This window comes from Phalacrocorax aristotelis, chromosome 13 (assembly GCF_949628215.1).
Source record: "Phalacrocorax aristotelis chromosome 13, bGulAri2.1, whole genome shotgun sequence".
Lineage (NCBI taxonomy): Eukaryota > Metazoa > Chordata > Aves > Suliformes > Phalacrocoracidae > Phalacrocorax > Phalacrocorax aristotelis.
The window spans coordinates 2687064-2751598 of NC_134288.1; the positions used below are offsets into that span (position 1 = coordinate 2687064).

Here is a 64535-nt window from a genome sequence, read left to right on the forward strand (position 1 = left end):
TCCGGCGGGTGCGAAGCCCCCTGCCCGGGCAGGAGCACAGCGCAGAGCAGTGCGCGTAAAGCTTGTGCAAGGCGAGCCCCAGCAGCCCGTGTCAGAAAGGAGGGTGTTAGCTGGCAGGCTTGTGGACACTGTCCTGAGGAGGTGTGTGGCAGGAGAGGTGTAGAAGAGCCCCTGGGCAGCTCCACCAGGCAGCACACACAGACCTTACGCCCTTGTGCTCGCAATAAAGAGCTCACTCCCAAGTGCTTGCTTGTGCCTACCTACGTTCAAGCCAGCCCAGGCTGTGTCTGGGCATTTTCCCTGCGGCAATCTCCCTCGTCTTTTTCCCTCCTGCGGCCTCCGTCACGCTAAGACCCGATTTTAGAGGGAATCTTAACCACGGAGGCGAGAAGTAGCCAGCATTTTTGTCTTGTTTAGCAAGCTTTGCTGCCAGGCTAGCGGAGGGGACGGGTCCGGTTCTAGGAGGCCTGGCTTTCACCTTCTGTGAGGGACAATGTTGGCCTTCGCCTTGAGATCCTTTTTCCGGGGCCCTTTCTCCTCAGGCCGAGCTCCCCCAGAAGCTCTGCACAGATAGGTGCTGTCACTGCGCCTGGGATGGGCGGTGGCCTCTCCACCCGGGGCCCGCTCTGCCACGTGTTGTTTGGGTCTGGTCTGTCCTGAGCGGGGAGGCAGGTATGTTGTGGAGGCCCAGAATGGTGCAAGGGAGCAGGTTCCCATGAGCAGCCCGTGCCAGGGCTCAGCCAGAGGGGAGCGGCGGGAGCAACCCCCTCTCGAACGGGAGCTCACTACCCTGCTGTGCCGCACACGGGCTTGGCCTTGGACGGTCTCCCATGGAGCATCCCCTGGGGAAGGGAGGCCTTCGGTCCCACAAGGAGACAAGGCCGAGGGTTGACAGTTGACATTCAAACGCTAACTGCTCGGCGGTGGAAATTTGTGACCGAGGAACGATCCGGCACGGAGGGCAAGGAGGCCCCACTGCGAGAAGGGGTTGACCTGGCTGGAAGCAGGGGTGCCAGAGACAGCAGGACTCCCTGCAAGGGAGTGCAGTTTCCCTGGGTGATTAGAAACAGCCTCGGCACTGCCTTGTAGCCATCCTGGAACGGAAGCTCTCAGGGGCCACCTCTGACTGGCCAGCAGAGCTGCTCTGGGAGATGGGCCCACGGCCCAGCTGAGGTGCCCCAGGCAAACCGCTCAAACTGCTCACGGGATGGGCGCTGGTGCAAGGGGAGGGAAGGAACCTGCTTGTGACGCATCATTGCCGACTCCAGGTAGAGCCGCTCTGCCCAATGCATTGTTCGGGTTTTTTGGTTTAGCTTGGTTGTTTTTCGTATTCAAGCACAAACGTGGGTTTAGTTTGCCTCGAGGGGTGCCGTAAAAATTCCCCAATAGCAGGAAACAGAGCCCGGCCTACCCAGAGAACCTCTCGAGTCTTTGGTTTACCACTCTGCCCATCTGCAGAGAGAAAGTAACCCCAGCTGCAGGGAGCCTACAGCGGGCACCTGGAGGGGCCCTCACAGCCCTGCGACACCGGCAACAAGGGACATGTTGTGCAGGCGTTCTTTAGCTCTAACTTCTGGAAGGCCTTCCCACAGGAACTGCTATGTATCGGAGGCTGTGAGCAGTGGCTCGAGGTAAGGCGTGAGCTCCCTCAGTCTCTCTCTCCACCCCAGCCTCTTTCCCGGGACAATGCCAGCCCTTCAGGATCACCAGCACTCGTCCCCACACCTCCACAGCCAGCCCCTCTCTCCCCCAGGCTAAAGGCGTCCTTCTCTCCTGGCTGGCCAAACCAGAGGTCCCTCGTGTTCCCTGGCAAGACGGTCAGCACGCAGACGCAGAGAGGGAAATGCTCGCTGCAGGCAGCTAGGTATGCTCCCGAGCACCTTGGCTGCCCCTGGAGCAGCCAGCCCCTCGGGCCCTCTTCTCACTCATGTCAGCACCAGAAAACACCAGCAGCCAAACCACCTTCCCTCTGCTACTCCAGCCCTGCCCGGTCACTCTGGATTCTGTTCTGAATTGCCTTCTTTCTGTTCGTGCCCTCTCCTCGACTGGAATGGCAAAACCCCGTGACACGGGGGTGAGAATATCTTTGTAAGCAAACTGGCTGGCAGGACGGAGACACGCAGCGCCGCGTGCCTCTGTCGCCTCTGCACCCCGGCCCCTGCCGAGGCTTTCGGCAGAGACCGCCTTCCTCCTGCCCTCGCTGAGCTCCTGGGCTCAGAAGTGCCGTGAACTTCAGTGGGTCTCTTTGCAGGGACGTCACCACGCTCGTAACATCGCAGGCTGTCCCAGCTGATGTGTGGCCATGGGATCCTCTCCGTGAGCTTTACCGATACCCCAACACACCGCAGTGTGCTGGTTTTGGCTGACAAGGCGTTAATTCTCCTCCCCGTGGGGCGCCGGCTACCTTTCCAGCTTCCCGCGCTCTGCCACGTCGGCGGGAGGCTGGCAGGGGCAGAGGGGCAGGGCCACGGCGGGGGCGGCTGCCCGCCGCTGCCCAATGGCATGTTCATTCCGTAGCATGTGACACCATGGCCAGTATATTAAGGGGGGGGCAGTTTTCGGCTCGGAAGAGGCGGGCCGTGGGGCGGGCGGGCGCCTGCGTCGCGTGGCGTGGCGTGGCGTATTTCCGCCCTTCATTCCCCTCCCCCGCCCCGCCCGGGTTTTGCGCCTCTCGTTGTTCTCATTTCCATTGCATTGTTGTTGTTTGGGTTTTTTTTCGAAATCTTAATCATTGAACTGTTCTTATCTGAACCCACGAGCGTTACCCTTCTGATTCTGATTTGGGGTTTTCTCCGAAATCTTAATCATCGAACTGTTCTTATCTGAACCCACGAGCGTTACCCTTCTGATTCTCTCCCCGATCTGCCCGTGGGGGAGTGAGCGAGCGGCTGTGCGGGGCTGAGCTGCCGGCTAAACCACGACACACAGGTAAGGAGCGGTCTCTGTTTTTAAAGTGATGGAACCCCAGAGGTGTGACACAACTTCCAAGGGGGTCTTAGTTTAGCTAGTTCCTGTCACTTTTGTGACTCCCTGACTTGCACTGCACAGGGCGTTCTGCTCTGCCTTGCCTGGCTTCTTACAGGCAGAGCCCGGCGGATGCACGGTCTGGCGTCTGCTGCGGCTCTCGGGCGTCCCTGTGCTTTCCAGCTGCAGAGGAACTGCACACAGGGCCTCGCACGTCCCCTACCGGGACCACATACAGCTCCGGCAGCGCTTCCTGAGGGTGCAAATGTCTGTGAACACGGCGCAAGGGGCGTCGCTGTTGTGGCTGAGGAGCCAACGCCGCAGGGAGAGGGGAGTCGGGGCACAGCCGATGCCGCTCCTGCGCTTGCAAAGCAGGAGAAGAGCGGCAGCTGGCGCATGTGCAAGAGGCTGCTTTGGAAGCAGAGGAGCATGGTTCCTGGGCCGTGCACTTTGCTGTTTCCCGCGAGACCCACGGTAATCATCGGCACGTACCATTTATTACTCTCCCTGTTTCTTGCCTTTGTTTAACAAGAGAGCCTGGCAGGACCTCTCCCGTTTCAAAGCTGCCACGACAACCTGAGGAGGACAGGCGACGCACCACCGATCCCAAACGCGGGCACGCAGTCGTTAGGCTCGATGGTCGGGCTGCCGTTCAGCAGGACCTAGACGGGCTGGAGGAAGGGGCCATCGGCGACCTCACCGCATCCATCCCCAAAGCGGTAGGAAGTGAGAGCCAAAGCGAGCAGCAGAGACGAGGGCGGGGGAGACTGACTGGGAAGGGGGCAGAGAGGTGCCTGGGCTGAAGGGGAGCCTGAGGAAAGGGCAAGGGAGGGGTTTCCCTCGGCCTCTGTTTGCCTTCTGCGTTGTTTCTCAAGACGCGAATCGGGAATTGGATGTTGACTGCTGTGGGCCAACAATCCAATTCAGTGCAGTCGCCCGACTCGAGGCTGCTTTGCCCGTGACAGGGAAGAGGTCTAAAAAGGAAAAGAGGGAAAGCTGAGCTAAGAAGGAGCCTCTCTGCTGTGGCCGTTCCTTGCATCTCTTCCCGCTTGTCGAGGATGCCTGCTTTGCTTCACAGAATCGCAGAGGAGTTGAGGTGGGAAGGGGCCTGTGGAGATGACCTCTCAAAGCGCGCTCAGCAAGAGCGGGTGGCCCACAGGCCTGTCCCATGGTCCGGTGGGCGGCAGCCGGGCGGCGGCACGGCAATGCAGCGATGTGACAACGCTGCAACATGACAACGGTGTGATGCGACAATGCCCCGTGGCTCTATATAGCCGCTCGCTGGGAGCCTCTGGAGCGAGCGGAGTCAGCGCAGGGTCGCAGCTCCACGAGAGCTCTTGGAAGGAGCCGCGGAGCGCCGTCTCACTGCTGGCATCCGAAAGGCAGACGCACTGCCGAGTGCACTGGGAGAGAGGAGAGAGGTGAGCAGCGGGGCCGATGGAGAGGGCTCAGCCGGGGAGCCCCGGGTGTGGCAGGGTTGCTCTGGGGCCTTGGCACGTGCCCTTTCTTGCAAGTGCCATGCAGGAGGCTTCTTGAGCTGGCACCTGAGTGTCTCTGTCTTCCTAGCTCGGGCACAGGAGACGGCACCTGGGAGAAGGAGCTACTGGGCTGGGCTGATGGATCCGAGGCTGCTGGACCTCCCCCTCGGGGTCAAAATCCCTGTGTTGCCCGGCTCCAAGCCTGTCTTCTGCAGGGCAAAGCTGGGGGAAAAGGTAAACGAAGCGGAAAGGGGTGGAAAAGCTCTCTTCTTTTACGGGGTCCCCGTCATTCAGAGAAGGGGCGGCCTTGTGGCCACCTGCTCTACCGCGGGAGCTGCAGCCCTTCAGTCGCACAGGGCTGGGGAGGCGGGGGGAGCGCGTGGCTCCGTGGTGCCAAGAGGAAGGAGGACTTGCCCTATAGCAGTGCTCCAGGCTGGCCAGAGCTGGATGGAGAGGAGTCTTCCAGCTACCTTTAGCTTTGCACAAGCACAGCTTGGCACCTCTGGGGAGCAGCGCAATCCTGTTTTGCAACAAGGGTGAATTGCCTGAGGAAAAGGCATGGCTGTAGGCAACATTGCAGCTCAGCTCCTTACAGGTGCAGCACGGGGTGCACCCCTCTCACCCCCGCAGTAAACAGCTCCTTGTCTGCCTCCAGCACCGGTAGAGATAGCCACCGGACGGGGGGGTGTAGGCAGAGGCCGCCTTCTCCGCTGGAGAGTCTCTGATGTAGCGAGAGCTCTCCTCTGGGTGGGAAGCAAGCCAGGGACTAGCCTGTACCTCGGAGCTTTGGAAGTGCCAGCCTGTGTGTGTGAGGAGCTCGGAAGCGTGTTCGTCTCCGCTGCTCTCTCCTGACCTGGAGTTCATCCTCTGGAACACCTCCCTTACAGCTTCAGCGGCCCTCATGCTATTTTGACCTGGGAGATCCCTACGGTCGCCGACTGCCCACAGAGTACAACAGCCTGCACGACCCCCATCTCCGGGCCTACCACAAACGCCAAGACAACCTGCAGAGGCTGAAGAGAGGGGGTTTCGTCACCAGCGATGGCAAGGTAGGTTTGGACGTCGTCGCGCCGATAAAAACGGTTCTCTCCGAGCGGGCTTCCCCGAGCGCAGAGGGAGCGCGTGCAGAGGAGCAGCCCCCCTCCCGCTGGGTTTGGGCTGTTTCGGGGAAGGCAGCCTGCTGCCAGTAGCTGGCTTGACAGCGCTCGGGCGATTTCTGCCCTCGTCTCTCCGTAGGTGGTTTGCACTCTGAAGGAGTTCAACGAGTACAGGCAGTATCTGACCGGACTCAAGCTGGAGGCAGAGTACGTGTTCAGGCGAGAGGAGGTAGGCAAAGCGCAGTGTTGGCGGACGCCTGTCAGCGGCACGGTGCCGAGGGCTGGGGCTTGGCTCGCGGCATCTCGGGGGGGGCGCTCAGTGCAGAAGAGACGAGGGCTGTGCTCGTGGGCCAGGCGTGGTGCCGGGGAAAGGACTAGCCGGCTCAGAGCTGAGCCAGCGCAGGGTGCTGGGGTGGGCACGGGCAGGAAGGTCATGTGCGAGCCCGTGTTGTCCTGAGGGAACCCTTCTCTTGTGCCCTCGCCGCGTGGCTGAAGCAGAGCGCTGGCCTGGGCCCGCGTGAAGCCTCAGCACGCAGGGGCGGGAGCGCTTGTCTGGGCAACGGCGAGCCACAACGCGGTGTCACCTTGCAGGAAAGGCTTCGGCAACGCCTGGCCACGTTAAGGGATGCCCACAAACCGCTGGGGACAATGGACGCTTCGTGCCTGCTGGAGCAGCTGCGGCAGCCTCAAAGACCATCTTGCCCACCTCCACCCGCGAGCAGAAAGATCTCCCTGAAATCGGGGCGCTGCAGGAGGCTGAAAGCAGCTTTGGACGAAGGCCAAACCTGCTCCCAACCTGAGCTGGGACAGGAAGGTGCCGAGCTGCCCAGGAGGGTCAGTAGCGGTGCTGACTCCGGCAAGCAGCCAGACCGCGCTGCAGACAGCGTGTCCAGAGCTGCGTCTCAACAACAAGCCGCAACAGAAGCCCAGAAGCTTGAAGAGGTGGCTGAGGCTGTGGTGTGGGAAGTGTTGCAGAGGGTGAAGGCTCCTCGGGCTCAGGCTGCCTGCGTTTTAAGGAGGGCTGCCCAGGGGATCAGGGGAAGCTTGTGTGGCAGCGCCGGAGGAGCAGAGCCTTCGGAGACTTCTCCTTCACTTTGCCAGCAGGAAACTGGACGGGTGGCCAAAGAGCTCGTAGCGACCGTGCTGGAGAGCTTGGCAAAGGCTTTGAAATCCAGCACGGCCACAGCGTGTGAGCCAGGGCCGGCAGGCAGGCGGAAGGAGCGACCTGTTGCCGGAGAAGCCACCCGAGCCGAGGAAGAGAAATCGGGGCAAGCTGAAACAGCAGCTTCCGATGGAGCGTCTGCAGAGGCTTCCCTGGACAAACTCATCAGAGAAGTTGTTGACGGCGTTTGCTGCACCTTGGAATCCTTTGCAACTTCTCAGGTTGAACGAGTCCCTAGCTGCAAATATTCCAACAGCCTGGAGCTTCCCGGGAGAAATCTCTCCAAGAGACAGGCGCAGCCATCCCAGGCGCCTTTCTCAAGGCAGGCTGTGGAACAAGCACAGGGACTCCCCAGAGCATCTCAACAGCAGAGCCTGGAAGCAAGCAAGGGACCAAAGTCGCTTGCCTTGCAGCCACTGCCAAACAGAGCCGCTGCTGATGCCTCGCGACTCAGTGGCACGACTGCCGGGGAGAGCATCCAAAATGCCTCCTCCGGAGTTCAGCAGCACCACGCCGAACGGGCTGGGTATGCCACAACTGTTGTCCCCGAGGTTCCTGCAACGGCGCCGAAGTTCGAGCGAGAACTGACGCCGAAGCCGACAGCCTTAGCCAACACTTTGGCTATAAGGACCATGGCAAGCCGCATCATCGACTCTGTTTTAGAGCGGAGCTGTCAACCTGGGCCTGCCCTGAGTCCCAGACTGAATTTTGGAAGGTGCGTCGCAAAGCTGCCTGCACCGTCAGATGGAAAGGAGAGCTATCCCGCTGAGGACGTCCTCCCCTCCGTGTGCCCACACTTCTCCGGACAGCCCGTCGTCCGGCGGGTGCGAAGCCCCCTGCCCGGGCAGGAGCACAGCGCAGAGCAGTGCGCGTAAAGCTTGTGCAAGGCGAGCCCCAGCAGCCCGTGTCAGAAAGGAGGGTGTTAGCTGGCAGGCTTGTGGACACTGTCCTGAGGAGGTGTGTGGCAGGAGAGGTGTAGAAGAGCCCCTGGGCAGCTCCACCAGGCAGCACACACAGACCTTACGCCCTTGTGCTCGCAATAAAGAGTTCACTCCCAAGTGCTTGCTTGTGCCTACCTACGTTCAAGCCAGCCCAGGCTGTGTCTGGGCATTTTCCCTGCGGCAATCTCCCTCGTCTTTTTCCCTCCTGCGGCCTCCGTCACGCTAAGACCCGATTTTAGAGGGAATCTTAACCACGGAGGCGAGAAGTAGCCAGCATTTTTGTCTTGTTTAGCAAGCTTTGCTGCCAGGCTAGCGGAGGGGACGGGTCCGGTTCTAGGAGGCCTGGCTTTCACCTTCTGTGAGGGACAATGTTGGCCTTCGCCTTGAGATCCTTTTTCCGGGGCCCTTTCTCCTCAGGCCGAGCTCCCCCAGAAGCTCTGCACAGATAGGTGCTGTCACTGCGCCTGGGATGGGCGGTGGCCTCTCCACCCGGGGCCCGCTCTGCCACGTGTTGTTTGGGTCTGGTCTGTCCTGAGCGGGGAGGCAGGTATGTTGTGGAGGCCCAGAATGGTGCACGGGAGCAGGTTCGCGTGAGCAGCCCGTGCCAGGGCTCAGCCAGAGGGGAGCGGCGGGAGCAACCCCCTCTCGAACGGGAGCTCACTACCCTGCTGTGCCGCACACGGGCTTGGCCTTGGACGGTCTCCCATGGAGCATCCCCTGGGGAAGGGAGGCCTTCGGTCCCACAAGGAGACAAGGCCGAGGGTTGACAGTTGACATTCAAGCGCTAACTGCTCGGCGGTGGAAATTTGTGACCGAGGAACGATCCGGCACGGAGGGCAAGGAGGCCCCACTGCGAGAAGGGGTTGACCTGGCTGGAAGCAGGGGTGCCAGAGACAGCAGGACTCCCTGCAAGGGAGTGCAGTTTCCCTGGGTGATTAGAAACAGCCTCGGCACTGCCTTGTAGCCATCCTGGAACGGAAGCTCTCAGGGGCCACCTCTGACTGGCCAGCAGAGCTGCTCTGGGAGATGGGCCCACGGCCCAGCTGAGGTGCCCCAGGCAAACCGCTCAAACTGCTCACGGGATGGGCGCTGGTGCAAGGGGAGGGAAGGAACCTGCTTGTGACGCATCATTGCCGACTCCAGGTAGAGCCGCTCTGCCCAATGCATTGTTCGGGTTTTTTGGTTTAGCTTGGTTGTTTTTCGTATTCAAGCACAAACGTGGGTTTAGTTTGCCTCGAGGGGTGCCGTAAAAATTCCCCAATAGCAGGAAACAGAGCCCGGCCTACCCAGAGAACCTCTCGAGTCTTTGGTTTACCACTCTGCCCATCTGCAGAGAGAAAGTAACCCCAGCTGCAGGGAGCCTACAGCGGGCACCTGGAGGGGCCCTCACAGCCCTGCGACACCGGCAACAAGGGACATGTTGTGCAGGCGTTCTTTAGCTCTAACTTCTGGAAGGCCTTCCCACAGGAACTGCTATGTATCGGAGGCTGTGAGCAGTGGCTCGAGGTAAGGCGTGAGCTCCCTCAGTCTCTCTCTCCACCCCAGCCTCTTTCCCGGGACAATGCCAGCCCTTCAGGATCACCAGCACTCGTCCCCACACCTCCACAGCCAGCCCCTCTCTCCCCCAGGCTAAAGGCGTCCTTCTCTCCTGGCTGGCCAAACCAGAGGTCCCTCGTGTTCCCTGGCAAGACGGTCAGCACGCAGACGCAGAGAGGGAAATGCTCGCTGCAGGCAGCTAGGTATGCTCCCGAGCACCTTGGCTGCCCCTGGAGCAGCCAGCCCCTCGGGCCCTCTTCTCACTCATGTCAGCACCAGAAAACACCAGCAGCCAAACCACCTTCCCTCTGCTACTCCAGCCCTGCCCGGTCACTCTGGATTCTGTTCTGAATTGCCTTCTTTCTGTTCGTGCCCTCTCCTCGACTGGAATGGCAAAACCCCGTGACACGGGGGTGAGAATATCTTTGTAAGCAAACTGGCTGGCAGGACGGAGACACGCAGCGCCGCGTGCCTCTGTCGCCTCTGCACCCCGGCCCCTGCCGAGGCTTTCGGCAGAGACCGCCTTCCTCCTGCCCTCGCTGAGCTCCTGGGCTCAGAAGTGCCGTGAACTTCAGTGGGTCTCTTTGCAGGGACGTCACCACGCTCGTAACATCGCAGGCTGTCCCAGCTGATGTGTGGCCATGGGATCCTCTCCGTGAGCTTTACCGATACCCCAACACACCGCAGTGTGCTGGTTTTGGCTGACAAGGCGTTAATTCTCCTCCCCGTGGGGCGCCGGCTACCTTTCCAGCTTCCCGCGCTCTGCCACGTCGGCGGGAGGCTGGCAGGGGCAGAGGGGCAGGGCCACGGCGGGGGCGGCTGCCCGCCGCTGCCCAACGGCATGTTCATTCCGTAGCATGTGACACCATGGCCAGTATATTAAGGGGGGGGCAGTTTTCGGCTCAGAAGAGGCGGGCCGTGGGGCGAGCGGGCGCCTGCGTCGCGTGGCGTATTTCCGCCCTTCATTCCCCTCCCCCGCCCCGCCCGGGTTTTGCGCCTCTCGTTGTTCTCATTTCCATTGCATTGTTGTTGTTTGGGTTTTTTTTCGAAATCTTAATCATTGAACTGTTCTTATCTGAACCCACGAGCGTTACCCTTCTGATTCTCTCCCCGATCTGCCCGTGGGGGAGTGAGCGAGCGGCTGTGCGGGGCTGAGCTGCCGGCTAAACCACGACACACAGGTAAGGAGCGGTCTCTGTTTTTAAAGTGATGGAACCCCAGAGGTGTGACACAACTTCCAAGGGGGTCTTAGTTTAGCTAGTTCCTGTCACTTTTGTGACTCCCTGACTTGCACTGCACAGGGCGTTCTGCTCTGCCTTGCCTGGCTTCTTACAGGCAGAGCCCGGCGGATGCACGGTCTGGCGTCTGCTGCGGCTCTCGGGCGTCCCTGTGCTTTCCAGCTGCAGAGGAACTGCACACAGGGCCTCGCACGTCCCCTACCGGGACCACATACAGCTCCGGCAGCGCTTCCTGGGGGTGCAAATGTCTGTGAACACGGCGCAAGGGGCGTCGCTGTTGTGGCTGAGGAGCCAACGCCGCAGGGAGAGGGGAGTCGGGGCACAGCCGATGCCGCTCCTGCGCTTGCAAAGCAGGAGAAGAGCGGCAGCTGGCGCATGTGCAAGAGGCTGCTTTGGAAGCAGAGGAGCATGGTTCCTGGGCCGTGCACTTTGCTGTTTCCCGCGAGACCCACGGTAATCATCGGCACGTACCATTTATTACTCTCCCTGTTTCTTGCCTTTGTTTAACAAGAGAGCCTGGCAGGACCTCTCCCGTTTCAAAGCTGCCACGACGACCTGAGGAGGACAGGCAACGCACCACCGATCCCAAACGTGGGCACGCAGTCGTTAGGTTCGATGGTTGGGCTGCCGTTCAGCAGGACCTAGACGGGCTGGAGGAAGGGGCCATCGGCGACCTCACCGCATCCATCCCCAAAGCGGTAGGAAGTGAGAGCCGAAGCGAGCAGCAGAGACGTGGGCGGGGGAGACTGACTGGGAAGGGGGCAGAGAGGTGCCTGGGCTGAAGGGGAGCCTGAGGAAAGGGCAAGGGAGGGGTTTCCCTCGGCCTCTGTTTGCCTTCTGCGTTGTTTCTCAAGACGCGAATCGGGAATTGGATGTTGACTGCTGTGGGCCAACAATCCAATTCAGTGCAGTCGCCCGACTCGAGGCTGCTTTGCCCGTGACAGGGAAGAGGTCTAAAAAGGAAAAGGGGGAAAGCTGAGCTAAGAAGGAGCCTCTCTGCTGTGGCCGTTCCTTGCATCTCTTCCCGCTTGTCGAGGATGCCTGCTTTGCTTCACAGAATCGCAGAGGAGTTGAGGTGGGAAGGGCCCTGTGGAGATGACCTCTCAAAGCGCGCTCAGCAAGAGCGGGTGGCCCACAGGCCTGTCCCATGGTCCGGTGGGCGGCAGCCGGGCGGCGGCACGGCAATGCAGCGATGTGACAACGCTGCAACATGACAGCGCTGTGATGCGACAATGCCCCGTGGCTCTATATAGCCGCTCGCTGGGAGCCTCTGGAGCGAGCGGAGTCAGCGCAGGGTCGCAGCTCCACGAGAGCTCTTGGAAGGAGCCGCGGAGCGCCGTCTCACTGCTGGCATCCGAAAGGCAGACGCACTGCCGAGTGCACTGGGAGAGAGGAGAGAGGTGAGCAGCGGGGCCGATGGAGAGGGCTCAGCCGGGGAGCCCCGGGTGTGGCAGGGTTGCTCTGGGGCCTTGGCACGTGCCCTTTCTTGCAAGTGCCATGCAGGAGGCTTCTTGAGCTGGCACCTGAGTGTCTCTGTCTTCCTAGCTCGGGCACAGGAGACGGCACCTGGGAGAAGGAGCTACTGGGCTGGGCTGATGGATCCGAGGCTGCTGGACCTCCCCCTCGGGGTCAAAATCCCTGTGTTGCCCGGCTCCAAGCCTGTCTTCTGCAGGGCAAAGCTGGGGGAAAAGGTAAACGAAGCGGAAAGGGGTGGAAAAGCTCTCTTCTTTTACGGGGTCCCCGTCATTCAGAGAAGGGGCGGCCTTGTGGCCACCTGCTCTACCGCGGGAGCTGCAGCCCTTCAGTCGCACAGGGCTGGGGAGGCGGGGGGAGCGCGTGGCTCCGTGGTGCCAAGAGGAAGGAGGACTTGCCCTATAGCAGTGCTCCAGGCTGGCCAGAGCTGGATGGAGAGGAGTCTTCCAGCTACCTTTAGCTTTGCACAAGCACAGCTTGGCACCTCTGGGGAGCAGCGCAATCCTGTTTTGCAACAAGGGTGAATTGCCTGAGGAAAAGGCATGGCTGTAGGCAACATTGCAGCTCAGCTCCTTACAGGTGCAGCACGGGGTGCACCCCTCTCACCCCCGCAGTAAACAGCTCCTTGTCTGCCTCCAGCACCGGTAGAGATAGCCACCGGACGGGGGGGTGTAGGCAGAGGCCGCCTTCTCCGCTGGAGAGTCTCTGATGTAGCGAGAGCTCTCCTCTGGGTGGGAAGCAAGCCAGGGACTAGCCTGTACCTCGGAGCTTTGGAAGTGCCAGCCTGTGTGTGTGAGGAGCTCGGAAGCGCGTTCGTCTCCGCTGCTCTCTCCTGACCTGGAGTTCATCCTCTGGAACATCTCCCTTACAGCTTCAGCGGCCCTCATGCTATTTTGACCTGGGAGATCCCTACGGTCGCCGACTGCCCACAGAGTACAACAGCCTGCACGACCCCCATCTCCGGGCCTACCACAAACGCCAAGACAACCTGCAGAGGCTGAAGAGAGGGGGTTTCGTCACCAGCGATGGCAAGGTAGGTTTGGACGTCGTCGGGCCGATAAAAACGGTTCCCTCCGAGCGGGCTTCCCCGAGCGCAGAGGGAGCGCGTGCAGAGGAGCAGCCCCCCTCCCGCTGGGTTTGGGCTGTTTCGGGGAAGGCAGCCTGCTGCCAGTAGCTGGCTTGACAGCGCTCGGGCGATTTCTGCCCTCGTCTCTCCGTAGGTGGTTTGCACTCTGAAGGAGTTCAATGAGTACAGGCAGTATCTGACCGGACTCAAGCTGGAGGCAGAGTACGTGTTCAGGCGAGAGGAGGTAGGCAAAGCGCAGTGTTGGCGGACGCCTGTCAGCGGCACGGTGCCGAGGGCTGGGGCTTGGCTCGCGGCATCTCGGGGGGGGCGCTCAGTGCAGAAGAGACGAGGGCTGTGCTCGTGGGCCAGGCGTGGTGCCGGGGAAAGGACTAGCCGGCTCGGAGCTGAGCCAGCGCAGGGTGCTGGGGTGGGCACGGGCAGGAAGGTCATGTGCGAGCCCGCGTTGTCCTGAGGGAACCCTTCTCTTGTGCCCTCGCCGCGTGGCTGAAGCAGAGCGCTGGCCTGGGCCCGCGTGAAGCCTCAGCACGCAGGGGCGGGAGCGCTTGTCTGGGCAACGGCGAGCCACAACGCGGTGTCACCTTGCAGGAAAGGCTTCGGCAACGCCTGGCCACGTTAAGGGATGCCCACAAACCGCTGGGGACAATGGACGCTTCGTGCCTGCTGGAGCAGCTGCGGCAGCCTCAAAGACCATCTTGCCCACCTCCACCCGCGAGCAGAAAGATCTCCCTGAAATCGGGGCGCTGCAGGAGGCTGAAAGCAGCTTTGGACGAAGGCCAAACCTGCTCCCAACCTGAGCTGGGACAGGAAGGTGCCGAGCTGCCCAGGAGGGTCAGTAGCGGTGCTGACTCCGGCAAGCAGCCAGACCGCGCTGCAGACAGCGTGTCCAGAGCTGCGTCTCAACAACAAGCCGCAACAGAAGCCCAGAAGCTTGAAGAGGTGGCTGAGGCTGTGGTGTGGGAAGTGTTGCAGAGGGTGAAGGCTCCTCGGGCTCAGGCTGCCTGCGTTTTAAGGAGGGCTGCCCAGGGGATCAGAGGAAGCTTGTGTGGCAGCGCCGGAGGAGCAGAACCTTCGGAGACTTCTCCTTCACTTTGCCAGCAGGAAACTGGACGGGTGGCCAAAGAGCTCGTAGCGACCGTGCTGGAGAGCTTGGCAAAGGCTTTGAAATCCAGCACGGCCACAGCGTGTGAGCCAGGGCCGGCAGGCAGGCGGAAGGAGCGACCTGTTGCCGGAGGAGCCACCCGAGCCGAGGAAGAGAAATCGGGGCAAGCTGAAACAGCAGCTTCCGATGGAGCGTCTGCAGAGGCTTCCCTGGACAAACTCATCAGAGAAGTTGTTGACGGCGTTTGCTGCACCTTGGAATCCTTTGCAACTTCTCAGGTTGAACGAGACCCTAGCTGCAAATATTCCAACAGCCTGGAGCTTCCCGGGAGAAATCTCTCCAAGAGACAGGCGCAGCCATCCCAGGCACCTTTCTCAAGGCAGGCTGTGGAACAAGCACAGGGACTCCCCAGAGCATCTCAACAGCAGAGCCTGGAAGCAAGCAAGGGACCAAAGTCGCTTGCCTTGCAGCCACTGCCAAACAGAGCCGCTGCTGATGCCTCGCAACTCAGTGGCACGACTGCCGGGGAGAGCATCCAAAATGCCTCCTCCGGAGTTCAGCAGCACCACGCCGAACGGGCTGGGTATGCCACAACTGTTGTCCCCGAGGTTCCTGCAACGGCGCAGAAGTTCGAGCGAGAACTGACGCCGAAGCCGACAGCCTTAGCCAACACTTTGGCTATAAGGACCATGGCAAGCCGCATCATCGACTCTGTTTTAGAGCGGAGCTGTCAACCTGGGCCTGCCCTGAGTCCCAGACTGAATTTTGGAAGGTGCGTCGCAAAGCTGCCTGCACCGTCAGATGGAAAGGAGAGCTATCCCGCTGAGGACGTCCTCCCCTCCATGTGCCCACACTTCTCCGGACAGCCCGTCGTCCGGCGGGTGCGAAGCCCCCTGCCCGGGCAGGAGCACAGCGCAGAGCAGTGCGCGTAAAGCTTGTGCAAGGCGAGCCCCAGCAGCCCGTGTCAGAAAGGAGGGTGTTAGCTGGCAGGCTTGTGGACACTGTCCTGAGGAGGTGTGTGGCAGGAGAGGTGTAGAAGAGCCCCTGGGCAGCTCCACCAGGCAGCACACACAGACCTTACGCCCTTGTGCTCGCAATAAAGAGCTCACTCCCAAGTGCTTGCTTGTGCCTACCTACGTTCAAGCCAGCCCAGGCTGTGTCTGGGCATTTTCCCTGCGGCAATCTCCCTCGTCTTTTTCCCTCCTGCGGCCTCCGTCACGCTAAGACCCGATTTTAGAGGGAATCTTAACCACGGAGGCGAGAAGTAGCCAGCATTTTTGTCTTGTTTAGCAAGCTTTGCTGCCAGGCTAGCGGAGGGGACGGGTCCGGTTCTAGGAGGCCTGGCTTTCACCTTCTGTGAGGGACAATGTTGGCCTTCGCCTTGAGATCCTTTTTCCGGGGCCCTTTCTCCTCAGGCCGAGCTCCCCCAGAAGCTCTGCACAGATAGGTGCTGTCACTGCGCCTGGGATGGGCGGTGGCCTCTCCACCCGGGGCCCGCTCTGCCACGTGTTGTTTGGGTCTGGTCTGTCCTGAGCGGGGAGGCAGGTATGTTGTGGAGGCCCAGAATGGTGCACGGGAGCAGGTTCCCGTGAGCAGCCCGTGCCAGGGCTCAGCCAGAGGGGAGCGGCGGGAGCAACCCCCTCTCGAACAGGAGCTCACTACCCTGCTGTGCCGCACACGGGCTTGGCCTTGGACGGTCTCCCGTGGAGCATCCCCTGGGGAAGGGAGGCCTTCGGTCCCACAAGGAGACAAGGCCGAGGGTTGACAGTTGACATTCAAGCGCTAACTGCTCGGCGGTGGAAATTTGTGACCGAGGAACGATCCGGCACGGAGGGCAAGGAGGCCCCACTGCGAGAAGGGGTTGACCTGGCTGGAAGCAGGGGTGCCAGAGACAGCAGGACTCCCTGCAAGGGAGTGCAGTTTCCCTGGGTGATTAGAAACAGCCTCGGCACTGCCTTGTAGCCATCCTGGAACGGAAGCTCTCAGGGGCCACCTCTGACTGGCCAGCAGAGCTGCTCTGGGAGATGGGCCCACGGCCCAGCTGAGGTGCCCCAGGCAAACCGCTCAAACTGCTCACGGGATGGGCGCTGGTGCAAGGGGAGGGAAGGAACCTGCTTGTGACGCATCATTGCCGACTCCAGGTAGAGCCGCTCTGCCCAATGCATTGTTCGGGTTTTTTGGTTTAGCTTGGTTGTTTTTCGTATTCAAGCACAAACGTGGGTTTAGTTTGCCTCGAGGGGTGCCGTAAAAATTCCCCAATAGCAGGAAACAGAGCCCGGCCTACCCAGAGAACCTCTCGAGTCTTTGGTTTACCACTCTGCCCATCTGCAGAGAGAAAGTAACCCCAGCTGCAGGGAGCCTACAGCGGGCACCTGGAGGGGCCCTCACAGCCCTGCGACACCGGCAACAAGGGACATGTTGTGCAGGAGTTCTTTAGCTCTAACTTCTGGAAGGCCTTCCCACAGGAACTGCTATGTATCGGAGGCTGTGAGCAGTGGCTCGAGGTAAGGCGTGAGCTCCCTCAGTCTCTCTCTCCACCCCGGCCTCTTTCCCGGGACAATGCCAGCCCTTCAGGATCACCAGCACTCGTCCCCACACCTCCACAGCCAGCCCCTCTCTCCCCCAGGCTAAAGGCGTCCTTCTCTCCTGGCTGGCCAAACCAGAGGTCCCTCCTGTTCCCTGGCAAGACGGTCAGCACGCAGACGCAGAGAGGGAAATGCTCGCTGCAGGCAGCTAGGTATGCTCCCGAGCACCTTGGCTGCCCCTGGAGCAGCCAGCCCCTCGGGCCCTCTTCTCACTCATGTCAGCACCAGAAAACACCAGCAGCCAAACCACCTTCCCTCTGCTACTCCAGCCCTGCCCGGTCACTCTGGATTCTGTTCTGAATTGCCTTCTTTCTGTTCGTGCCCTCTCCTCGACTGGAATGGCAAAACCCCGTGACACGGGGGTGAGAATATCTTTGTAAGCAAACTGGCTGGCAGGATGGAGACACGCAGCGCCGCGTGCCTCTGTCGCCTCTGCACCCCGGCCCCTGCCGAGGCTTTCGGCAGAGACCGCCTTCCTCCTGCCCTCGCTGAGCTCCTGGGCTCAGAAGTGCCGTGAACTTCAGTGGGTCTCTTTGCAGGGACGTCACCACGCTCGTAACATCGCAGGCTGTCCCAGCTGATGTGTGGCCATGGGATCCTCTCCGTGAGCTTTACCGATACCCCAACACACCGCAGTGTGCTGGTTTTGGCTGACAAGGCGTTAATTCTCCTCCCCGTGGGGCGCCGGCTACCTTTCCAGCTTCCCGCGCTCTGCCACGTCGGCGGGAGGCTGGCAGGGGCAGAGGGGCAGGGCCACGGCGGGGGCGGCTGCCCGCCGCTGCCCAACGGCATGTTCATTCCGTAGCATGTGACACCATGGCCAGTATATTAAGGGGGGGGCAGTTTTCGGCTCGGAAGAGGCGCGCCGTGGGGCGGGCGGGCGCCTGCGTCGCGTGGCGTATTTCCGCCCTTCATTCCCCTCCCCCGCCCCGCCCGGGTTTTGCGCCTCTCGTTGTTCTCATTTCCATTGCATTGTTGTTGTTTGGGGTTTTTTTCGAAATCTTAATCATCGAACTGTTCTTATCTGAACCCACGAGCGTTACCCTTCTGATTCTGATTTGGGGTTTTCTCCGAAATCTTAATCATCGAACTGTTCTTATCTGAACCCACGAGCGTTACCCTTCTGATTCTCTCCCCGATCTGCCCGTGGGGGAGTGAGCGAGCGGCTGTGCGGGGCTGAGCTGCCGGCTAAACCACGACACACAGGTAAGGAGCGGTCTCTGTTTTTAAAGTGATGGAACCCCAGAGGTGTGACACAACTTCCAAGGGGGTCTTAGTTTAGCTAGTTCCTGTCACTTTTGTGACTCCCTGACTTGCACTGCACAGGGCGTTCTGCTCTGCCTTGCCTGGCTTCTTACAGGCAGAGCCCGGCGGATGCACGGTCTGGCGTCTGCTGCGGCTCTCGGGCGTCCCTGTGCTTTCCAGCTGCAGAGGAACTGCACACAGGGCCTCGCACGTCCCCTACCGGGACCACATACAGCTCCGGCAGCGCTTCCTGAGGGTGCAAATGTCTGTGAACACGGCGCAAGGGGCGTCGCTGTTGTGGCTGAGGAGCCAACGCCGCAGGGAGAGGGGAGTCGGGGCACAGCCGATGCCGCTCCTGCGCTTGCAAAGCAGGAGAAGAGCGGCAGCTGGCGCATGTGCAAGAGGCTGCTTTGGAAGCAGAGGAGCATGGTTCCTGGGCCGTGCACTTTACTGTTTCCCACGAGACCCACGGTAATCATCGGCACGTACAATTTATTACTCTCCCTGTTTCTTGCCTTTGTTTAACAAGAGAGCCTGGCAGGACCTCTCCCGTTTCAAAGCTGCCACGACGACCTGAGGAGGACAGGCGACGCACCACCGATCCCAAACGCGGGCACGCAGTCGTTAGGTTCGATGGTTGGGCTGCCGTTCAGCAGGACCTAGACGGGCTGGAGGAAGGGGCCATCGGCGACCTCACCGCATCCATCCCCAAAGCGGTAGGAAGTGAGAGCCGAAGCGAGCAGCAGAGACGTGGGCGGGGGAGGCTGACTGGGAAGGGGGCAGAGAGGTGCCTGGGCTGAAGGGGAGCCTGAGGAAAGGGCAGGGGAGGGGTTTCCCTCGGCCTCTGTTTGCCTTCTGCGTTGTTTCTCAAGACGCGAATCGGGAATTGGATGTTGACTGCTGTGGGCCAACAATCCAATTCAGTGCAGTCGCCCGACTCGAGGCTGCTTTGCCCGTGACAGGGAAGAGGTCTAAAAAGGAAAAGGGGGAAAGCTGAGCTAAGAAGGAGCCTCTCTGCTGTGGCCGTTCCTTGCATCTCTTCCCGCTTGTCGAGGATGCCTGCTTTGCTTCACAGAATCGCAGAGGAGTTGAGGTGGGAAGGGCCCTGTGGAGATGACCTCTCAAAGCGCGCTCAGCAAGAGCGGGTGGCCCACAGGCCTGTCCCATGGTCCGGTGGGCGGCAGCCGGGCGGCGGCACGGCAATGCAGCGATGTGACAACGCTGCAACATGACAGCGCTGTGATGCGACAATGCCCCGTGGCTCTATATAGCCGCTCGCTGGGAGCCTCTGGAGCGAGCGGAGTCAGCGCAGGGTCGCAGCTCCACGAGAGCTCTTGGAAGGAGCCGCGGAGCGCCGTCTCACTGCTGGCATCCGAAAGGCAGACGCACTGCCGAGTGCACTGGGAGAGAGGAGAGAGGTGAGCAGCGGGGCCGACGGAGAGGGCTCAGCCGGGGAGCCCCGGGTGTGGCAGGGTTGCTCTGGGGCCTTGGCACGTGCCCTTTCTTGCAAGTGCCATGCAGGAGGCTTCTTGAGCTGGCACCTGAGTGTCTCTGTCTTCCTAGCTCGGGCACAGGAGACGGCACCTGGGAGAAGGAGCTACTGGGCTGGGCTGATGGATCCGAGGCTGCTGGACCTCCCCCTCGGGGTCAGAATCCCTGTGTTGCCCGGCTCCAAGCCTGTCTTCTGCAGGGCAAAGCTGGGGGAAAAGGTAAACGAAGCGGAAAGGGGTGGAAAAGCTCTCTTCTTTTACGGGGTCCCCGTCATTCAGAGAAGGGGCGGCCTTGTGGCCACCTGCTCTACCGCGGGAGCTGCAGCCCTTCAGTCGCACAGGGCTGGGGAGGCGGGGGGAGCGCGTGGCTCCGTGGTGCCAAGAGGAAGGAGGACTTGCCCTATAGCAGTGCTCCAGGCTGGCCAGAGCTGGATGGAGAGGAGTCTTCCAGCTACCTTTAGCTTTGCACAAGCACAGCTTGGCACCTCTGGGGAGCAGCGCAATCCTGTTTTGCAACAAGGGTGAATTGCCTGAGGAAAAGGCATGGCTGTAGGCAACATTGCAGCTCAGCTCCTTACAGGTGCAGCACGGGGTGCACCCCTCTCACCCCCGCAGTAAACAGCTCCTTGTCTGCCTCCAGCACCGGTAGAGATAGCCACCGGACGGGGGGGTGTAGGCAGAGGCCGCCTTCTCCGCTGGAGAGTCTCTGATGTAGCGAGAGCTCTCCTCTGGGTGGGAAGCAAGCCAGGGACTAGCCTGTACCTCGGAGCTTTGGAAGTGCCAGCCTGTGTGTGTGAGGAGCTCGGAAGCGCGTTCGTCTCCGCTGCTCTCTCCTGACCTGGAGTTCATCCTCTGGAACATCTCCCTTACAGCTTCAGCGGCCCTCATGCTATTTTGACCTGGGAGATCCCTACGGTCGCCGACTGCCCACAGAGTACAACAGCCTGCACGACCCCCATCTCCGGGCCTACCACAAACGCCAAGACAACCTGCAGAGGCTGAAGAGAGGGGGTTTCGTCACCAGCGATGGCAAGGTAGGTTTGGACGTCGTCGGGCCGATAAAAACGGTTCCCTCCGAGCGGGCTTCCCCGAGCGCAGAGGGAGCGCGTGCAGAGGAGCAGCCCCCCTCCCGCTGGGTTTGGGCTGTTTCGGGGAAGGCAGCCTGCTGCCAGTAGCTGGCTTGACAGCGCTCGGGCGATTTCTGCCCTCGTCTCTCCGTAGGTGGTTTGCACTCTGAAGGAGTTCAATGAGTACAGGCAGTATCTGACCGGACTCAAGCTGGAGGCAGAGTACGTGTTCAGGCGAGAGGAGGTAGGCAAAGCGCAGTGTTGGCGGACGCCTGTCAGCGGCACGGTGCCGAGGGCTGGGGCTTGGCTCGCGGCATCTCGGGGGGGGCGCTCAGTGCAGAAGAGACGAGGGCTGTGCTCGTGGGCCAGGCGTGGTGCCGGGGAAAGGACTAGCCGGCTCGGAGCTGAGCCAGCGCAGGGTGCTGGGGTGGGCACGGGCAGGAAGGTCATGTGCGAGCCCGCGTTGTCCTGAGGGAACCCTTCTCTTGTGCCCTCGCCGCGTGGCTGAAGCAGAGCGCTGGCCTGGGCCCGCGTGAAGCCTCAGCACGCAGGGGCGGGAGCGCTTGTCTGGGCAACGGCGAGCCACAACGCGGTGTCACCTTGCAGGAAAGGCTTCGGCAACGCCTGGCCACGTTAAGGGATGCCCACAAACCGCTGGGGACAATGGACGCTTCGTGCCTGCTGGAGCAGCTGCGGCAGCCTCAAAGACCATCTTGCCCACCTCCACCCGCGAGCAGAAAGATCTCCCTGAAATCGGGGCGCTGCAGGAGGCTGAAAGCAGCTTTGGACGAAGGCCAAACCTGCTCCCAACCTGAGCTGGGACAGGAAGGTGCCGAGCTGCCCAGGAGGGTCAGTAGCGGTGCTGACTCCGGCAAGCAGCCAGACCGCGCTGCAGACAGCGTGTCCAGAGCTGCGTCTCAACAACAAGCCGCAACAGAAGCCCAGAAGCTTGAAGAGGTGGCTGAGGCTGTGGTGTGGGAAGTGTTGCAGAGGGTGAAGGCTCCTCGGGCTCAGGCTGCCTGCGTTTTAAGGAGGGCTGCCCAGGGGATCAGAGGAAGCTTGTGTGGCAGCGCCGGAGGAGCAGAACCTTCGGAGACTTCTCCTTCACTTTGCCAGCAGGAAACTGGACGGGTGGCCAAAGAGCTCGTAGCGACCGTGCTGGAGAGCTTGGCAAAGGCTTTGAAATCCAGCACGGCCACAGCGTGTGAGCCAGGGCCGGCAGGCAGGCGGAAGGAGCGACCTGTTGCCGGAGGAGCCACCCGAGCCGAGGAAGAGAAATCGGGGCAAGCTGAAACAGCAGCTTCCGATGGAGCGTCTGCAGAGGCTTCCCTGGACAAACTCATCAGAGAAGTTGTTGACGGCGTTTGCTGCACCTTGGAATCCTTTGCAACTTCTCAGGTTGAACGAGACCCTAGCTGCAAATATTCCAACAGCCTGGAGCTTCCCGGGAGAAATCTCTCCAAGAGACAGGCGCAGCCATCCCAGGCACCTTTCTCAAGGCAGGCTGTGGAACAAGCACAGGGACTCCCCAGAGCATCTCAACAGCAGAGCCTGGAAGCAAGCAAGGGACCAAAGTCGCTTGCCTTGCAGCCACTGCCAAACAGAGCCGCTGCTGATGCCTCGCAACTCAGTGGCACGACTGCCGGGGAGAGCATCCAAAATGCCTCCTCCGGAGTTCAGCAGCACCACGCCGAACGGGCTGGGTATGCCACAACTGTTGTCCCCGAGGTTCCTGCAACGGCGCAGAAGTTCGAGCGAGAACTGACGCCGAAGCCGACAGCCTTAGCCAACACTTTGGCTATAAGGACCATGGCAAGCCGCATCATCGACTCTGTTTTAGAGCGGAGCTGTCAACCTGGGCCTGCCCTGAGTCCCAGACTGAATTTTGGAAGGTGCGTCGCAAAGCTGCCTGCACCGTCAGATGGAAAGGAGAGCTATCCCGCTGAGGACGTCCTCCCCTCCATGTGCCCACACTTCTCCGGACAGCCCGTCGTCCGGCGGGTGCGAAGCCCCCTGCCCGGGCAGGAGCACAGCGCAGAGCAGTGCGCGTAAAGCTTGTGCAAGGCGAGCCCCAGCAGCCCGTGTCAGAAAGGAGGGTGTTAGCTGGCAGGCTTGTGGACACTGTCCTGAGGAGGTGTGTGGCAGGAGAGGTGTAGAAGAGCCCCTGGGCAGCTCCACCAGGCAGCACACACAGACCTTACGCCCTTGTGCTCGCAATAAAGAGCTCACTCCCAAGTGCTTGCTTGTGCCTACCTACGTTCAAGCCAGCCCAGGCTGTGTCTGGGCATTTTCCCTGCGGCAATCTCCCTCGTCTTTTTCCCTCCTGCGGCCTCCGTCACGCTAAGACCCGATTTTAGAGGGAATCTTAACCACGGAGGCGAGAAGTAGCCAGCATTTTTGTCTTGTTTAGCAAGCTTTGCTGCCAGGCTAGCGGAGGGGACGGGTCCGGTTCTAGGAGGCCTGGCTTTCACCTTCTGTGAGGGACAATGTTGGCCTTCGCCTTGAGATCCTTTTTCCGGGGCCCTTTCTCCTCAGGCCGAGCTCCCCCAGAAGCTCTGCACAGATAGGTGCTGTCACTGCGCCTGGGATGGGCGGTGGCCTCTCCACCCGGGGCCCGCTCTGCCACGTGTTGTTTGGGTCTGGTCTGTCCTGAGCGGGGAGGCAGGTATGTTGTGGAGGCCCAGAATGGTGCACGGGAGCAGGTTCCCGTGAGCAGCCCGTGCCAGGGCTCAGCCAGAGGGGAGCGGCGGGAGCAACCCCCTCTCGAACAGGAGCTCACTACCCTGCTGTGCCGCACACGGGCTTGGCCTTGGACGGTCTCCCGTGGAGCATCCCCTGGGGAAGGGAGGCCTTCGGTCCCACAAGGAGACAAGGCCGAGGGTTGACAGTTGACATTCAAGCGCTAACTGCTCGGCGGTGGAAATTTGTGACCGAGGAACGATCCGGCACGGAGGGCAAGGAGGCCCCACTGCGAGAAGGGGTTGACCTGGCTGGAAGCAGGGGTGCCAGAGACAGCAGGACTCCCTGCAAGGGAGTGCAGTTTCCCTGGGTGATTAGAAACAGCCTCGGCACTGCCTTGTAGCCATCCTGGAACGGAAGCTCTCAGGGGCCACCTCTGACTGGCCAGCAGAGCTGCTCTGGGAGATGGGCCCACGGCCCAGCTGAGGTGCCCCAGGCAAACCGCTCAAACTGCTCACGGGATGGGCGCTGGTGCAAGGGGAGGGAAGGAACCTGCTTGTGACGCATCATTGCCGACTCCAGGTAGAGCCGCTCTGCCCAATGCATTGTTCGGGTTTTTTGGTTTAGCTTGGTTGTTTTTCGTATTCAAGCACAAACGTGGGTTTAGTTTGCCTCGAGGGGTGCCGTAAAAATTCCCCAATAGCAGGAAACAGAGCCCGGCCTACCCAGAGAACCTCTCGAGTCTTTGGTTTACCACTCTGCCCATCTGCAGAGAGAAAGTAACCCCAGCTGCAGGGAGCCTACAGCGGGCACCTGGAGGGGCCCTCACAGCCCTGCGACACCGGCAACAAGGGACATGTTGTGCAGGAGTTCTTTAGCTCTAACTTCTGGAAGGCCTTCCCACAGGAACTGCTATGTATCGGAGGCTGTGAGCAGTGGCTCGAGGTAAGGCGTGAGCTCCCTCAGTCTCTCTCTCCACCCCAGCCTCTTTCCCGGGACAATGCCAGCCCTTCAGGATCACCAGCACTCGTCCCCACACCTCCACAGCCAGCCCCTCTCTCCCCCAGGCTAAAGGCGTCCTTCTCTCCTGGCTGGCCAAACCAGAGGTCCCTCCTGTTCCCTGGCAAGACGGTCAGCACGCAGATGCAGAGAGGGAAATGCTCGCTGCAGGCAGCTAGGTATGCTCCCGAGCACCTTGGCTGCCCCTGGAGCAGCCAGCCCCTCGGGCCCTCTTCTCACTCATGTCAGCACCAGAAAACACCAGCAGCCAAACCACCTTCCCTCTGCTACTCCAGCCCTGCCCGGTCACTCTGGATTCTGTTCTGAATTGCCTTCTTTCTGTTCGTGCCCTCTCCTCGACTGGAATGGCAAAACCCCGTGACACGGGGGTGAGAATATCTTTGTAAGCAAACTGGCTGGCAGGACGGAGACACGCAGCGCCGCGTGCCTCTGTCGCCTCTGCACCCCGGCCCCTGCCGAGGCTTTCGGCAGAGACCGCCTTCCTCCTGCCCTCGCTGAGCTCCTGGGCTCAGAAGTGCCGTGAACTTCAGTGGGTCTCTTTGCAGGGACGTCACCACGCTCGTAACATCGCAGGCTGTCCCAGCTGATGTGTGGCCATGGGATCCTCTCCGTGAGCTTTACCGATACCCCAACACACCGCAGTGTGCTGGTTTTGGCTGACAAGGCGTTAATTCTCCTCCCCGTGGGGCGCCGGCTACCTTTCCAGCTTCCCGCGCTCTGCCACGTCGGCGGGAGGCTGGCAGGGGCAGAGGGGCAGGGCCACGGCGGGGGCGGCTGCCCGCCGCTGCCCAACGGCATGTTCATTCCGTAGCATGTGACACCATGGCCAGTATATTAAGGGGGGGGCAGTTTTCGGCTCGGAAGAGGCGCGCCGTGGGGCGGGCGGGCGCCTGCGTCGCGTGGCGTATTTCCGCCCTTCATTCCCCTCCCCCGCCCCGCCCGGGTTTTGCGCCTCTCGTTGTTCTCATTTCCATTGCATTGTTGTTGTTTGGGGTTTTTTTCGAAATCTTAATCATCGAACTGTTCTTATCTGAACCCACGAGCGTTACCCTTCTGATTCTGATTTGGGGTTTTCTCCGAAATCTTAATCATCGAACTGTTCTTATCTGAACCCACGAGCGTTACCCTTCTGATTCTCTCCCCGATCTGCCCGTGGGGGAGTGAGCGAGCGGCTGTGCGGGGCTGAGCTGCCGGCTAAACCACGACACACAGGTAAGGAGCGGTCTCTGTTTTTAAAGTGATGGAACCCCAGAGGTGTGACACAACTTCCAAGGGGGTCTTAGTTTAGCTAGTTCCTGTCACTTTTGTGACTCCCTGACTTGCACTGCACAGGGCGTTCTGCTCTGCCTTGCCTGGCTTCTTACAGGCAGAGCCCGGCGGATGCACGGTCTGGCGTCTGCTGCGGCTCTCGGGCGTCCCTGTGCTTTCCAGCTGCAGAGGAACTGCACACAGGGCCTCGCACGTCCCCTACCGGGACCACATACAGCTCCGGCAGCGCTTCCTGAGGGTGCAAATGTCTGTGAACACGGCGCAAGGGGCGTCGCTGTTGTGGCTGAGGAGCCAACGCCGCAGGGAGAGGGGAGTCGGGGCACAGCCGATGCCGCTCCTGCGCTTGCAAAGCAGGAGAAGAGCGGCAGCTGGCGCATGTGCAAGAGGCTGCTTTGGAAGCAGAGGAGCATGGTTCCTGGGCCGTGCACTTTGCTGTTTCCCGCGAGACCCACGGTAATCATCGGCACGTACCATTTATTACTCTCCCTGTTTCTTGCCTTTGTTTAACAAGAGAGCCTGGCAGGACCTCTCCCGTTTCAAAGCTGCCACGACGACCTGAGGAGGACAGGCGACGCACCACCGATCCCAAACGCGGGCACGCAGTCGTTAGGCTCGATGGTCGGGCCGCCGTTCAGCAGGACCTAGACGGGCTGGAGGAAGGGGCCATCGGCGACCTCACCGCATCCAGCCCCAAAGCGGTAGGAAGTGAGAGCCGAAGCGAGCAGCAGAGACGAGGGCGGGGGAGGCTGACTGGGAAGGGGGCAGAGAGGTGCCTGGGCTGAAGGGGAGCCTGAGGAAAGGGCAGGTGAGGGGTTTCCCTCGGCCTCTGTTAGCCTTCTGCGTTGTTTCTCAAGACGCGAATCGGGAATTGGATGTTGACTGCTGTGGGCCAACAATCCAATTCAGTGCAGTCGCCTGACTCGAGGCTGCTTTGCCCGTGACAGGGAAGAGGTCTAAAAAGGAAAAGGGGGAAAGCTGAGCTAAGAAGGAGCCTCTCTGCTGTGGCCGTTCCTTGCATCTCTTCCCGCTTGTCGAGGATGCCTGCTTTGCTTCACAGAATCGCAGAGGAGTTGAGGTGGGAAGGGCCCTGTGGAGATGACCTCTCAAAGCGCGCTCAGCAAGAGCGGGTGGCCCACAGGCCTGTCCCATGGTCCGGTGGGCGGCAGCCGGGCGGCGGCACGGCAACGCAGCGATGTGACAACGCTGCAACGTGACAACACTGTGATGCGACAATGCCCCGTGGCTCTATATAGCCGCTCGCTGGGAGCCTCTGGAGCGAGCGGAGTCAGCGCAGGGTCGCAGCTCCACGAGAGCTCTTGGAAGGAGCCGCGGAGCGCCGTCTCACTGCTGGCGTCCGAAAGGCAGACGCACTGCCGAGTGCACTGGGAGAGAGGAGAGAGGTGAGCAGCGGGGCCGACGGAGAGGGCTCAGCCGGGGAGCCCCGGGTGTGGCAGGGTTGCTCTGGGGCCTTGGCACATGCCCTTTCTTGCAAGTGCCATGCAGGAGGCTTCTTGAGCTGGCACCTGAGTGTCTCTGTCTTCCTAGCTCGGGCACAGGAGACGGCACCTGGGAGAAGGAGCTACTGGGCTGATGGATCCGAGGCTGCTGGACCTCCCCCTCGGGGTCAAAATCCCTGTGTTGCCCGGCTCCAAGCCTGTCTTCTGCAGGGCAAAGCTGGGGGAAAAGGTAAACGAAGCAGAAAGGGGTAGAAAAGCTCTCTTCTTTTACGGGGTCCCCGTCATTCAGAGAAGGGGCGGCCTTGTGGCCACCTGCTCTACCGCGGGAGCTGCAGCCCTTCAGTCGCACAGGGCTGGGGAGGCGGGGGGAGCGCGTGGCTCCGTGGTGCCAAGAGGAAGGAGGACTTGCCCCATAGCGGTGCTCCAGGCTGGCCAGAGCTGGATGGAGAGGAGTCTTCCAGCTACCTTTAGCTTTGCACAGCACAGCTTGGCACCTCTGGGGAGCAGCGCAATCCTGTTTTGCAACAAGGGTGAATTGCCTGAGGAAAAGGCATGGCTGTAGGCAACATTGCAGCTCAGCTCCTTACAGGTGCAGCACGGGGTGCACCCCTCTCACCCCCGCAGTAAACAGCTCCTTGTCTGCCTCCAGCACCGGTAGAGATAGCCACCGGACGGGGGGGTGTAGGCAGAGGCCGCCTTCTCCGCTGGAGAGTCTCTGATGTAGCGAGAGCTCTCCTCTGGGTGGGAAGCAAGCCAGGGACTAGCCTGTACCTCGGAGCTTTGGAAATGCCAGCCTGTGTGTGTGAGGAGCTCGGAAGCATGTTCGTCTCCGCTGCTCTCTCCTGACCTGGAGTTCATCCTCTGGAACATCTCCCTTACAGCTTCAGCGGCCCTCATGCTATTTTGACCTGGGAGATCCCTACAGTCGCCGACTGCCCACAGAGTACAACAGCCTGCACGACCCCCATCTCCGGGCCTACCACAAACGCCAAGACAACCTGCAGAGGCTGAAGAGAGGGGGTTTCGTCACCAGCGATGGCAAGGTAGGTTTGGCCGATAGTCGTCGGGCCGATAAAAACGGTTCCCTCCGAGCGGGGTTCCCTGAGCGCAGAGGGAGCACGTGCAGAGGAGCAGCCCCCCTCCCGCTGGGTTTGGGCTGTTTCGGGGAAGGCAGCCTGCTGCCAGTAGCTGGCTTGACAGCGTTCGGGCGATTTCTGCCCTCGTCTCTCCGTAGGTGGTTTGCACTCTGAAGGAGTTCAACGAGTACAGGCAGTATCTGACCGGACTCAAGCTGGAGGCAGAGTACGTGTTCAGGCGAGAGGAGGTAGGCAAAGCGCAGTGTTGGCGGACGCCTGTCAGCGGCACGGTGCCGAGGGCTGGGGCTTGGCTCGCGGCATCTCGGGGGGGGCGCTCAGTGCAGAAGAGACGAGGGCTGTGCTCGTGGGCCAGGCGTGGTGCCGGGGAAAGGACTAGCCGGCTCAGAGCTGAGCCAGCGCAGGGTGCTGGGGTGGGCACGGGCAGGAAGGTCATGTGCGAGCCCGCGTTGTCCTGAGGGAACCCTTCTCTTGTGCCCTCGCCGCGTGGCTGAAGCAGAGCGCTGGCCTGGGCCCGCGTGAAGCCTCAGCACGCAGGGGCGGGAGCGCTTGTCTGGGCAACGGCGAGCCACAACGCGGTGTCACCTTGCAGGAAAGGCTTCGGCAACGCCTGGCCACGTTAAGGGATGCCCACAAACCGCTGGGGACAATCGACGCTTCGTGCCTGCTGGAGCAGCTGTGGCAGCCTCAAAGACCACCTTGCCCACCTCCACCCGCGAGCAGAAAGATCTCCCTGAAATCGGGGCGCTGCAGGAGAATGAAAGCAGCTTTGGATGAAGGCCAAACCTGCTCCCAACCTGAGCTGGGACAGGAAGGTGCTGAGCTGCCCAGGAGGGTCAGTAGCGGTGCTGACTCCGGCAAGCAGCCAGACCGCGCTGCAGACAGCGTGTCCAGAGCTGCGTCTCAACAACAAGCCGCAACAGAAGCCCAGAAGCTTGAAGAGGTGGCTGAGGCTGTGGTGTGGGAAGTGTTGCAGAGGGTGAAGGCTCCTCGGGCTCAGGCTGCCTGCGTTTTAAGGAGGGCTGCCCAGGGGATCAGGGGAAGCTTGTGTGGCAGCGCCGGAGGAGCAGAGCCTTCGGAGACTTCTCCTTCACTTTGCCAGCAGGAAATCGGACGGGTGGCCAAAGAGCTCGTAGCGACCGTGCTGGAGAGCTTGGCAAAGGCTTTGACATCCAGCATGGCCACAGCGTGTGAGCCAGGGCCGGCAGGCAGGCGGAAGGAGCGACCTGTTGCCGGAGGAGCCACCCGAGCCGAGGAAGAGAAATCGGGGCAAGCTGAAACAGCAGCTTCCGATGGAGCGTCTGCAGAGGCTTCCCTGGACAAACTCATCAGAGAAGTTGTTGACGGCGTTTGCTGCACCTTGGAATCCTTTGCAACTTCTCAGGTTGAACGAGACCCTAGCTGCAAATATTCCAACAGCCTGGAGCTTCCTGGGAGAAATCTCTCCAAGAGACAGGCGCAGCCATCCCAGGCGCCTTTCTCAAGGCAGGCTGTGGAACAAGCACAGGGACTCCCCAGAGCATCTCAACAGCAGAGCCTGGAAGCAAGCAAGGGACCAAAGTCGCTTGCCTTGCAGCCACTGCCAAACAGAGTCGCTGCTGATGCCTCGCAACTCAGTGGCACGACTGCCGGGGAGAGCATCCAAAATGCCTCCTCCGGAGTTCAGCAGCACCACGCCGAACGGGCTGGGTATGCCACAACTGTTGTCCCTGAGGTTCTTGCAACGGCGCCGAAGTTCGAGCGAGAACTGACGCCGAAGCCGACAGCCTTAGCCAACACTTTGGCTATAAGGACCATGGCAAGCCGCATCATCGACTCTGTTTTAGAGCGGAGCTGTCAACCCGGGCCTGCCCTGAGTCCCAGACTGAATTTTGGAAGGTGCGTCGCAAAGCTGCCTGCACCATCAGATGGAAAGGAGAGCTATCCCGCTGAGGACGTCCTCCCCTCCGTGTGCCCACACTTCTCCGGACAGCCCGTCGTCCGGCGGGTGCGAAGCCCCCTGCCCGGGCAGGAGCACAGCGCAGAGCAGTGCGCGTAAAGCTTGTGCAAGGCGAGCCCCAGCAGCCCGTGTCAGAAAGGAGGGTGTTAGCTGGCAGGCTTGTGGACACTGTCCTGAGGAGGTGTGTGGCAGGAGAGGTGCAGAGCCCCTGGGCAGCTCCACCAGGCAGCACACACAGACCTTACGCCCTTGTGCTCGCAATAAAGAGCTCACTCCCAAGTGCTTGCTTGTGCCTACCTACGTTCAAGCCAGCCCAGGCTGTGTCTGGGCATTTTCCCTGCGGCAATCTCCCTCGTCTTTTTCCCTCCTGCGGCCTCCGTCACGCTAAGACCCGATTTTAGAGGGAATCTTAACCACGGAGGCGAGAAGTAGCCAGCATTTTTGTCTTGTTTAGCAAGCTTTGCTGCCAGGCTAGCGGAGGGGACGGGTCCAGTTCTAGGAGGCCTGGCTTTCACCTTCTGTGAGGGACAATGTTGGCCTTCGCCTTGAGATCCTTTTTGCAGGGCCCTTTCTCCTCAGGCCAAGCTCCCCCAGAAGCTCTGCACAGATAGGTGCTGTCACTGCGCCTGGGATGGGCGGTGGCCTCTCCACCCGGGGCCCGCTCTGCCACGTGTTGTTTGGGTCTGGTCTGTCCTGAGCGGGGAGGCAGGTATGTTGTGGAGGCCCAGAATGGTGCACGGGAGCAGGTTCGCATGAGCAGCCCGTGCCAGGGCTCAGCCAGAGGGGAGCGGCGGGAGCAACCCCCTCTTGAACGGGAGCTCACTACCCTGCTGTGCCGCACACGGGCTTGGCCTTGGACGGTCTCCCATGGAGCATCCCCTGGGGAAGGGAGGCCTTCGGTCCCACAAGGAGACAAGGCCGAGGGTTGACAGTTGACATTCAAACGCTAACTGCTCGGCGGTGGAAATTTGTGACCGAGGAACGATCCGGCACGGAGGGCAAGGAGGCCCCACTGCGAGAAGGGGTTGACCTGGCTGGAAGCAGGGGTGCCAGAGACAGCAGGACTCCCTGCAAGGGAATGCAGTTTCCCTGGGTGATTAGAAACAGCCTCGGCACTGCCTTGTAGCCATCCTGGAACGGAAGCTCTCAGGGGCCACCTCTGACTGGCCAGCAGAGCTGCTCTGGGAGATGGGCCCACGGCCCAGCTGAGGTGCCCCAGGCAAACCGCTCAAACTGCTCACGGGATGGGCGCTGGTGCAAGGGGAGGGAAGGAACCTGCTTGTGACGCATCATTGCCGACTCCAGGTAGAGCCGCTCTGCCCAATGCATTGTTCGGGTTTTTTGGTTTAGCTTGGTTGTTTTTCGTATTCAAGCACAAACGTGGGTTTAGTTTGCCTCGAGGGGTGCCGTAAAAATTCCCCAATAGCAGGAAACAGAGCCCGGCCTACCCAGAGAACCTCTCGAGTCTTTGGTTTACCACTCTGCCCATCTGCAGAGAGAAAGTAACCCCAGCTGCAGGGAGCCTACAGCGGGCACCTGGAGGGGCCCTCACAGCCCTGCGACACCGGCAACAAGGGACATGTTGTGCAGGCGTTCTTTAGCTCTAACTTCTGGAAGGCCTTCCCACAGGAACTGCTATGTATCGGAGGCTGTGAGCAGTGGCTCGAGGTAAGGCGTGAGCTCCCTCAGTCTCTCTCTCCACCCCAGCCTCTTTCCCGGGACAATGCCAGCCCTTCAGGATCACCAGCACTCGTCCCCACACCTCCACAGCCAGCCCCTCTCTCCCCCAGGCTAAAGGCGTCCTTCTCTCCTGGCTGGCCAAACCAGAGGTCCCTCCTGTTCCCTGGCAAGACGGTCAGCACGCAGACGCAGAGAGGGAAATGCTCGCTGCAGGCAGCTAGGTATGCTCCCGAGCACCTTGGCTGCCCCTGGAGCAGCCAGCCCCTCGGGCCCTCTTCTCACTCATGTCAGCACCAGAAAACACCAGCAGCCAAACCACCTTCCCTCTGCTACTCCAGCCCTGCCCGGTCACTCTGGATTCTGTTCTGAATTGCCTTCTTTCTGTTCATGCCCTCTCCTCGACTGGAATGGCAAAACCCCGTGACACGGGGGTGAGAATATCTTTGTAAGCAAACTGGCTGGCAGGACGGAGACACGCAGCGCCGCGTGCCTCTGTCGCCTCTGCACCCCGGCCCCTGCCGAGGCTTTCAGCAGAGACCGCCTTCCTCCTGCCCTCGCTGAGCTCCTGGGCTCAGAAGTGCCGTGAACTTCAGTGGGTCTCTTTGCAGGGACGTCACCACGCTCGTAACATCGCAGGCTGTCCCAGCTGATGTGTGGCCATGGGATCCTCTCCGTGAGCTTTACCGATACCCCAACACACCGCAGTGTGCTGGTTTTGGCTGACAAGGCGTTAATTCTCCTCCCCGTGGGGCGCCGGCTACCTTTCCAGCTTCCCGCGCTCTGCCACGTCGGCGGGAGGCTGGCAGGGGCAGAGGGGCAGGGCCACGGCGGGGGCGGCTGCCCGCCGCTGCCCAATGGCATGTTCATTCCGTAGCATGTGACACCATGGCCAGTATATTAAGGGGGGGGCAGTTTTCGGCTCGGAAGAGGCGGGCCGTGGGGCGGGCGGGCGCCTGCGTCGCGTGGCGTATTTCCGCCCTTCATTCCCCTCCCCCGCCCCGCCCGGGTTTTGCGCCTCTCGTTGTTCTCATTTCCATTGCATTGTTGTTGTTTGGGTTTTTTTTCGAAATCTTAATCATCGAACTGTTCTTATCTGAACCCACGAGCGTTACCCTTCTGATTCTCTCCCCGATCTGCCCGTGGGGGAGTGAGCGAGCGGCTGTGCGGGGCTGAGCTGCCGGCTAAACCACGACACACAGGTAAGGAGCGGTCTCTGTTTTTAAAGTGATGGAACCCCAGAGGTGTGACACAACTTCCAAGGGGGTCTTAGTTTAGCTAGTTCCTGTCACTTTTGTGACTCCCTGACTTGCACTGCACAGGGCGTTCTGCTCTGCCTTGCCTGGCTTCTTACAGGCAGAGCCCGGCGGATGCACGGTCTGGCGTCTGCTGCGGCTCTCGGGCGTCCCTGTGCTTTCCAGCTGCAGAGGAACTGCACACAGGGCCTCGCACGTCCCCTACCGGGACCACATACAGCTCCGGCAGCGCTTCCTGAGGGTGCAAATGTCTGTGAACACGGCGCAAGGGGCGTCGCTGTTGTGGCTGAGGAGCCAACGCCGCAGGGAGAGGGGAGTCGGGGCACAGCCGATGCCGCTCCTGCGCTTGCAAAGCAGGAGAAGAGCGGCAGCTGGCGCATGTGCAAGAGGCTGCTTTGGAAGCAGAGGAGCATGGTTCCTGGGCCGTGCACTTTGCTGTTTCCCGCGAGACCCACGGTAATCATCGGCACGTACCATTTATTACTCTCCCTGTTTCTTGCCTTTGTTTAACAAGAGAGCCTGGCAGGACCTCTCCCGTTTCAAAGCTGCCACGACGACCTGAGGAGGACAGGCGACGCACCACCGATCCCAAACGCGGGCACGCAGTCGTTAGGCTCGATGGTCGGGCCGCCGTTCAGCAGGACCTAGACGGGCTGGAGGAAGGGGCCATCGGCGACCTCACCGCATCCAGCCCCAAAGCGGTAGGAAGTGAGAGCCGAAGCGAGCAGCAGAGACGAGGGCGGGGGAGGCTGACTGGGAAGGGGGCAGAGAGGTGCCTGGGCTGAAGGGGAGCCTGAGGAAAGGGCAGGGGAGGGGTTTCCCTCGGCCTCTGTTTGCCTTCTGCGTTGTTTCTCAAGACGCGAATCGGGAATTGGATGTTGACTGCTGTGGGCCAACAATCCAATTCAGTGCAGTCGCCTGACTCGAGGCTGCTTTGCCCGTGACAGGGAAGAGGTCTAAAAAGGAAAAGGGGGAAAGCTGAGCTAAGAAGGAGCCTCTCTGCTGTGGCCGTTCCTTGCATCTCTTCCCGCTTGTCGAGGATGCCTGCTTTGCTTCACAGAATCGCAGAGGAGTTGAGGTGGGAAGGGCCCTGTGGAGATGACCTCTCAAAGCGCGCTCAGCAAGAGCGGGTGGCCCACAGGCCTGTCCCATGGTCCGGTGGGCGGCAGCCGGGCGGCGGCACGGCAACGCAGCGATGTGACAACGCTGCAACGTGACAACGGTGTGATGCGACAATGCCCCGTGGCTCTATATAGCCGCTCGCTGGGAGCCTCTGGAGCGAGCGGAGTCAGCGCAGGGTCGCAGCTCCACGAGAGCTCTTGGAAGGAGCCGCGGAGCGCCGTCTCACTGCTGGCGTCCGAAAGGCAGACGCACTGCCGAGTGCACTGGGAGAGAGGAGAGAGGTGAGCAGCGGGGCCGACGGAGAGGGCTCAGCCGGGGAGCCCCGGGTGTGGCAGGGTTGCTCTGGGGCCTTGGCACATGCCCTTTCTTGCAAGTGCCATGCAGGAGGCTTCTTGAGCTGGCACCTGAGTGTCTCTGTCTTCCTAGCTCGGGCACAGGAGACGGCACCTGGGAGAAGGAGCTACTGGGCTGATGGATCCGAGGCTGCTGGACCTCCCCCTCGGGGTCAAAATCCCTGTGTTGCCCGGCTCCAAGCCTGTCTTCTGCAGGGCAAAGCTGGGGGAAAAGGTAAACGAAGCAGAAAGGGGTAGAAAAGCTCTCTTCTTTTACGGGGTCCCCGTCATTCAGAGAAGGGGCGGCCTTGTGCCCACCTGCTCTACAGCGGGAGCTGCAGCCCTTCAGTCGCACAGGGCTGGGGAGGCGCGGGGAGCGCGTGGCTCCATGGTGCCAAGAGGAAGGAGGACTTGCCCCATAGCGGTGCTCCAGGCTGGCCAGAGCTGGATGGAGAGGAGTCTTCCAGCTACCTTTAGCTTTGCACAAGCACAGCTTGGCACCTCTGGGGAGCAGCGCAATCCTGTTTTGCAACAAGGGTGAATTGCCTGAGGAAAAGGCATGGCTGTAGGCAACATTGCAGCTCAGCTCCTTACAGGTGCAGCACGGGGTGCACCCCTCTCACCCCCGCAGTAAACAGCTCCTTGTCTGCCTCCAGCACCGGTAGAGATAGCCACCGGACGGGGGGGTGTAGGCAGAGGCCGCCTTCTCCGCTGGAGAGTCTCTGATGTAGCGAGAGCTCTCCTCTGGGTGGGAAGCAAGCCAGGGACTAGCCTGTACCTCGGAGCTTTGGAAATGCCAGCCTGTGTGTGTGAGGAGCTCGGAAGCATGTTCGTCTCCGCTGCTCTCTCCTGACCTGGAGTTCATCCTCTGGAACATCTCCCTTACAGCTTCAGCGGCCCTCATGCTATTTTGACCTGGGAGATCCCTACGGTCGCCGACTGCCCACAGAGTACAACAGCCTGCATGACCCCCATCTCCGGGCCTACCACAAACGCCAAGACAACCTGCAGAGGCTGAAGAGAGGGGGTTTCGTCACCAGCGATGGCAAGGTAGGTTTGGCCGATAGTCGTCGGGCCGATAAAAACGGTTCCCTCCGAGCGGGGTTCCCTGAGCGCAGAGGGAGCACGTGCAGAGGAGCAGCCCCCCTCCCGCTGGGTTTGGGCTGTTTCGGGGAAGGCAGCCTGCTGCCAGTAGCTGGCTTGACAGCGTTCGGGCGATTTCTGCCCTCGTCTCTCCGTAGGTGGTTTGCACTCTGAAGGAGTTCAACGAGTACAGGCAGTATCTGACCGGACTCAAGCTGGAGGCAGAGTACGTGTTCAGGCGAGAGGAGGTAGGCAAAGCGCAGTGTTGGCGGACGCCTGTCAGCGGCACGGTGCCGAGGGCTGGGGCTTGGCTCGCGGCATCTCGGGGGGGGCGCTCAGTGCAGAAGAGACGAGGGCTGTGCTCGTGGGCCAGGCGTGGTGCCGGGGAAAGGACTAGCCGGCTCAGAGCTGAGCCAGCGCAGGGTGCTGGGGTGGGCACGGGCAGGAAGGTCATGTGCGAGCCCGCGTTGTCCTGAGGGAACCCTTCTCTTGTGCCCTCGCCGCATGGCTGAAGCAGAGCGCTGGCCTGGGCCCGCGTGAAGCCTCAGCACGCAGGGGCGGGAGCGCTTGTCTGGGCAACGGCGAGCCACAACGCGGTGTCACCTTGCAGGAAAGGCTTCGGTAACGCCTGGCCACGTTAAGGGATGCCCACAAACCGCTGGGGACAATCGACGCTTCGTGCCTGCTGGAGCAGCTGCGGCAGCCTCAAAGACCATCTTGCCCACCTCCACCCGCGAGCAGAAAGATCTCCCTGAAATCGGGGCGCTGCAGGAGGCTGAAAGCAGCTTTGGATGAAGGCCAAACCTGCTCCCAACCTGAGCTGGGACAGGAAGGTGCTGAGCTGCCCAGGAGGGTCAGTAGCGGTGCTGACTCCGGCAAGCAGCCAGACCGCGCTGCAGACAGCGTGTCCAGAGCTGCGTCTCAACAACAAGCCGCAACAGAAGCCCAGAAGCTTGAAGAGGTGGCTGAGGCTGTGGTGTGGGAAGTGTTGCAGAGGGTGAAGGCTCCTCGGGCTCAGGCTGCCTGCGTTTTAAGGAGGGCTGCCCAGGGGATCAGGGGAAGCTTGTGTGGCAGCGCCGGAGGAGCAGAGCCTTCGGAGACTTCTCCTTCACTTTGCCAGCAGGAAATCGGACGGGTGGCCAAAGAGCTCGTAGCAACCGTGCTGGAGAGCTTGGCAAAGGCTTTGACATCCAGCACGGCCGCAGCGTGTGAGCCAGGGCCGGCAGGCAGGCGGAAGGAGCGACCTGTTGCCGGAGGAGCCACCCGAGCCGAGGAAGAGAAATCGGGGCAAGCTGAAACAGCAGCTTCCGATGGAGCGTCTGCAGAGGCTTCCCTGGACAAACTCATCAGAGAAGTTGTTGACGGCGTTTGCTGCACCTTGGAATCCTTTGCAACTTCTCAGGTTGAACGAGACCCTAGCTGCAAATATTCCAACAGCCTGGAGCTTCCTGGGAGAAATCTCTCCAAGAGACAGGCGCAGCCATCCCAGGCGCCTTTCTCAAGGCAGGCTGTGGAACAAGCACAGGGACTCCCCAGAGCATCTCAACAGCAGAGCCTGGAAGCAAGCAAGGGACCAAAGTCGCTTGCCTTGCAGCCACTGCCAAACAGAGTCGCTGCTGATGCCTCGCAACTCAGTGGCACGACTGCCGGGGAGAGCATCCAAAATGCCTCCTCCGGAGTTCAGCAGCACCACGCCGAACGGGCTGGGTATGCCACAACCGTTGTCCCTGAGGTTCTTGCAACGGCGCCGAAGTTCGAGCGAGAACTGACGCCGAAGCCGACAGCCTTAGCCAACACTTTGGCTATAAGGACCATGGCAAGCCGCATCATCGACTCTGTTTTAGAGCGGAGCTGTCAACCCGGGCCTGCCCTGAGTCCCAGACTGAATTTTGGAAGGTGCGTCGCAAAGCTGCCTGCACCATCAGATGGAAAGGAGAGCTATCCCGCTGAGGACGTCCTCCCCTCCGTGTGCCCACACTTCTCCGGACAGCCCGTCGTCCGGCGGGTGCGAAGCCCCCTGCCCGGGCAGGAGCACAGCGCAGAGCAGTGCGCGTAAAGCTTGTGCAAGGCGAGCCCCAGCAGCCCGTGTCAGAAAGGAGGGTGTTAGCTGGCAGGCTTGTGGACACTGTCCTGAGGAGGTGTGTGGCAGGAGAGGTGTAGAAGAGCCCCTGGGCAGCTCCACCAGGCAGCACACACAGACCTTACGCCCTTGTGCTCGCAATAAAGAGCTCACTCCCAAGTGCTTGCTTGTGCCTACCTACGTTCAAGCCAGCCCAGGCTGTGTCTGGGCATTTTCCCTGCGGCAATCTCCCTCGTCTTTTTCCCTCCTGCGGCCTCCGTCACGCTAAGACCCGATTTTAGAGGGAATCTTAACCACGGAGGCGAGAAGTAGCCAGCATTTTTGTCTTGTTTAGCAAGCTTTGCTGCCAGGCTAGCGGAGGGGACGGGTCCGGTTCTAGGAGGCCTGGCTTTCACCTTCTGTGAGGGACAATGTTGGCCTTCGCCTTGAGATCCTTTTTGCAGGGCCCTTTCTCCTCAGGCCAAGCTCCCCCAGAAGCTCTGCACAGATAGGTGCTGTCACTGCGCCTGGGATGGGCGGTGGCCTCTCCACCCGGGGCCCGCTCTGCCACGTGTTGTTTGGGTCTGGTCTGTCCTGAGCGGGGAGGCAGGTATGTTGTGGAGGCCCAGAATGGTGCACGGGAGCAGGTTCGCATGAGCAGCCCGTGCCAGGGCTCAGCCAGAGGGGAGCGGCGGGAGCAACCCCCTCTTGAACGGGAGCTCACTACCCTGCTGTGCCGCACACGGGCTTGGCCTTGGACGGTCTCCCATGGAGCATCCCCTGGGGAAGGGAGGCCTTCGGTCCCACAAGGAGACAAGGCCGAGGGTTGACAGTTGACATTCAAACGCTAACTGCTCGGCGGTGGAAATTTGTGACCGAGGAACGATCCGGCACGGAGGGCAAGGAGGCCCCACTGCGAGAAGGGGTTGACCTGGCTGGAAGCAGGGGTGCCAGAGACAGCAGGACTCCCTGCAAGGGAGTGCAGTTTCCCTGGGTGATTAGAAACAGCCTCGGCACTGCCTTGTAGCCATCCTGGAACGGAAGCTCTCAGGGGCCACCTCTGACTGGCCAGCAGAGCTGCTCTGGGAGATGGGCCCACGGCCCAGCTGAGGTGCCCCAGGCAAACCGCTCAAACTGCTCACGGGATGGGCGCTGGTGCAAGGGGAGGGAAGGAACCTGCTTGTGATGCATCATTGCCGACTCCAGGTAGAGCCGCTCTGCCCAATGCATTGTTCGGGTTTTTTGGTTTAGCTTGGTTGTTTTTCGTATTCAAGCACAAACGTGGGTTTAGTTTGCCTCGAGGGGTGCCGTAAAAATTCCCCAATAGCAGGAAACAGAGCCCAGCCTACCCAGAGAACCTCTCGAGTCTTTGGTTTACCACTCTGCCCATCTGCAGAGAGAAAGTAACCCCAGCTGCAGGGAGCCTACAGCGGGCACCTGGAGGGGCCCTCACAGCCCTGCGACACCGGCAACAAGGGACATGTTGTGCAGGCGTTCTTTAGCTCTAACTTCTGGAAGGCCTTCCCACAGGAACTGCTATGTATCGGAGGCTGTGAGCAGTGGCTCGAGGTAAGGCGTGAGCTCCCTCAGTCTCTCTCTCCACCCCAGCCTCTTTCCCGGGACAATGCCAGCCCTTCAGGATCACCAGCACTCGTCCCCACACCTCCACAGCCAGCCCCTCTCTCCCCCAGGCTAAAGGCGTCCTTCTCTCCTGGCTGGCCAAACCAGAGGTCCCTCGTGTTCCCTGGCAAGACGGTCAGCACGCAGACGCAGAGAGGGAAATGCTCGCTGCAGGCAGCTAGGTATGCTCCCGAGCACCTTGGCTGCCCCTGGAGCAGCCAGCCCCTCGGGCCCTCTTCTCACTCATGTCAGCACCAGAAAACACCAGCAGCCAAACCACCTTCCCTCTGCTACTCCAGCCCTGCCCGGTCACTCTGGATTCTGTTCTGAATTGCCTTCTTTCTGTTCGTGCCCTCTCCTCGACTGGAATGGCAAAACCCCGTGACACGGGGGTGAGAATATCTTTGTAAGCAAACTGGCTGGCAGGATGGAGACACGCAGCGCCGCGTGCCTCTGTCGCCTCTGCACCCCGGCCCCTGCCGAGGCTTTCGGCAGAGACCGCCTTCCTCCTGCCCTCGCTGAGCTCCTGGGCTCAGAAGTGCCGTGAACTTCAGTGGGTCTCTTTGCAGGGACGTCACCACGCTCGTAACATCGCAGGCTGTCCCAGCTGATGTGTGGCCATGGGATCCTCTCCGTGAGCTTTACCGATACCCCAACACACCGCAGTGTGCTGGTTTTGGCTGACAAGGCGTTAATTCTCCTCCCCGTGGGGCGCCGGCTACCTTTCCAGCTTCCCGCGCTCTGCCACGTCGGCGGGAGGCTGGCAGGGGCAGAGGGGCAGGGCCACGGCGGGGGCGGCTGCCCGCCGCTGCCCAACGGCATGTTCATTCCGTAGCATGTGACACCATGGCCAGTATATTAAGGGGGGGGCAGTTTTCGGCTCGGAAGAGGCGGGCCGTGGGGCGGGCGGGCGCCTGCGTCGCGTGGCGTATTTCCGCCCTTCATTCCCCTCCCCCGCCCCGCCCGGGTTTTGCGCCTCTCGTTGTTCTCATTTCCATTGCATTGTTGTTGTTTGGGTTTTTTTTCGAAATCTTAATCATCGAACTGTTCTTATCTGAACCCACGAGCGTTACCCTTCTGATTCTCTCCCCGATCTGCCCGTGGGGGAGTGAGCGAGCGGCTGTGCGGGGCTGAGCTGCCGGCTAAACCACGACACACAGGTAAGGAGCGGTCTCTGTTTTTAAAGTGATGGAACCCCAGAGGTGTGACACAACTTCCAAGGGGGTCTTAGTTTAGCTAGTTCCTGTCACTTTTGTGACTCCCTGACTTGCACTGCACAGGGCGTTCTGCTCTGCCTTGCCTGGCTTCTTACAGGCAGAGCCCGGCGGATGCACGGTCTGGCGTCTGCTGCGGCTCTCGGGCGTCCCTGTGCTTTCCAGCTGCAGAGGAACTGCACACAGGGCCTCGCACGTCCCCTACCGGGACCACATACAGCTCCGGCAGCGCTTCCTGAGGGTGCAAATGTCTGTGAACACGGCGCAAGGGGCGTCGCTGTTGTGGCTGAGGAGCCAACGCCGCAGGGAGAGGGGAGTCGGGGCACAGCCGATGCCGCTCCTGCGCTTGCAAAGCAGGAGAAGAGCGGCAGCTGGCGCATGTGCAAGAGGCTGCTTTGGAAGCAGAGGAGCATGGTTCCTGGGCCGTGCACTTTGCTGTTTCCCGCGAGACCCACGGTAATCATCGGCACGTACCATTTATTACTCTCCCTGTTTCTTGCCTTTGTTTAACAAGAGAGCCTGGCAGGACCTCTCCCGTTTCAAAGCTGCCACGACGACCTGAGGAGGACAGGCGACGCACCACCGATCCCAAACGCGGGCACGCAGTCGTTAGGCTCGATGGTCGGGCCGCCGTTCAGCAGGACCTAGACGGGCTGGAGGAAGGGGCCATCGGCGACCTCACCGCATCCAGCCCCAAAGCGGTAGGAAGTGAGAGCCGAAGCGAGCAGCAGAGACGAGGGCGGGGGAGGCTGACTGGGAAGGGGGCAGAGAGGTGCCTGGGCTGAAGGGGAGCCTGAGGAAAGGGCAGGGGAGGGGTTTCCCTCGGCCTCTGTTTGCCTTCTGCGTTGTTTCTCAAGACGCGAATCGGGAATTGGATGTTGACTGCTGTGGGCCAACAATCCAATTCAGTGCAGTCGCCTGACTCGAGGCTGCTTTGCCCGTGACAGGGAAGAGGTCTAAAAAGGAAAAGGGGGAAAGCTGAGCTAAGAAGGAGCCTCTCTGCTGTGGCCGTTCCTTGCATCTCTTCCCGCTTGTCGAGGATGCCTGCTTTGCTTCACAGAATCGCAGAGGAGTTGAGGTGGGAAGGGCCCTGTGGAGATGACCTCTCAAAGCGCGCTCAGCAAGAGCGGGTGGCCCACAGGCCTGTCCCATGGTCCGGTGGGCGGCAGCCGGGCGGCGGCACGGCAACGCAGCGATGTGACAACGCTGCAACGTGACAACGGTGTGATGCGACAATGCCCCGTGGCTCTATATAGCCGCTCGCTGGGAGCCTCTGGAGCGAGCGGAGTCAGCGCAGGGTCGCAGCTCCACGAGAGCTCTTGGAAGGAGCCGCGGAGCGCCGTCTCACTGCTGGCGTCCGAAAGGCAGACGCACTGCCGAGTGCACTGGGAGAGAGGAGAGAGGTGAGCAGCGGGGCCGACGGAGAGGGCTCAGCCGGGGAGCCCCGGGTGTGGCAGGGTTGCTCTGGGGCCTTGGCACATGCCCTTTCTTGCAAGTGCCATGCAGGAGGCTTCTTGAGCTGGCACCTGAGTGTCTGTGTCTTCCTAGCTCGGGCACAGGAGACGGCACCTGGGAGAAGGAGCTACTGGGCTGATGGATCCGAGGCTGCTGGACCTCCCCCTCGGGGTCAAAATCCCTGTGTTGCCCGGCTCCAAGCCTGTCTTCTGCAGGGCAAAGCTGGGGGAAAAGGTAAACGAAGCGGAAAGGGGTGGAAAAGCTCTCTTCTTTTACGGGGTCCCCGTCATTCAGAGAAGGGGCGGCCTTGTGCCCACCTGCTCTACAGCGGGAGCTGCAGCCCTTCAGTCGCACAGGGCTGGGGAGGCGCGGGGAGCGCGTGGCTCCATGGTGCCAAGAGGAAGGAGGACTTGCCCCATAGCGGTGCTCCAGGCTGGCCAGAGCTGGATGGAGAGGAGTCTTCCAGCTACCTTTAGCTTTGCACAAGCACAGCTTGGCACCTCTGGGGAGCAGCGCAATCCTGTTTTGCAACAAGGGTGAATTGCCTGAGGAAAAGGCATGGCTGTAGGCAACATTGCAGCTCAGCTCCTTACAGGTGCAGCACGGGGTGCACCCCTCTCACCCCCGCAGTAAACAGCTCCTTGTCTGCCTCCAGCACCGGTAGAGATAGCCACCGGACGGGGGGGTGTAGGCAGAGGCCGCCTTCTCCGCTGGAGAGTCTCTGATGTAGCGAGAGCTCTCCTCTGGGTGGGAAGCAAGCCAGGGACTAGCCTGTACCTCGGAGCTTTGGAAATGCCAGCCTGTGTGTGTGAGGAGCTCGGAAGCATGTTCGTCTCCGCTGCTCTCTCCTGACCTGGAGTTCATCCTCTGGAACATCTCCCTTACAGCTTCAGCGACCCTCATGCTATTTTGACCTGGGAGATCCCTACGGTCGCCGACTGCCCACAGAGTACAACAGCCTGCACGACCCCCATCTCCGGGCCTACCACAAACGCCAAGACAACCTGCAGAGGCTGAAGAGAGGGGGTTTCGTCACCAGCGATGGCAAGGTAGGTTTGGCCGATAGTCGTCGGGCCGATAAAAACGGTTCCCTCCGAGCGGGGTTCCCTGAGCGCAGAGGGAGCACGTGCAGAGGAGCAGCCCCCCTCCCGCTGGGTTTGGGCTGTTTCGGGGAAGGCAGCCTGCTGCCAGTAGCTGGCTTGACAGCGTTCGGGCGATTTCTGCCCTCGTCTCTCCGTAGGTGGTTTGCACTCTGAAGGAGTTCAACGAGTACAGGCAGTATCTGACCGGACTCAAGCTGGAGGCAGAGTACGTGTTCAGGCGAGAGGAGGTAGGCAAAGCGCAGTGTTGGCGGACGCCTGTCAGCGGCACGGTGCCGAGGGCTGGGGCTTGGCTCGCGGCATCTCGGGGGGGGCGCTCAGTGCAGAAGAGACGAGGGCTGTGCTCGTGGGCCAGGCGTGGTGCCGGGGAAAGGACTAGCCGGCTCAGAGCTGAGCCAGCGCAGGGTGCTGGGGTGGGCACGGGCAGGAAGGTCATGTGCGAGCCCGCGTTGTCCTGAGGGAACCCTTCTCTTGTGCCCTCGCCGCGTGGCTGAAGCAGAGCGCTGGCCTGGGCCCGCGTGAAGCCTCAGCACGCAGGGGCGGGAGCGCTTGTCTGGGCAACGGCGAGCCACAACGCGGTGTCACCTTGCAGGAAAGGCTTCGGCAACGCCTGGCCACGTTAAGGGATGCCCACAAACCGCTGGGGACAATGGACGCTTTGTGCCTGCTGGAGCAGCTGCGGCAGCCTCAAAGACCATCTTGCCCACCTCCACCCGCGAGCAGAAAGATCTCCCTGAAATCGGGGCGCTGCAGGAGGCTGAAAGCAGCTTTGGATGAAGGCCAAACCTGCTCCCAACCTGAGCTGGGACAGGAAGGTGCTGAGCTGCCCAGGAGGGTCAGTAGCGGTGCTGACTCCGGCAAGCAGCCAGACCGCGCTGCAGACAGCGTGTCCAGAGCTGCGTCTCAACAACAAGCCGCAACAGAAGCCCAGAAGCTTGAAGAGGTGGCTGAGGCTGTGGTGTGGGAGGTGTTGCAGAGGGTGAAGGCTCCTCGGGCTCAGGCTGCCTGCGTTTTAAGGAGGGCTGCCCAGGGGATCAGGGGAAGCTTGTGTGGCAGCGCCGGAGGAGCAGAGCCTTTGGAGACTTCTCCTTCACTTTGCCAGCAGGAAATCGGACGGGTGGCCAAAGAGCTCGTAGCGACCGTGCTGGAGAGCTTGGCAAAGGCTTTGACATCCAGCATGGCCACAGCGTGTGAGCCAGGGCCGGCAGGCAGGCGGAAGGAGCGACCTGTTGCCGGAGGAGCCACCCGAGCCGAGGAAGAGAAATCGGGGCAAGCTGAAACAGCAGCTTCCGATGGAGCGTCTGCAGAGGCTTCCCTGGACAAACTCATCAGAGAAGTTGTTGACGGCGTTTGCTGCACCTTGGAATCCTTTGCAACTTCTCAGGTTGAACGAGACCCTAGCTGCAAATATTCCAACAGCCTGGAGCTTCCTGGGAGAAATCTCTCCAAGAGACAGGCGCAGCCATCCCAGGCGCCTTTCTCAAGGCAGGCTGTGGAACAAGCACAGGGACTCCCCAGAGCATCTCAACAGCAGAGCCTGGAAGCAAGCAAGGGACCAAAGTCGCTTGCCTTGCAGCCACTGCCAAACAGAGTCGCTGCTGATGCCTCGCAACTCAGTGGCACGACTGCCGGGGAGAGCATCCAAAATGCCTCCTCCGGAGTTCAGCAGCACCACGCCGAACGGGCTGGGTATGCCACAACCGTTGTCCCTGAGGTTCTTGCAACGGCGCCGAAGTTCGAGCGAGAACTGACGCCGAAGCCGACAGCCTTAGCCAACACTTTGGCTATAAGGACCATGGCAAGCCGCATCATCGACTCTGTTTTAGAGCGGAGCTGTCAACCTGGGCCTGCCCTGAGTCCCAGACTGAATTTTGGAAGGTGCGTCGCAAAGCTGCCTGCACCATCAGATGGAAAGGAGAGCTATCCCGCTGAGGACGTCCTCCCCTCCGTGTGCCCACACTTCTCCGGACAGCCCGTCGTCCGGCGGGTGCGAAGCCCCCTGCCCGGGCAGGAGCACAGCGCAGAGCAGTGCGCGTAAAGCTTGTGCAAGGCGAGCCCCAGCAGCCCGTGTCAGAAAGGAGGGTGTTAGCTGGCAGGCTTGTGGACACTGTCCTGAGGAGGTGTGTGGCAGGAGAGGTGTAGAAGAGCCCCTGGGCAGCTCCACCAGGCAGCACACACAGACCTTACGCCCTTGTGCTCGCAATAAAGAGCTCACTCCCAAGTGCTTGCTTGTGCCTACCTACGTTCAAGCCAGCCCAGGCTGTGTCTGGGCATTTTCCCTGCGGCAATCTCCCTCGTCTTTTTCCCTCCTGCGGCCTCCGTCACGCTAAGACCCGATTTTAGAGGGAATCTTAACCACGGAGGCGAGAAGTAGCCAGCATTTTTGTCTTGTTTAGCAAGCTTTGCTGCCAGGCTAGCGGAGGGGACGGGTCCGGTTCTAGGAGGCCTGGCTTTCACCTTCTGTGAGGGACAATGTTGGCCTTCGCCTTGAGATCCTTTTTGCAGGGCCCTTTCTCCTCAGGCCGAGCTCCCCCAGAAGCTCTGCACAGATAGGTGCTGTCACTGCGCCTGGGATGGGCGGTGGCCTCTCCACCCGGGGCCCGCTCTGCCACGTGTTGTTTGGGTCTGGTCTGTCCTGAGCGGGGAGGCAGGTATGTTGTGGAGGCCCAGAATGGTGCACGGGAGCAGGTTCCCATGAGCAGCCTGTGCCAGGGCTCAGCCAGAGGGGAGCGGCGGGAGCAACCCCCTCTCGAACGGGAGCTCACTACCCTGCTGTGCCGCACACGGGCTTGGCCTTGGACGGTCTCCCATGGAGCATCCCCTGGGGAAGGGAGGCCTTCGGTCCCACAAGGAGACAAGGCCGAGGGTTGACAGTTGACATTCAAACGCTAACTGCTCGGCGGTGGAAATTTGTGACCGAGGAACGATCCGGCACGGAGGGCAAGGAGGCCCCACTGCGAGAAGGGGTTGACCTGGCTGGAAGCAGGGGTGCCAGAGACAGCAGGACTCCCTGCAAGGGAGCGCAGTTTCCCTGGGTGATTAGAAACAGCCTCGGCACTGCCTTGTAGCCATCCTGGAACGGAAGCTCTCAGGGGCCACCTCTGACTGGCCAGCAGAGCTGCTCTGGGAGATGGGCCCACGGCCCAGCTGAGGTGCCCCAGGCAAACCGCTCAAACTGCTCACGGGATGGGCGCTGGTGCAAGGGGAGGGAAGGAACCTGCTTGTGACGCATCATTGCCGACTCCAGGTAGAGCCGCTCTGCCCAATGCATTGTTCGGGTTTTTTGGTTTAGCTTGGTTGTTTTTCGTATTCAAGCACAAACGTGGGTTTAGTTTGCCTCGAGGGGTGCCGTAAAAATTCCCCAATAGCAGGAAACAGAGCCCGGCCTACCCAGAGAACCTCTCGAGTCTTTGGTTTACCACTCTGCCCATCTGCAGAGAGAAAGTAACCCCAGCTGCAGGGAGCCTACAGCGGGCACCTGGAGGGGCCCTCACAGCCCTGCGACACCGGCAACAAGGGACATGTTGTGCAGGAGTTCTTTAGCTCTAACTTCTGGAAGGCCTTCCCACAGGAACTGCTATGTATCGGAGGCTGTGAGCAGTGGCTCGAGGTAAGGCGTGAGCTCCCTCAGTCTCTCTCTCCACCCCAGCCTCTTTCCCGGGACAATGCCAGCCCTTCAGGATCACCAGCACTCGTCCCCACACCTCCACAGCCAGCCCCTCTCTCCCCCAGGCTAAAGGTGTCCTTCTCTCCTGGCTGGCCAAACCAGAGGTCCCTCGTGTTCCCTGGCAAGACGGTCAGCACGCAGACGCAGAGAGGGAAATGCTCGCTGCAGGCAGCTAGGTATGCTCCCGAGCACCTTGGCTGCCCCTGGAGCAGCCAGCCCCTCGGGCCCTCTTCTCACTCGTGTCAGCACCAGAAAACACCAGCAGCCAAACCACCTTCCCTCTGCTACTCCAGCCCTGCCCGGTCACTCTGGATTCTGTTCTGAATTGCCTTCTTTCTGTTCATGCCCTCTCCTCGACTGGAATGGCAAAACCCCGTGACACGGGGGTGAGAATATCTTTGTAAGCAAACTGGCTGGCAGGACGGAGACACGCAGCGCCGCGTGCCTCTGTCGCCTCTGCACCCCGGCCCCTGCCGAGGCTTTCAGCAGAGACCGCCTTCCTCCTGCCCTCGCTGAGCTCCTGGGCTCAGAAGTGCCGTGAACTTCAGTGGGTCTCTTTGCAGGGACGTCACCACGCTCGTAACATCGCAGGCTGTCCCAGCTGATGTGTGGCCATGGGATCCTCTCCGTGAGCTTTACCGATACCCCAACACACCGCAGTGTGCTGGTTTTGGCTGACAAGGCGTTAATTCTCCTCCCCGTGGGGCGCCGGCTACCTTTCCAGCTTCCCGCGCTCTGCCACGTCGGCGGGAGGCTGGCAGGGGCAGAGGGGCAGGGCCACGGCGGGGGCGGCTGCCCGCCGCTGCCCAACGGCATGTTCATTCCGTAGCATGTGACACCATGGCCAGTATATTAAGGGGGGGGCAGTTTTCGGCTCGGAAGAGGCGCGCCGTGGGGCGGGCGGGCGCCTGCGTCGCGTGGCGTATTTCCGCCCTTCATTCCCCTCCCCCGCCCCGCCCGGGTTTTGCGCCTCTCGTTGTTCTCATTTCCATTGCATTGTTGTTGTTTGGGTTTTTTTTCGAAATCTTAATCATCGAACTGTTCTTATCTGAACCCACGAGCGTTACCCTTCTGATTCTCTCCCCGATCTGCCCGTGGGGGAGTGAGCGAGCGGCTGTGCGGGGCTGAGCTGCCGGCTAAACCACGACACACAGGTAAGGAGCGGTCTCTGTTTTTAAAGTGATGGAACCCCAGAGGTGTGACACAACTTCCAAGGGGGTCTTAGTTTAGCTAGTTCCTGTCACTTTTGTGACTCCCTGACTTGCACTGCACAGGGCGTTCTGCTCTGCCTTGCCTAGCTTCTTACAGGCAGAGCCCGGCGGATGCACGGTCTGGCGTCTGCTGCGGCTCTCGGGCGTCCCTGTGCTTTCCAGCTGCAGAGGAACTGCACACAGGGCCTCGCACGTCCCCTACCGGGACCACATACAGCTCCGGCAGCGCTTCCTGAGGGTGCAAATGTCTGTGAACACGGCGCAAGGGGCGTCGCTGTTGTGGCTGAGGAGCCAACGCCGCAGGGAGAGGGGAGTCGGGGCACAGCCGATGCCGCTCCTGCGCTTGCAAAGCAGGAGAAGAGCGGCAGCTGGCGCATGTGCAAGAGGCTGCTTTGGAAGCAGAGGAGCATGGTTCCTGGGCCGTGCACTTTGCTGTTTCCCGCGAGACCCACGGTAATCATCGGCACGTACCATTTATTACTCTCCCTGTTTCTTGCCTTTGTTTAACAAGAGAGCCTGGCAGGACCTCTCCCGTTTCAAAGCTGCCACGACGACCTGAGGAGGACAGGCGACGCACCACCGATCCCAAACGCGGGCACGCAGTCGTTAGGCTCGATGGTCGGGCCGCCGTTCAGCAGGACCTAGACGGGCTGGAGGAAGGGGCCATCGGCGACCTCACCACATCCAGCCCCAAAGCGGTAGGAAGTGAGAGCCGAAGCGAGCAGCAGAGACGAGGGCGGGGGAGGCTGACTGGGAAGGGGGCAGAGAGGTGCCTGGGCTGAAGGGGAGCCTGAGGAAAGGGCAGGGGAGGGGTTTCCCTCGGCCTCTGTTTGCCTTCTGCGTTGTTTCTCAAGACGCGAATCGGGAATTGGATGTTGACTGCTGTGGGCCAACAATCCAATTCAGTGCAGTCGCCTGACTCGAGGCTGCTTTGCCCGTGACAGGGAAGAGGTCTAAAAAGGAAAAGGGGGAAAGCTGAGCTAAGAAGGAGCCTCTCTGCTGTGGCCGTTCCTTGCATCTCTTCCCGCTTGTCGAGGATGCCTGCTTTGCTTCACAGAATCGCAGAGGAGTTGAGGTGGGAAGGGCCCTGTGGAGATGACCTCTCAAAGCGCGCTCAGCAAGAGCGGGTGGCCCACAGGCCTGTCCCATGGTCCGGTGGGCGGCAGCCGGGCGGCGGCACGGCAACGCAGCGATGTGACAACGCTGCAACGTGACAACGGTGTGATGCGACAATGCCCCGTGGCTCTATATAGCCGCTCGCTGGGAGCCTCTGGAGCGAGCGGAGTCAGCGCAGGGTCGCAGCTCCACGAGAGCTCTTGGAAGGAGCCGCGGAGCGCCGTCTCACTGCTGGCGTCCGAAAGGCAGACGCGCTGCCGAGTGCACTGGGAGAGAGGAGAGAGGTGAGCAGCGGGGCCGACGGAGAGGGCTCAGCCGGGGAGCCCCGGGTGTGGCAGGGTTGCTCTGGGGCCTTGGCACATGCCCTTTCTTGCAAGTGCCATGCAGGAGGCTTCTTGAGCTGGCACCTGAGTGTCTGTGTCTTCCTAGCTCGGGCACAGGAGACGGCACCTGGGAGAAGGAGCTACTGGGCTGATGGATCCGAGGCTGCTGGACCTCCCCCTCGGGGTCAAAATCCCTGTGTTGCCCGGCTCCAAGCCTGTCTTCTGCAGGGCAAAGCTGGGGGAAAAGGTAAACGAAGCAGAAAGGGGTAGAAAAGCTCTCTTCTTTTACGGGGTCCCCGTCATTCAGAGAAGGGGCGGCCTTGTGCCCACCTGCTCTACAGCGGGAGCTGCAGCCCTTCAGTCGCACAGGGCTGGGGAGGCGCGGGGAGCGCGTGGCTCCATGGTGCCAAGAGGAAGGAGGACTTGCCCCATAGCGGTGCTCCAGGCTGGCCAGAGCTGGATGGAGAGGAGTCTTCCAGCTACCTTTAGCTTTGCACAAGCACAGCTTGGCACCTCTGGGGAGCAGCGCAATCCTGTTTTGCAACAAGGGTGAATTGCCTGAGGAAAAGGCATGGCTGTAGGCAACATTGCAGCTCAGCTCCTTACAGGTGCAGCACGGGGTGCACCCCTCTCACCCCCGCAGTAAACAGCTCCTTGTCTGCCTCCAGCACCGGTAGAGATAGCCACCGGACGGGGGGGTGTAGGCAGAGGCCGCCTTCTCCGCTGGAGAGTCTCTGATGTAGCGAGAGCTCTCCTCTGGGTGGGAAGCAAGCCAGGGACTAGCCTGTACCTCGGAGCTTTGGAAATGCCAGCCTGTGTGTGTGAGGAGCTCGGAAGCATGTTCGTCTCCGCTGCTCTCTCCTGACCTGGAGTTCATCCTCTGGAACATCTCCCTTACAGCTTCAGCGGCCCTCATGCTATTTTGACCTGGGAGATCCCTACGGTCGCCGACTGCCCACAGAGTACAACAGCCTGCACGACCCCCATCTCCGGGCCTACCACAAACGCCAAGACAACCTGCAGAGGCTGAAGAGAGGGGGTTTCGTCACCAGCGATGGCAAGGTAGGTTTGGCCGATAGTCGTCGCGCCGATAAAAACGGTTCCCTCCGAGCGGGGTTCCCCGAGCGCAGAGGGAGCACGTGCAGAGGAGCAGCCCCCCTCCCGCTGGGTTTGGGCTGTTTCGGGGAAGGCAGCCTGCTGCCAGTAGCTGGCTTGACAGCGTTCGGGCGATTTCTGCCCTCGTCTCTCCGTAGGTGGTTTGCACTCTGAAGGAGTTCAACGAGTACAGGCAGTATCTGACCGGACTCAAGCTGGAGGCAGAGTACGTGTTCAGGCGAGAGGAGGTAGGCAAAGCGCAGTGTTGGCGGACGCCTGTCAGCGGCACGGTGCCGAGGGCTGGGGCTTGGCTCGCGGCATCTCGGGGGGGGCGCTCAGTGCAGAAGAGACGAGGGCTGTGCTCGTGGGCCAGGCGTGGTGCCGGGGAAAGGACTAGCCGGCTCGGAGCTGAGCCAGCGCAGGGTGCTGGGGTGGGCACGGGCAGGAAGGTCATGTGCGAGCCCGCGTTGTCCTGAGGGAACCCTTCTCTTGTGCCCTCGCCGCGTGGCTGAAGCAGAGCGCTGGCCTGGGCCCGCGTGAAGCCTCAGCACGCAGGGGCGGGAGCGCTTGTCTGGGCAACGGCGAGCCGCAACGCGGTGTCACCTTGCAGGAAAGGCTTCGGCAACGCCTGGCCACGTTAAGGGATGCCCACAAACCGCTGGGGACAATGGACGCTTCGTGCCTGCTGGAGCAGCTGCGGCAGCCTCAAAGACCATCTTGCCCACCTCCACCCGCGAGCAGAAAGATCTCCCTGAAATCGGGGCGCTGCAGGAGGCTGAAAGCAGCTTTGGATGAAGGCCAAACCTGCTCCCAACCTGAGCTGGGACAGGAAGGTGCTGAGCTGCCCAGGAGGGTCAGTAGCGGTGCTGACTCCGGCAAGCAGCCAGACCGCGCTGCAGACAGCGTGTCCAGAGCTGCGTCTCAACAACAAGCCGCAACAGAAGCCCAGAAGCTTGAAGAGGTGGCTGAGGCTGTGGTGTGGGAAGTGTTGCAGAGGGTGAAGGCTCCTCGGGCTCAGGCTGCCTGCGTTTTAAGGAGGGCTGCCCAGGGGATCAGGGGAAGCTTGTGTGGCAGCGCCGGAGGAGCAGAGCCTTTGGAGACTTCTCCTTCACTTTGCCAGCAGGAAATCGGACGGGTGGCCAAAGAGCTCGTAGCGACCGTGCTGGAGAGCTTGGCAAAGGCTTTGACATCCAGCATGGCCACAGCGTGTGAGCCAGGGCCGGCAGGCAGGCGGAAGGAGCGACCTGTTGCCGGAGGAGCCACCCGAGCCGAGGAAGAGAAATCGGGGCAAGCTGAAACAGCAGCTTCCGATGGAGCGTCTGCAGAGGCTTCCCTGGACAAACTCATCAGAGAAGTTGTTGACGGCGTTTGCTGCACCTTGGAATCCTTTGCAACTTCTCAGGTTGAACGAGACCCTAGCTGCAAATATTCCAACAGCCTGGAGCTTCCTGGGAGAAATCTCTCCAAGAGACAGGCGCAGCCATCCCAGGCGCCTTTCTCAAGGCAGGCTGTGGAACAAGCACAGGGACTCCCCAGAGCATCTCAACAGCAGAGCCTGGAAGCAAGCAAGGGACCAAAGTCGCTTGCCTTGCAGCCACTGCCAAACAGAGTCGCTGCTGATGCCTCGCAACTCAGTGGCACGACTGCCGGGGAGAGCATCCAAAATGCCTCCTCCGGAGTTCAGCAGCACCACGCCGAACGGGCTGGGTATGCCACAACTGTTGTCCCTGAGGTTCTTGCAACGGCGCCGAAGTTCGAGCGAGAACTGACGCCGAAGCCGACAGCCTTAGCCAACACTTTGGCTATAAGGACCATGGCAAGCCGCATCATCGACTCTGTTTTAGAGCGGAGCTGTCAACCCGGGCCTGCCCTGAGTCCCAGACTGAATTTTGGAAGGTGCGTCGCAAAGCTGCCTGCACCATCAGATGGAAAGGAGAGCTATCCCGCTGAGGACGTCCTCCCCTCCGTGTGCCCACACTTCTCCGGACAGCCCGTCGTCCGGCGGGTGCGAAGCCCCCTGCCCGGGCAGGAGCACAGCGCAGAGCAGTGCGCGTAAAGCTTGTGCAAGGCGAGCCCCAGCAGCCCGTGTCAGAAAGGAGGGTGTTAGCTGGCAGGCTTGTGGACACTGTCCTGAGGAGGTGTGTGGCAGGAGAGGTGCAGAGCCCCTGGGCAGCTCCACCAGGCAGCACACACAGACCTTACGCCCTTGTGCTCGCAATAAAGAGCTCACTCCCAAGTGCTTGCTTGTGCCTACCTACGTTCAAGCCAGCCCAGGCTGTGTCTGGGCATTTTCCCTGCGGCAATCTCCCTCGTCTTTTTCCCTCCTGCGGCCTCCGTCACGCTAAGACCCGATTTTAGAGGGAATCTTAACCACGGAGGCGAGAAGTAGCCAGCATTTTTGTCTTGTTTAGCAAGCTTTGCTGCCAGGCTAGCGGAGGGGACGGGTCCGGTTCTAGGAGGCCTGGCTTTCACCTTCTGTGAGGGACAATGTTGGCCTTCGCCTTGAGATCCTTTTTGCAGGGCCCTTTCTCCTCAGGCCAAGCTCCCCCAGAAGCTCTGCACAGATAGGTGCTGTCACTGCGCCTGGGATGGGCGGTGGCCTCTCCACCCGGGGCCCGCTCTGCCACGTGTTGTTTGGGTCTGGTCTGTCCTGAGCGGGGAGGCAGGTATGTTGTGGAGGCCCAGAATGGTGCACGGGAGCAGGTTCGCATGAGCAGCCCGTGCCAGGGCTCAGCCAGAGGGGAGCGGCGGGAGCAACCCCCTCTTGAACGGGAGCTCACTACCCTGCTGTGCCGCACACGGGCTTGGCCTTGGACGGTCTCCCATGGAGCATCCCCTGGGGAAGGGAGGCCTTCGGTCCCACAAGGAGACAAGGCCGAGGGTTGACAGTTGACATTCAAACGCTAACTGCTCGGCGGTGGAAATTTGTGACCGAGGAACGATCCGGCACGGAGGGCAAGGAGGCCCCACTGCGAGAAGGGGTTGACCTGGCTGGAAGCAGGGGTGCCAGAGACAGCAGGACTCCCTGCAAGGGAGCGCAGTTTCCCTGGGTGATTAGAAACAGCCTCGGCACTGCCTTGTAGCCATCCTGGAACGGAAGCTCTCAGGGGCCACCTCTGACTGGCCAGCAGAGCTGCTCTGGGAGATGGGCCCACGGCCCAGCTGAGGTGCCCCAGGCAAACCGCTCAAACTGCTCACGGGATGGGCGCTGGTGCAAGGGGAGGGAAGGAACCTGCTTGTGACGCATCATTGCCGACTCCAGGTAGAGCCGCTCTGCCCAATGCATTGTTCGGGTTTTTTGGTTTAGCTTGGTTGTTTTTCGTATTCAAGCACAAACGTGGGTTTAGTTTGCCTCGAGGGGTGCCGTAAAAATTCCCCAATAGCAGGAAACAGAGCCCGGCCTACCCAGAGAACCTCTCGAGTCTTTGGTTTACCACTCTGCCCATCTGCAGAGAGAAAGTAACCCCAGCTGCAGGGAGCCTACAGCGGGCACCTGGAGGGGCCCTCACAGCCCTGCGACACCGGCAACAAGGGACATGTTGTGCAGGCGTTCTTTAGCTCTAACTTCTGGAAGGCCTTCCCACAGGAACTGCTATGTATCGGAGGCTGTGAGCAGTGGCTCGAGGTAAGGCGTGAGCTCCCTCAGTCTCTCTCTCCACCCCAGCCTCTTTCCCGGGACAATGCCAGCCCTTCAGGATCACCAGCACTCGTCCCCACACCTCCACAGCCAGCCCCTCTCTCCCCCAGGCTAAAGGCATCCTTCTCTCCTGGCTGGCCAAACCAGAGGTCCCTCGTGTTCCCTGGCAAGACGGTCAGCACGCAGACGCAGAGAGGGAAATGCTCGCTGCAGGCAGCTAGGTATGCTCCCGAGCACCTTGGCTGCCCCTGGAGCAGCCAGCCCCTCGGGCCCTCTTCTCACTCATGTCAGCACCAGAAAACACCAGCAGCCAAACCACCTTCCCTCTGCTACTCCAGCCCTGCCCGGTCACTCTGGATTCTGTTCTGAATTGCCTTCTTTCTGTTCGTGCCCTCTCCTCGACTGGAATGGCAAAACCCCGTGACACGGGGGTGAGAATATCTTTGTAAGCAAACTGGCTGGCAGGACGGAGACACGCAGCGCCGCGTGCCTCTGTCGCCTCTGCACCCCGGCCCCTGCCGAGGCTTTCGGCAGAGACCGCCTTCCTCCTGCCCTCGCTGAGCTCCTGGGCTCAGAAGTGCCGTGAACTTCAGTGGGTCTCTTTGCAGGGACGTCACCACGCTCGTAACATCGCAGGCTGTCCCAGCTGATGTGTGGCCATGGGATCCTCTCCGTGAGCTTTACCGATACCCCAACACACCGCAGTGTGCTGGTTTTGGCTGACAAGGCGTTAATTCTCCTCCCCGTGGGGCGCCGGCTACCTTTCCAGCTTCCCGCGCTCTGCCACGTCGGCGGGAGGCTGGCAGGGGCAGAGGGGCAGGGCCACGGCGGGGGCGGCTGCCCGCCGCTGCCCAACGGCATGTTCATTCCGTAGCATGTGACACCATGGCCAGTATATTAAGGGGGGGGCAGTTTTCGGCTCGGAAGAGGCGCGCCGTGGGGCGGGCGGGCGCCTGCGTCGCGTGGCGTATTTCCGCCCTTCATTCCCCTCCCCCGCCCCGCCCGGGTTTTGCGCCTCTCGTTGTTCTCATTTCCATTGCATTGTTGTTGTTTGGGTTTTTTTTCGAAATCTTAATCATCGAACTGTTCTTATCTGAACCCACGAGCGTTACCCTTCTGATTCTCTCCCCGATCTGCCCGTGGGGGAGTGAGCGAGCGGCTGTGCGGGGCTGAGCTGCCGGCTAAACCACGACACACAGGTAAGGAGCGGTCTCTGTTTTTAAAGTGATGGAACCCCAGAGGTGTGACACAACTTCCAAGGGGGTCTTAGTTTAGCTAGTTCCTGTCACTTTTGTGACTCCCTGACTTGCACTGCACAGGGCGTTCTGCTCTGCCTTGCCTAGCTTCTTACAGGCAGAGCCCGGCGGATGCACGGTCTGGCGTCTGCTGCGGCTCTCGGGCGTCCCTGTGCTTTCCAGCTGCAGAGGAACTGCACACAGGGCCTCGCACGTCCCCTACCGGGACCACATACAGCTCCGGCAGCGCTTCCTGAGGGTGCAAATGTCTGTGAACACGGCGCAAGGGGCGTCGCTGTTGTGGCTGAGGAGCCAACGCCGCAGGGAGAGGGGAGTCGGGGCACAGCCGATGCCGCTCCTGCGCTTGCAAAGCAGGAGAAGAGCGGCAGCTGGCGCATGTGCAAGAGGCTGCTTTGGAAGCAGAGGAGCATGGTTCCTGGGCCGTGCACTTTGCTGTTTCCCGCGAGACCCACGGTAATCATCGGCACGTACCATTTATTACTCTCCCTGTTTCTTGCCTTTGTTTAACAAGAGAGCCTGGCAGGACCTCTCCCGTTTCAAAGCTGCCACGACGACCTGAGGAGGACAGGCGACGCACCACCGATCCCAAACGCGGGCACGCAGTCGTTAGGCTCGATGGTCGGGCCGCCGTTCAGCAGGACCTAGACGGGCTGGAGGAAGGGGCCATCGGCGACCTCACCGCATCCAGCCCCAAAGCGGTAGGAAGTGAGAGCCGAAGCGAGCAGCAGAGACGAGGGCGGGGGAGGCTGACTGGGAAGGGGGAAGAGAGGTGCCTGGGCTGAAGGGGAGCCTGAGGAAAGGGCAGGGGAGGGGTTTCCCTCGGCCTCTGTTTGCCTTCTGCGTTGTTTCTCAAGACGCGAATCGGGAATTGGATGTTGACTGCTGTGGGCCAACAATCCAATTCAGTGCAGTCGCCTGACTCGAGGCTGCTTTGCCCGTGACAGGGAAGAGGTCTAAAAAGGAAAAGGGGGAAAGCTGAGCTAAGAAGGAGCCTCTCTGCTGTGGCCGTTCCTTGCATCTCTTCCCGCTTGTCGAGGATGCCTGCTTTGCTTCACAGAATCGCAGAGGAGTTGAGGTGGGAAGGGCCCTGTGGAGATGACCTCTCAAAGCGCGCTCAGCAAGAGCGGGTGGCCCACAGGCCTGTCCCATGGTCCGGTGGGCGGCAGCCGGGCGGCGGCACGGCAACGCAGCGATGTGACAACGCTGCAACGTGACAACGGTGTGATGCGACAATGCCCCGTGGCTCTATATAGCCGCTCGCTGGGAGCCTCTGGAGCGAGCGGAGTCAGCGCAGGGTCGCAGCTCCACGAGAGCTCTTGGAAGGAGCCGCGGAGCGCCGTCTCACTGCTGGCGTCCGAAAGGCAGACGCGCTGCCGAGTGCACTGGGAGAGAGGAGAGAGGTGAGCAGCGGGGCCGACGGAGAGGGCTCAGCCGGGGAGCCCCGGGTGTGGCAGGGTTGCTCTGGGGCCTTGGCACATGCCCTTTCTTGCAAGTGCCATGCAGGAGGCTTCTTGAGCTGGCACCTGAGTGTCTCTGTCTTCCTAGCTCGGGCACAGGAGACGGCACCTGGGAGAAGGAGCTACTGGGCTGATGGATCCGAGGCTGCTGGACCTCCCCCTCGGGGTCAAAATCCCTGTGTTGCCCGGCTCCAAGCCTGTCTTCTGCAGGGCAAAGCTGGGGGAAAAGGTAAACGAAGCAGAAAGGGGTAGAAAAGCTCTCTTCTTTTACGGGGTCCCCGTCATTCAGAGAAGGGGCGGCCTTGTGCCCACCTGCTCTACAGCGGGAGCTGCAGCCCTTCAGTCGCACAGGGCTGGGGAGGCGCGGGGAGCGCGTGGCTCCATGGTGCCAAGAGGAAGGAGGACTTGCCCCATAGCGGTGCTCCAGGCTGGCCAGAGCTGGATGGAGAGGAGTCTTCCAGCTACCTTTAGCTTTGCACAAGCACAGCTTGGCACCTCTGGGGAGCAGCGCAATCCTGTTTTGCAACAAGGGTGAATTGCCTGAGGAAAAGGCATGGCTGTAGGCAACATTGCAGCTCAGCTCCTTACAGGTGCAGCACGGGGTGCACCCCTCTCACCCCCGCAGTAAACAGCTCCTTGTCTGCCTCCAGCACCGGTAGAGATAGCCACCGGACGGGGGGGTGTAGGCAGAGGCCGCCTTCTCCGCTGGAGAGTCTCTGATGTAGCGAGAGCTCTCCTCTGGGTGGGAAGCAAGCCAGGGACTAGCCTGTACCTCGGAGCTTTGGAAATGCCAGCCTGTGTGTGTGAGGAGCTCGGAAGCATGTTCGTCTCCGCTGCTCTCTCCTGACCTGGAGTTCATCCTCTGGAACATCTCCCTTACAGCTTCAGCGGCCCTCATGCTATTTTGACCTGGGAGATCCCTACGGTCGCCGACTGCCCACAGAGTACAACAGCCTGCACGACCCCCATCTCCGGGCCTACCACAAACGCCAAGACAACCTGCAGAGGCTGAAGAGAGGGGGTTTCGTCACCAGCGATGGCAAGGTAGGTTTGGCCGATAGTCGTCGCGCCGATAAAAACGGTTCCCTCCGAGCGGGGTTCCCCGAGCGCAGAGGGAGCACGTGCAGAGGAGCAGCCCCCCTCCCGCTGGGTTTGGGCTGTTTCGGGGAAGGCAGCCTGCTGCCAGTAGCTGGCTTGACAGCGTTCGGGCGATTTCTGCCCTCGTCTCTCCGTAGGTGGTTTGCACTCTGAAGGAGTTCAACGAGTACAGGCAGTATCTGACCGGACTCAAGCTGGAGGCAGAGTACGTGTTCAGGCGAGAGGAGGTAGGCAAAGCGCAGTGTTGGCGGACGCCTGTCAGCGGCACGGTGCCGAGGGCTGGGGCTTGGCTCGCGGCATCTCGGGGGGGGCGCTCAGTGCAGAAGAGACGAGGGCTGTGCTCGTGGGCCAGGCGTGGTGCCGGGGAAAGGACTAGCCGGCTCAGAGCTGAGCCAGCGCAGGGTGCTGGGGTGGGCACGGGCAGGAAGGTCATGTGCGAGCCCGCGTTGTCCTGAGGGAACCCTTCTCTTGTGCCCTCGCCGCGTGGCTGAAGCAGAGCGCTGGCCTGGGCCCGCGTGAAGCCTCAGCACGCAGGGGCGGGAGCGCTTGTCTGGGCAACGGCGAGCCGCAACGCGGTGTCACCTTGCAGGAAAGGCTTCGGCAACGCCTGGCCACGTTAAGGGATGCCCACAAACCGCTGGGGACAATCGACGCTTCGTGCCTGCTGGAGCAGCTGCGGCAGCCTCAAAGACCACCTTGCCCACCTCCACCCGCGAGCAGAAAGATCTCCCTGAAATCGGGGCGCTGCAGGAGGCTGAAAGCAGCTTTGGATGAAGGCCAAACCTGCTCCCAACCTGAGCTGGGACAGGAAGGTGCTGAGCTGCCCAGGAGGGTCAGTAGCGGTGCTGACTCCGGCAAGCAGCCAGACCGCGCTGCAGACAGCGTGTCCAGAGCTGCGTCTCAACAACAAGCCGCAACAGAAGCCCAGAAGCTTGAAGAGGTGGCTGAGGCTGTGGTGTGGGAAGTGTTGCAGAGGGTGAAGGCTCCTCGGGCTCAGGCTGCCTGCGTTTTAAGGAGGGCTGCCCAGGGGATCAGGGGAAGCTTGTGTGGCAGCGCCGGAGGAGCAGAGCCTTTGGAGACTTCTCCTTCACTTTGCCAGCAGGAAATCGGACGGGTGGCCAAAGAGCTCGTAGCGACCGTGCTGGAGAGCTTGGCAAAGGCTTTGACATCCAGCATGGCCACAGCGTGTGAGCCAGGGCCGGCAGGCAGGCGGAAGGAGCGACCTGTTGCCGGAGGAGCCACCCGAGCCGAGGAAGAGAAATCGGGGCAAGCTGAAACAGCAGCTTCCGATGGAGCGTCTGCAGAGGCTTCCCTGGACAAACTCATCAGAGAAGTTGTTGACGGCATTTGCTGCACCTTGGAATCCTTTGCAACTTCTCAGGTTGAACGAGACCCTAGCTGCAAATATTCCAACAGCCTGGAGCTTCCTGGGAGAAATCTCTCCAAGAGACAGGCGCAGCCATCCCAGGCGCCTTTCTCAAGGCAGGCTGTGGAACAAGCACAGGGACTCCCCAGAGCATCTCAACAGCAGAGCCTGGAAGCAAGCAAGGGACCAAAGTCGCTTGCCTTGCAGCCACTGCCAAACAGAGTCGCTGCTGATGCCTCGCAACTCAGTGGCACGACTGCCGGGGAGAGCATCCAAAATGCCTCCTCCGGAGTTCAGCAGCACCACGCCGAACGGGCTGGGTATGCCACAACTGTTGTCCCTGAGGTTCTTGCAACGGCGCCGAAGTTCGAGCGAGAACTGACGCCGAAGCCGACAGCCTTAGCCAACACTTTGGCTATAAGGACCATGGCAAGCCGCATCATCGACTCTGTTTTAGAGCGGAGCTGTCAACCCGGGCCTGCCCTGAGTCCCAGACTGAATTTTGGAAGGTGCGTCGCAAAGCTGCCTGCACCATCAGATGGAAAGGAGAGCTATCCCGCTGAGGACGTCCTCCCCTCCGTGTGCCCACACTTCTCCGGACAGCCCGTCGTCCGGCGGGTGCGAAGCCCCCTGCCCGGGCAGGAGCACAGCGCAGAGCAGTGCGCGTAAAGCTTGTGCAAGGCGAGCCCCAGCAGCCCGTGTCAGAAAGGAGGGTGTTAGCTGGCAGGCTTGTGGACACTGTCCTGAGGAGGTGTGTGGCAGGAGAGGTGCAGAGCCCCTGGGCAGCTCCACCAGGCAGCACACACAGACCTTACGCCCTTGTGCTCGCAATAAAGAGCTCACTCCCAAGTGCTTGCTTGTGCCTACCTACGTTCAAGCCAGCCCAGGCTGTGTCTGGGCATTTTCCCTGCGGCAATCTCCCTCGTCTTTTTCCCTCCTGCGGCCTCCGTCACGCTAAGACCCGATTTTAGAGGGAATCTTAACCACGGAGGCGAGAAGTAGCCAGCATTTTTGTCTTGTTTAGCAAGCTTTGCTGCCAGGCTAGCGGAGGGGACGGGTCCGGTTCTAGGAGGCCTGGCTTTCACCTTCTGTGAGGGACAATGTTGGCCTTCGCCTTGAGATCCTTTTTGCAGGGCCCTTTCTCCTCAGGCCAAGCTCCCCCAGAAGCTCTGCACAGATAGGTGCTGTCACTGCGCCTGGGATGGGCGGTGGCCTCTCCGCCCGGGGCCCGCTCTGCCACGTGTTGTTTGGGTCTGGTCTGTCCTGAGCGGGGAGGCAGGTATGTTGTGGAGGCCCAGAATGGTGCACGGGAGCAGGTTCGCATGAGCAGCCCGTGCCAGGGCTCAGCCAGAGGGGAGCGGCGGGAGCAACCCCCTCTTGAACGGGAGCTCACTACCCTGCTGTGCCGCACACGGGCTTGGCCTTGGACGGTCTCCCATGGAGCATCCCCTGGGGAAGGGAGGCCTTCGGTCCCACAAGGAGACAAGGCCGAGGGTTGACAGTTGACATTCAAACGCTAACTGCTCGGCGGTGGAAATTTGTGACCGAGGAACGATCCGGCACGGAGGGCAAGGAGGCCCCACTGCGAGAAGGGGTTGACCTGGCTGGAAGCAGGGGTGCCAGAGACAGCAGGACTCCCTGCAAGGGAGCGCAGTTTCCCTGGGTGATTAGAAACAGCCTCGGCACTGCCTTGTAGCCATCCTGGAACGGAAGCTCTCAGGGGCCACCTCTGACTGGCCAGCAGAGCTGCTCTGGGAGATGGGCCCACGGCCCAGCTGAGGTGCCCCAGGCAAACCGCTCAAACTGCTCACGGGATGGGCGCTGGTGCAAGGGGAGGGAAGGAACCTGCTTGTGACGCATCATTGCCGACTCCAGGTAGAGCCGCTCTGCCCAATGCATTGTTCGGGTTTTTTGGTTTAGCTTGGTTGTTTTTCGTATTCAAGCACAAACGTGGGTTTAGTTTGCCTCGAGGGGTGCCGTAAAAATTCCCCAATAGCAGGAAACAGAGCCCGGCCTACCCAGAGAACCTCTCGAGTCTTTGGTTTACCACTCTGCCCATCTGCAGAGAGAAAGTAACCCCAGCTGCAGGGAGCCTACAGCGGGCACCTGGAGGGGCCCTCACAGCCCTGCGACACCGGCAACAAGGGACATGTTGTGCAGGCGTTCTTTAGCTCTAACTTCTGGAAGGCCTTCCCACAGGAACTGCTATGTATCGGAGGCTGTGAGCAGTGGCTCGAGGTAAGGCGTGAGCTCCCTCAGTCTCTCTCTCCACCCCAGCCTCTTTCCCGGGACAATGCCAGCCCTTCAGGATCACCAGCACTCGTCCCCACACCTCCACAGCCAGCCCCTCTCTCCCCCAGGCTAAAGGCGTCCTTCTCTCCTGGCTGGCCAAACCAGAGGTCCCTCGTGTTCCCTGGCAAGACGGTCAGCACGCAGACGCAGAGAGGGAAATGCTCGCTGCAGGCAGCTAGGTATGCTCCCGAGCACCTTGGCTGCCCCTGGAGCAGCCAGCCCCTCGGGCCCTCTTCTCACTCATGTCAGCACCAGAAAACACCAGCAGCCAAACCACCTTCCCTCTGCTACTCCAGCCCTGCCCGGTCACTCTGGATTCTGTTCTGAATTGCCTTCTTTCTGTTCGTGCCCTCTCCTCGACTGGAATGGCAAAACCCCGTGACACGGGGGTGAGAATATCTTTGTAAGCAAACTGGCTGGCAGGACGGAGACACGCAGCGCCGCGTGCCTCTGTCGCCTCTGCACCCCGGCCCCTGCCGAGGCTTTCGGCAGAGACCGCCTTCCTCCTGCCCTCGCTGAGCTCCTGGGCTCAGAAGTGCCGTGAACTTCAGTGGGTCTCTTTGCAGGGACGTCACCACGCTCGTAACATCGCAGGCTGTCCCAGCTGATGTGTGGCCATGGGATCCTCTCCGTGAGCTTTACCGATACCCCAACACACCGCAGTGTGCTGGTTTTGGCTGACAAGGCGTTAATTCTCCTCCCCGTGGGGCGCCGGCTACCTTTCCAGCTTCCCGCGCTCTGCCACGTCGGCGGGAGGCTGGCAGGGGCAGAGGGGCAGGGCCACGGCGGGGGCGGCTGCCCGCCGCTGCCCAATGGCATGTTCATTCCGTAGCATGTGACACCATGGCCAGTATATTAAGGGGGGGGCAGTTTTCGGCTCGGAAGAGGCGCGCCGTGGGGCGGGCGGGCGCCTGCGTCGCGTGGCGTATTTCCGCCCTTCATTCCCCTCCCCCGCCCCGCCCGGGTTTTGCGCCTCTCGTTGTTCTCATTTCCATTGCATTGTTGTTGTTTGGGTTTTTTTTCGAAATCTTAATCATCGAACTGTTCTTATCTGAACCCACGAGCGTTACCCTTCTGATTCTCTCCCCGATCTGCCCGTGGGGGAGTGAGCGAGCGGCTGTGCGGGGCTGAGCTGCCGGCTAAACCACGACACACAGGTAAGGAGCGGTCTCTGTTTTTAAAGTGATGGAACCCCAGAGGTGTGACACAACTTCCAAGGGGGTCTTAGTTTAGCTAGTTCCTGTCACTTTTGTGACTCCCTGACTTGCACTGCACAGGGCGTTCTGCTCTGCCTTGCCTAGCTTCTTACAGGCAGAGCCCGGCGGATGCACGGTCTGGCGTCTGCTGCGGCTCTCGGGCGTCCCTGTGCTTTCCAGCTGCAGAGGAACTGCACACAGGGCCTCGCACGTCCCCTACCGGGACCACATACAGCTCCGGCAGCGCTTCCTGAGGGTGCAAATGTCTGTGAACACGGCGCAAGGGGCGTCGCTGTTGTGGCTGAGGAGCCAACGCCGCAGGGAGAGGGGAGTCGGGGCACAGCCGATGCCGCTCCTGCGCTTGCAAAGCAGGAGAAGAGCGGCAGCTGGCGCATGTGCAAGAGGCTGCTTTGGAAGCAGAGGAGCATGGTTCCTGGGCCGTGCACTTTGCTGTTTCCCGCGAGACCCACGGTAATCATCGGCACGTACCATTTATTACTCTCCCTGTTTCTTGCCTTTGTTTAACAAGAGAGCCTGGCAGGACCTCTCCCGTTTCAAAGCTGCCACGACGACCTGAGGAGGACAGGCGACGCACCACCGATCCCAAACGCGGGCACGCAGTCGTTAGGCTCGATGGTCGGGCCGCCGTTCAGCAGGACCTAGACGGGCTGGAGGAAGGGGCCATCGGCGACCTCACCGCATCCAGCCCCAAAGCGGTAGGAAGTGAGAGCCGAAGCGAGCAGCAGAGACGAGGGCGGGGGAGGCTGACTGGGAAGGGGGCAGAGAGGTGCCTGGGCTGAAGGGGAGCCTGAGGAAAGGGCAGGGGAGGGGTTTCCCTCGGCCTCTGTTTGCCTTCTGCGTTGTTTCTCAAGACGCGAATCGGGAATTGGATGTTGACTGCTGTGGGCCAACAATCCAATTCAGTGCAGTCGCCTGACTCGAGGCTGCTTTGCCCGTGACAGGGAAGAGGTCTAAAAAGGAAAAGGGGGAAAGCTGAGCTAAGAAGGAGCCTCTCTGCTGTGGCCGTTCCTTGCATCTCTTCCCGCTTGTCGAGGATGCCTGCTTTGCTTCACAGAATCGCAGAGGAGTTGAGGTGGGAAGGGCCCTGTGGAGATGACCTCTCAAAGCGCGCTCAGCAAGAGCGGGTGGCCCACAGGCCTGTCCCATGGTCCGGTGGGCGGCAGCCGGGCGGCGGCACGGCAACGCAGCGATGTGACAACGCTGCAACGTGACAACGGTGTGATGCGACAATGCCCCGTGGCTCTATATAGCCGCTCGCTGGGAGCCTCTGGAGCGAGCGGAGTCAGCGCAGGGTCGCAGCTCCACGAGAGCTCTTGGAAGGAGCCGCGGAGCGCCGTCTCACTGCTGGCGTCCGAAAGGCAGACGCACTGCCGAGTGCACTGGGAGAGAGGAGAGAGGTGAGCAGCGGGGCCGACGGAGAGGGCTCAGCCGGGGAGCCCCGGGTGTGGCAGGGTTGCTCTGGGGCCTTGGCACATGCCCTTTCTTGCAAGTGCCATGCAGGAGGCTTCTTGAGCTGGCACCTGAGTGTCTCTGTCTTCCTAGCTCGGGCACAGGAGACGGCACCTGGGAGAAGGAGCTACTGGGCTGATGGATCCGAGGCTGCTGGACCTCCCCCTCGGGGTCAAAATCCCTGTGTTGCCCGGCTCCAAGCCTGTCTTCTGCAGGGCAAAGCTGGGGGAAAAGGTAAACGAAGCAGAAAGGGGTAGAAAAGCTCTCTTCTTTTACGGGGTCCCCGTCATTCAGAGAAGGGGCGGCCTTGTGCCCACCTGCTCTACAGCGGGAGCTGCAGCCCTTCAGTCGCACAGGGCTGGGGAGGCGCGGGGAGCGCGTGGCTCCATGGTGCCAAGAGGAAGGAGGACTTGCCCCATAGCGGTGCTCCAGGCTGGCCAGAGCTGGATGGAGAGGAGTCTTCCAGCTACCTTTAGCTTTGCACAAGCACAGCTTGGCACCTCTGGGGAGCAG

At 61.0% G+C, this 64535-nt stretch overlaps 7 protein-coding genes across 7 annotated transcripts in view; all 7 read left to right on the plus strand.

Annotated features, from left to right (window-relative positions):
• Window positions 1-3929: 3929 nt before the first annotated feature.
• LOC142064075 (uncharacterized) lies at window positions 3930-7757 on the plus strand. The gene is made up of 5 exons (XM_075108619.1): window positions 3930-4385; window positions 4531-4676; window positions 5330-5491; window positions 5679-5768; window positions 6131-7757. The coding sequence occupies exons 2-5, from the start codon at window positions 4581-4583 to the stop codon at window positions 7574-7576; spliced, it is 1794 nt and encodes a 597-aa protein (XP_074964720.1). The 5' UTR covers window positions 3930-4385; window positions 4531-4580; the 3' UTR covers window positions 7577-7757.
• Window positions 7758-11511: 3754 nt separating this feature from the next.
• On the plus strand, window positions 11512-15188 carry LOC142064296 (uncharacterized). Its single transcript, XM_075109054.1, has 4 exons — window positions 11512-11571; window positions 12761-12922; window positions 13110-13199; window positions 13562-15188. The coding sequence occupies exons 1-4, from the start codon at window positions 11512-11514 to the stop codon at window positions 15005-15007; spliced, it is 1758 nt and encodes a 585-aa protein (XP_074965155.1). The 3' UTR covers window positions 15008-15188.
• A 3959-nt stretch (window positions 15189-19147) lies between these two features.
• On the plus strand, window positions 19148-22695 carry LOC142064297 (uncharacterized). Its single transcript, XM_075109056.1, has 5 exons — window positions 19148-19323; window positions 19596-19614; window positions 20268-20429; window positions 20617-20706; window positions 21069-22695. The coding sequence occupies exons 1-5, from the start codon at window positions 19148-19150 to the stop codon at window positions 22512-22514; spliced, it is 1893 nt and encodes a 630-aa protein (XP_074965157.1). The 3' UTR covers window positions 22515-22695.
• An 18647-nt stretch (window positions 22696-41342) lies between these two features.
• On the plus strand, window positions 41343-45057 carry LOC142064255 (uncharacterized). The gene is made up of 5 exons (XM_075108938.1): window positions 41343-41686; window positions 41832-41972; window positions 42626-42787; window positions 42979-43068; window positions 43431-45057. The coding sequence occupies exons 2-5, from the start codon at window positions 41877-41879 to the stop codon at window positions 44874-44876; spliced, it is 1794 nt and encodes a 597-aa protein (XP_074965039.1). The 5' UTR covers window positions 41343-41686; window positions 41832-41876; the 3' UTR covers window positions 44877-45057.
• A 3522-nt stretch (window positions 45058-48579) lies between these two features.
• LOC142064231 (uncharacterized) lies at window positions 48580-52488 on the plus strand. Its single transcript, XM_075108899.1, has 5 exons — window positions 48580-49116; window positions 49262-49402; window positions 50056-50217; window positions 50409-50498; window positions 50861-52488. Exons 2-5 carry the CDS (start codon window positions 49307-49309, stop codon window positions 52304-52306), a joined length of 1794 nt encoding a protein of 597 aa, XP_074965000.1. The 5' UTR covers window positions 48580-49116; window positions 49262-49306; the 3' UTR covers window positions 52307-52488.
• A 3599-nt stretch (window positions 52489-56087) lies between these two features.
• On the plus strand, window positions 56088-59915 carry LOC142064360 (uncharacterized). Its single transcript, XM_075109230.1, has 5 exons — window positions 56088-56543; window positions 56689-56829; window positions 57483-57644; window positions 57836-57925; window positions 58288-59915. Exons 2-5 carry the CDS (start codon window positions 56734-56736, stop codon window positions 59731-59733), a joined length of 1794 nt encoding a protein of 597 aa, XP_074965331.1. The 5' UTR covers window positions 56088-56543; window positions 56689-56733; the 3' UTR covers window positions 59734-59915.
• Window positions 59916-63514: 3599 nt separating this feature from the next.
• LOC142064224 (uncharacterized) overlaps window positions 63515-64535 on the plus strand; it is a 3831-nt gene continuing 2810 nt past the window's right edge. Inside the window, exons 1-2 of the mRNA XM_075108887.1 lie at window positions 63515-63970; window positions 64116-64256. Coding sequence (XP_074964988.1) covers window positions 64161-64256 — 96 coding nt within the window. The 5' untranslated portion in view covers window positions 63515-63970; window positions 64116-64160. The remainder of the gene's footprint in view (window positions 63971-64115; window positions 64257-64535) is intronic.

Bases quoted from the DNA above. Each gene is read 5' to 3' on its own strand.
- LOC142064296 (XM_075109054.1), top strand. From the start codon at position 11,512: ATGACCTCTCAAAGCGCGCTCAGCAAGAGCGGGTGGCCCACAGGCCTG. The intron at 11,572-12,760 runs GTGGGCGGCAGC...TCTCCCTTACAG, and splicing joins CAGGCCTGTCCCATGGTCCG to CTTCAGCGGCCCTCATGCTA. The intron at 12,923-13,109 runs GTAGGTTTGGAC...GTCTCTCCGTAG, and splicing joins TCGTCACCAGCGATGGCAAG to GTGGTTTGCACTCTGAAGGA.
- LOC142064255 (XM_075108938.1), top strand. From the start codon at position 41,877: ATGGATCCGAGGCTGCTGGACCTCCCCCTCGGGGTCAAAATCCCTGTG. The intron at 41,973-42,625 runs GTAAACGAAGCG...TCTCCCTTACAG, and splicing joins GGGCAAAGCTGGGGGAAAAG to CTTCAGCGACCCTCATGCTA. The intron at 42,788-42,978 runs GTAGGTTTGGCC...GTCTCTCCGTAG, and splicing joins TCGTCACCAGCGATGGCAAG to GTGGTTTGCACTCTGAAGGA.
- LOC142064231 (XM_075108899.1), top strand. From the start codon at position 49,307: ATGGATCCGAGGCTGCTGGACCTCCCCCTCGGGGTCAAAATCCCTGTG. The intron at 49,403-50,055 runs GTAAACGAAGCA...TCTCCCTTACAG, and splicing joins GGGCAAAGCTGGGGGAAAAG to CTTCAGCGGCCCTCATGCTA. The intron at 50,218-50,408 runs GTAGGTTTGGCC...GTCTCTCCGTAG, and splicing joins TCGTCACCAGCGATGGCAAG to GTGGTTTGCACTCTGAAGGA.
- LOC142064360 (XM_075109230.1), top strand. From the start codon at position 56,734: ATGGATCCGAGGCTGCTGGACCTCCCCCTCGGGGTCAAAATCCCTGTG. The intron at 56,830-57,482 runs GTAAACGAAGCA...TCTCCCTTACAG, and splicing joins GGGCAAAGCTGGGGGAAAAG to CTTCAGCGGCCCTCATGCTA. The intron at 57,926-58,287 runs GTAGGCAAAGCG...GTCACCTTGCAG, and splicing joins ACGTGTTCAGGCGAGAGGAG to GAAAGGCTTCGGCAACGCCT.
- LOC142064075 (XM_075108619.1), top strand. From the start codon at position 4,581: ATGGATCCGAGGCTGCTGGACCTCCCCCTCGGGGTCAAAATCCCTGTG. The intron at 5,492-5,678 runs GTAGGTTTGGAC...GTCTCTCCGTAG, and splicing joins TCGTCACCAGCGATGGCAAG to GTGGTTTGCACTCTGAAGGA. The intron at 5,769-6,130 runs GTAGGCAAAGCG...GTCACCTTGCAG, and splicing joins ACGTGTTCAGGCGAGAGGAG to GAAAGGCTTCGGCAACGCCT.
- LOC142064297 (XM_075109056.1), top strand. From the start codon at position 19,148: ATGCGACAATGCCCCGTGGCTCTATATAGCCGCTCGCTGGGAGCCTCT. The intron at 20,430-20,616 runs GTAGGTTTGGAC...GTCTCTCCGTAG, and splicing joins TCGTCACCAGCGATGGCAAG to GTGGTTTGCACTCTGAAGGA. The intron at 20,707-21,068 runs GTAGGCAAAGCG...GTCACCTTGCAG, and splicing joins ACGTGTTCAGGCGAGAGGAG to GAAAGGCTTCGGCAACGCCT.